This window comes from Miscanthus floridulus, chromosome 14 (assembly GCF_019320115.1).
Source record: "Miscanthus floridulus cultivar M001 chromosome 14, ASM1932011v1, whole genome shotgun sequence".
Classification (NCBI taxonomy): Eukaryota; Viridiplantae; Streptophyta; class Magnoliopsida; order Poales; family Poaceae; genus Miscanthus; species Miscanthus floridulus.
The window spans coordinates 78524065-78596153 of record NC_089593.1 but is presented as its reverse complement, the minus strand read 5'-3'; the positions used below and the strand labels follow the sequence as shown (position 1 = coordinate 78596153).

General features: G+C 41.9%; 1 pseudogene; it reads left to right on the top strand.

Moving 5' to 3' along the window:
• The first annotated feature begins 36876 nt into the window (after nt 1–36876).
• Nucleotides 36877–53776, top strand: LOC136502563 (subtilisin-like protease; annotated as a pseudogene).
• Nucleotides 53777–72089: the final 18313 nt, after the last annotated feature.

Genomic DNA, 72089 nt, shown 5'->3' with positions numbered 1-72089 from the left:
GTAAATACGGAAAACATATTTTAGACTAAAGCAGTGAACTTTACGCTTTCAAAACGAGAATGCGTAATCGGGGAAATGCGCTTTGGACTGCAGGTTAGGACTTAGAAAAGTACAGGGTCCTCTTTAGCAAGTTTACCCGCAAAGGGGTATTGGCCACTCAGAGCCGTCGATCAAGAAACGGACGGCTTGGATTAGATGTGGGGGAGAGAGAAAGGGGACGCCGGCGGGGAACAGTGCGGCCGCGGCGGCTCTCCATTGCTGGCGGCGTGGAGCACTCCGGCGAGCACGGTTAGGGGGGCCGCAGTCCATGGAAAACATATCCGATGGCACCGGGAAGAAGCAGAGGAGCGGGGGATCATGGCTAGGCCAAAAAGGTGGCCGGAGGGTGCGGCGGTCGCCATGGACGGCGGCCGGAGATCCTTGGGGCAAGCGGTTAAAGCTCTAGGGGGCCGTGAAACAAAGAATTGAATGCATGGGGAGGTAGAGGGGAGCACGGGGATTCTCACAGCGGGGAAGAAAATGGTCGGAGACGGCTCGGGGAAGGTGGTCGATGCGGATGGCGGACGGCGGTTCACGGCGTCCACGGCGTGGCAGTCTCCTCGGGCACGGGCGACGCGAGAGTGAGCGGGGACAGCAGGGGGGCACGCGGGGGGGGGGGGGGCTCGGCTTCACTTAAAAAGAGGCCGGGGCACGGGGGGGGCACTCCCACGATGCGAGAAGACCGGGCGCAGGCGGCGTTTGCCCAGGCGCACGTGCGGGCGGTTGCGAGACGCGCGGAGAGAGGTGGGGGGAGGAGCTGACAAGCGGGCCTGGTCAGTCAGCGGCCGGGGAAGGGAGGCGCGGCGGCGGTTGCCCGCGGATGGCTAGGCCGGAGCGGGGCTGGGCCAGCGCAGGTGCTGGGCCACGTAGGCCATTGCAGAGCGCGAGGCTGGGCCAGCGGGCCGGCGCAGAGCTGGGCTGGCATGGTCGCTTGGGCCGAAAACAGAGGAGGGGGAAGAGAAAGAATTTTCCTTTTTCTTTTTCCAAACAATTTTCCAAAAGCATTTTAAATTCAAATTTCAATTCTCTTTGAAATTTTTTATCAATACCAAACATTCACAAAATAATATGCAGCAGCATGAATGCATCACTTGTAGCTAATCTTATATTTGATTTTAGTTTTATAAAAATTATTACTTCCCTGTGTTTGAATGCTCACATAAATTGCTTAAATAAATCAATTTGACTATTTTTTAGAAAAATGCAAAATTAGGGTGTTACAATTCTACCCCCCTTAAAATGAATCTCGTCCTCGAGATTCGGGTGATTGCTTACTCAAACAGTTGGGGAAAAGTCTTTCTCAGATCCTCTTCTCTTTCCCAAGTAGCCTCATCCTCTGTATACCGATTCCACTGCACCTTGCACATCTTTATGGTTCAGCTTCTCATAACTCTTTCAGTAGTTTCCAAGATCTTTATCGGATACTCTTCATAAGTAAGATCTTCCTTAACAGCAAGTTCTTCCAAAGGAATTTGCTCTTCTGGTACCCTCAAACACTTCTTCAATAGGGAAACATGGAACACGTCATGCACACCTAACAAACGCTCAGGCAGTTCCAACTAATAAGCTACTTCTCCTCATCTCTCTAGGATCTTAAAAGGTCCAATATACCTTGGTGCTAACCTTCCCTTCATATTGAATCTTTTCACACTTCTCATTAGCGACACCTTCAAATACACATAATCACCAACTTCGAAAGTCAGCTCTCTTCTATGAGTATCAGTGTAACTCTTCTGTCGGGACTGAGCCACTCTCAAATTGTCTCTAATCATTCTCACTTGTTCTTCCGCGTCTCTAAGGACATCGGGTCCAAACACTTAAGTTTCTCCCGTCTGATTCCAGAACAAAGGCGTTCTACATTTATGTCCATACAACGCCTCAAAAGGTGCCATCTTGAGACTCTTCTGATAAATGTTGTTGTATGAGAACTCTACGTATGGCAGACTCTTATCCCAACTATCACCATACTATAATGCACAAGCTCTCAACATATCTTCCAAAATCTGGTTGATCCTTTCAGTCTGTCCATCAGTTTGCGGGTGGTTAGCAGAACTAAAATTCAACTTTGTCCCCAAAGATCTATGTACTTTATGCCAGAATTGTGATGTAAACTGAGTGCCTCTATCCGACACAATTTTCTTGGGAACACCATGTAAGCACACTATTCTTTCCATGTACAACTCTGCTAGTCTTGCACCCGTATAGGTAGTCTTGACTGGTAAAAAGTGGGCAACCTTGGTGAGTCGATCCACTATTACCCATATTGAATCATAGCCTCTTTGAGTGCGGGGCAATCCTACTATAAAATCCATACCAACTTCTTCCCATTTCCATTCAAGAATCTTCATTGGTTGTAGTAACCCTGCAGGTCTTTGATGCTTAGCTTTCACTCTTTGACAAGTGTCACACAAAGCTACATATTCTGCCTCATCTCTCTTCAAACCATACCACCAATACTTCTCCTTGAGATCCAGATACATCTTGGTACTTCCGGGATGTATAGAATAAGCAGACTCATGGGCCTCTTGTAGAATTGCATCACAGATAGCCTTCACTTCAGGTACACATATCCTTTTTCTAAACCAAAGAGTGCCATTCTCATCCATTCTGAATCTGGGTGCCCTTCCAAGCACTACAACTCTGCTATCTCCTTAAGTTTTTCATCCTCCAATTGACCTTTGCGTATCTCTTGCTCCAATGTAGGCTCTATCACCAATTCCATTGCATTAGTGACAAGGCTCAAGTTGAGATACTCCATTTCAGCACACAACTCTGCTGATATAGATGTCATCTGAAGTCCATTGGCATAGCTCTTTCTGCTAAGTGCATCAGCTACGACATTTGCCTTTCCCGGGTGATAATGCACCTCCAAATCATAGTCTTTGATTAATTCCAACCAACGACGTTGCCTCAGATTCAGATCTAATTGGGTAAAGATATACTTCAAACTCTTATGATCAGTATAGATATCACTCTTATGTCCAATTAGATAATGTCTCCAGATCTTCAAAGCATGAACCATAGCTGCCAATTCCAAGTCATGAGTAGGATAATTCAACTCATGCTTCCTTAGTTGTCTAGATGCATATGCCACCACTCTTCCTTCTTGCATAAGCACACATCCAAGGCCCAAACGGGATGCATCACAATATATAGAGAAGTTTTTGCTTAAATCGGGCAAAATTAATACTGGGGCTGTAGTCAATCTCTTCTTTAGCTCATCAAAGTTTGCCTGGCATTTATCCGACCATACATACTTAGCATTCTTTTCCAACAGAGCTGTCATAGGCTTGGCTAGCTTGGAAAAACCTTCAATGAACCTTCTGTAGTATCCAGCCAATCCCAAAAAGCTTCGAATCTCACTTATAGTGGTTGGTGGTTTTCAATTCAATACATCTTACACTTTGCCTGGATCCACTGCTATTCCACCATTGGAGACAACATGACCCAGAAAAGAGACTTCCTTCAACCAAAACTTACACTTGCTTCGCTTAGCATACAACTTATGTTCTCTAAGCTTTTGCAAGACTAACCTTATGTGTTCAGCATGTTCTTCTTTAGTCTTGGAGAATCTTAGTATGTCATCTATGAATACCACCACAAATTTATCCAGAAATTCCATGAACACCTTATTCATCAGATACATGAAGTATGCAGGTGCATTGGTCAATCCAAAAGACATAACAGTGTACTCATATAATCCATACCGTGTAGTGAATGCTGTCTTGGGTATGTTCGAGTTTTGAATCTTAAGCTGATGATACCCTGAGCGGAGATCAATCTTGGAGAACACATGGGCTCCTCTCAACTGATCAAACAAATCATCAATCCTAGGCAAAGGGTATTTATTCTTGATTGTAACCTCATTAAGTGAGCGGTAATCCACACACATCCATTGACTACCATCCTTCTTATCCACAAAGATCATAGGTACCCCCCATGGGGAAGAACTGGGGCGTATGAAACCATTTTCTTGCAACTCTTTTAGTTGTTTCTTAAGCTCTTCTAATTCATTAACTCCCATTCTATATGGACGTTTAGCTATTGGTGCAGTTCCAGGTAATAATTCAATAATGAATTCAATGTCTCGGTCAAGTGGCATACCTAGCAAGTCATCGGGGAAGACATCCGGGAACTCCTCCACGACATGATCTTGTTTATTGGCTTCACCATCTAGCTGGTTCACTGTGGCTATAGGCTGAGCTTGCACTACCACTTCTACACAGATTCTATCTCCAATGAGTGATGTCACAACCACAGATTTCTCCTGACACTGAATCACTATCCGGTGTTGTTTCATCCAATCCATTCCCAGAATAAGATCAATTCCCGCTATTCTCAACACAATAGGCTTCACTTTGAAGTCTACCCCCCTTAAGGAAATGCTAGTTGAGGGGCTCCAATAAGAAGCTGGCATACTACCTCCCGGGGAATTTACTAGTATGGGGTTTTTCATGGCACACAAAGGTATGCTATGCATTCTAACAAAAGCTTGGGAGATAAAAGAATGCGAAGCACCAGAATCAAAAAGTACGGTAGCAGAGATAGAGTTGATGCTGAACGTACCCAACATGACCTCAGGCGTCTCCTGAGCTGCATTAGATGACACATAGTTCACCTTCGTAGTGTGAGGTGGTCGTGCGTTGAACTTCTGATTGCCGGTCTGGTTCTGAGGTGCTTGTTGGTTCTGCTTCTTAGGACACTAATGAGCATAGTGACCTACTTCTCCACAGCGATAGCAGGCGTTGGGATTGTTGGGTGCACCACTCTTCACAGGAGCATTGTTTGGCACTCCATGGCGTGTTGCAGGATTGCTGGTCTGTTGCGGGGGATGCTGATTTCCAAACTGTTGCTGGTAGTGGGGGCATTGCTGGAACTGGTTCCGCTGAGGATACTGACCACGGTTTCTCTGGTGAGTTGGTCCTTGATTCCTTTGCTGGAAACCTTGCTGGGGATAAGCACATGGGTGAGTGTTGCTTCCAGAAGCTTGCCCTTGTAGCCTCCTCTTCTTAGCTTCCATCTCCTTGCGCTTATCGACAATCACGATAGTACGATTCACCAAAGACTGGAAGTTAGGGTAAGTATTAGACATCAGCTGGAGCTGCAGTCCATCATAGAGTCCCTTGAGGAAACGGCGTTGCTTATCCTTGTCGTCCGCTACATCATTTGGAGCATAGCGTGATAGTTGTGCGAACTTGTCCCGATACTCCGCCACAGTCATGGATCCTTGCTTGAGAGACCTGAATTCTTCTTGCTTCAGTTCCACTAGTCCATCAGGAATATGGTATGACCGGAAATTGTCCTTGAATTCCTGCCAGGTGATAGCAGGAGCATTGTTGGGACGTCCAAACTGGAATGATTCCCACCAATCCTGAGCAGCTCCTTGGAGTTGCCCAGAAGCGTACAACACCTTCTCAAGGTTGTTGCATTGTGCTATGTCCATAGGGTCTGAGGCATGGGTGAACACCGGTGGACGACCTTTCATAAACTCTCCACGCTTATCTCTGACCTGAACAAGCGGTGGTCCTCTTGCAGGTTCATTGTCCAAGCGCTGCATCATAGCTTGCATCAGCTGCGCTTGCATTCCCAATATTTATTCCATGGTCATAGGTGGCGGTGGTGGTGGATTTATGAGAGCATCACATCCACGACCATGGCCTCTGCCTCTTCCTCCTCTTGCGGCCATCTGTTTTCCAACAAATTTGCAAAATTTAGAGATTTTCCAATTATAGAGAGCTTACAAAAGATAAGAAACAATGCTGAGAATTTTCTGGACAAGATTCAAATCCAGTAGTTCAGTAAAACTGTTATAACTCGAGTTTCAGATATCCAACAGAGGTGCACCAAGATTTGTTAGAAAGCTTAGGAGATCAGCTACAACTTTTATTTAGATCACTTTTACAGATTCTGACAACCACATGGTCAAAAATAGAGTTAAACCGAATCTGTTCTGGGTTCCAGACAGCACAGGAACATCAACTTGTGTCAGCTAGATCTCACAAACCTGAACAGCTATTGACATGATTCCAGAGAAATTTGAAAGATACAGAAGTCTAGTTATCTCCACAAAAATTTCAGAATTTTTGACAGCCCAAATTTCGAGATACCAGATAAAGAACACAGGCTGCTCCAGAAATCAGCACAGCAGAGATAAGATAAAGCGAAACATCTGCATTAAGATTTCATTCTAAACTTAAGGTTCCAATCTAAGGAAGTTGTGGACATGCCCATAAACTTCTAGCAATCAAACAAATACCAAATCAACCAAGTTCACAAATTAAACATCTAATCATCCAAGTTCACAAGACCAAACAAGACTAAATAAGAAACACGAACTAACGACTTGGTAATCTAGATCAAGGCACCTAACACCTATGGAGCGGTGTCAATCATGGTGAAGGACCGGCGCTTCTTCTTGTAGATGGATGGCTGCCTAAGTTGAGCTCGAAGTTCATCCACTTGCTTCTGGAGGCGTCTCTCAGCCCTCTGGGATGCACGCAGTTCTCCTTTGACTTCCTCATCCACCCCCTGCATAGCATGGACATGCTGCACCGTTGCTTCCAGAGTTGGGTCACTCTCTGGTGGAGCCAAGACCTGCCAAACACCCTCATGATCATTGCGAGGAAGGAACCTGAAGCGATCCTCCCTCATGGCCTCAAAGCAACGACCATGGTAGTGGATGTAGGCGTTCTGTGCTGCATCCTCCATGCCATCCAAGGCATGGGCCCTCCTGGTAGGGGGCACGGTGAAAAGTCTCCACCTCATGTCCATTCTTGATGTCGTTCCAGGCGGTGACCACCAGCTCTACCTTCCAGAAGGTAGCCTCCAATGGATGTTGGTACTCGGCACAGTGGTAGCTGATGGAGGCGTGCAAGTCGGGGTAGTAGTCGTCCAGCACGTGAGTGAGGAGGGTGTGGTAGTAGGCCGTCTCTAGGGCTGGCTTGAAGTAGTACTTGCACTTCCAGCCTATCTCCTCATCCACCACGGGGACAGCTGGGGATGGTGCAGGTGTAGGAGAAGTAGCCGTCGACTCTTTAGGTGAAGCTACGACAGGATAGACCGGCGCGACAACTGGAGTAGGAGCAGGGGCAGGCGTCGGGGTAGCCATCTCCTCATCGTCGGAGATGATCACAATCTCCTTCTCCGCTTGTGGAGCACGTGGGGTGAACAGGGCACGATAGCTAGCAGTGCTGAGGCGAGCAGTCTTCGGGTTATGAGACATCTATAGATTTAAAGTGAGATAGAATTAGAATCAACAATTTTATATAATAGATTAAGGTATGAAAAGCATAAATGTTTTAATAAAATAACAAGAATAAGATAGTAAGCAAGAAACCAGAGGAGCAAAGATGCTGAAACGACCGTTTTCTAACTAGGCTTGCGTCCTACAGTCGACACGACTCTGATACCAATTTGTCACACCCAATTTTAAGGATAAAATTGAATGCACTAACTCATGTGTGCCCAGGGATCAATCACACACATAAGCTGACAAATTACATAAAGCATCATCACGGTGTCTCTTACAACAAGAATCATAATATAACTTAGTCTTATACATCATAGCGGAAAATAAAAGGTAACTCTCTCACGTCGAACACCATCACAGGGAAGGTCAACTGGTTGACCACAAGCCTAAAAATCCTTTGGGAATTCCTCAGACCCGTTGTCATCTGTAACCTATCCGGGATTTTTATCCAAATAAAGAAAATAAACATGCGTAAGTACATCCCGTACTTAACAAGTTAACATGGGGTTATGAAGCTCAAAAGGTTGACACTGGTTTACTGCAGTTAGCATTTTTAGTACGACAAGCTTTAATTATCAGATATTATCAAATTATGCTTAAGCTCCCATTTAATCCCATAAGAACATATATCAGGGTCAAGTGTACCATATATCATCATAGAACAACTTAAATGATCAATAACAAGTAGCCAGTTATTCTATGAGTTTTCCGGGCCGCTCGTGACCGTGAGCACGGCTGTTATAACAGTTTGTTACCCTCTATAGAGGTGGTGCACATTCACCGCGAGTCGTGATTCCCATATGCCCGGGTTAATTACTCCCATGTCACTGCCAAGGTGAGCGGGCAGGGTACACTATGAAGCCATTTCATAGGTTTCTCTAACAAGTTAGGGCCGCTAGGTTTCCTTGGCAGGCAGATATAGGAACCCCCCTTTCCTATGGCACATATCCATCGCGGCTATACACATTGGAACAGAGGCAGCCCTATACCCAACGTGGCAAGCCCCATTTGCGCCAAAAAGGTAACCTCTAACTAGCTAGAAAAGGTCCTATTACTGAGCTAAAGTAAGATCCATATGACTCTCCCGGTTGCACTGTCAGTCCCAGCTTTTGTCGACAGATAAGTCCTTATGGAGGGCCGGGAGCAACATGATCAATAGTCATTTGCACCTTCGCCCTATGGAACCGTTGTTATAAATCATGTTATACTTTTAGTTCCATAGAATCATTCATCATCATGTAGATCATGTTCAGTTAGAGCACTAGCAATCTACCCATATGCAATTAACCCATAGGAGATAAGGAACAGGATAAACAATCACTAGGATGTCCTTATGGGTATCAAATTAGACACATGCAAATGAGTAATTGATTAAAGTGAAATAGGACATCAAGGTAGGCCCATGCTATACTTGCCTTGGTTCACAAACTCTTGCTGGTCCTGCTGGTCATCGAAGAATTCTTGGTCTCCAACGTTCTCCTCACCATCTGAACGCGACCAACACGGCAACATACAACATTCCAAAAGCATTCATGCAAAGCAAACATTCCTATCATTAGAACAGTACACCAACAGTATAGAAAACAAGATAAAATGTTTGTGAAAATAATCTACGTCTCGCTACGATCACGTCAACGCGAAGTTCACGAAAAATGGAGCTAAAATGCAGAAGTTATGATTTAAATGGGATTTCCTATAGCAATATATTTAATTAAATCTAACCATGAAATTAAAAAGTTCCAAACTTGACTAACAGTGGTTCTAACATGTAGATTATGGAATTACGAAGCTAACGCGATTTGAACGGATCAATTCGGAGCTAAAACGACGATTTTATAAGCAAAACAGTTCAAATGACATTTCTATAAATACGGAAAACGTATTTTAGACTAAAGCAGTGAACTTTACGCTTTCAAAACGAGAATGCGTAATCGGGGAAATGCGCTTTGGACTGCGGGTTAGGACTTAGAAAAGTACAGGGTCTCTTTAGCAAGTTTACCTGCGAAGGGGTATTGGCCACTCAGAGCCGTCGATCAAGAAACGGACGGCTTGGATTAGATGTGGGGGGAGAGAGAAAGGGGACGCCGGCGGGGAACAGTGCGGCCGCGGCGGCTCTCCATTGCTGGTGGCGTGGAGCACTCCGGCGAGCACGGTTAGGGGGCCATGGTCCATGGAAAACGTATTCGATGGCACCAGGAAGAAGCGGAGGAGCGGGGGATCATGGCTAGGACAAAAAGGTGGCCGGAGGGTGCGGCTATGGCGGCGGTCGCCATGGACGGCGACCGGAGATCCTCGGCACAAGCGGTTAAAGCTCTAGGGGCGTGAAACAAAGAATTGAATGCATGGGGAGGTAGAGGGGAGCACGGGGATTCTCACAGCGGGGAAGAAAATGGTCAGAGACGGCTCAGGGAAGGTGGTCGACGCGGATGGTGGACGGCGGTTCACGGCGTCCACGGCGCAGCAGTCTCCTCGGGCATGGGCGACGCGAGAGTGAGCGGGGACAGCAGGGGGCGCGCGGGGGGGCTCGGCTTCGCTTAAAAAGAGGCCAGGGCGTGGGGGACGCTCCCACGACGCGATAAGACCGGGCACGGGCGGCGGTTGCCTAGGCGCACGCGTGGGCGGTTGCGAGATGCGCGGAGAGAGGTGGGGGGAGGAGCTGACAAGTGGGCCCGGTCGGTCAGCGGCCGGGGATGGGAGGCGCAGCGGCGGTTGCCCGTGGAAGGCTGGGCCGGAGCGGGGCTGGGCCGCGTAGGCCGTTGCGGAGCGCGAGGCTGGGCCAGTGGGCCGGCGCAGAGCTGGGCTGGCGTGGTCACTCGGGCCAAAAACAGAGGAGGGGGAAGAGAAAGAATTTTCCTTTTTCTTTTTCCAAACAATTTTCCAAAAGCATTTTAAATTCAAATTTCAATTCTCTTTGAAATTTTTTATCAATACCAAACATTCACAAAATAATATGCAGCAGCATGTATGCATCACTTGTAGCTAATCTTATATTTGATTTTAGTTTTATAAAAATTATTACTTCCCTATGTTTGAATGCTCACATAAATTGCTTAAATAAATCAATTTGACTATTTTTTAGAAAAATGCAAAATTAGGGGTGTTACACTAGGAGAGAGAGAAGTGGGTGGGGAACTCACCCGAACCGAAAGAAGCGAGCGGGAAGCGATGAAGGCTACGTGGCGCTCCTACGAAACAGCGACAGCTCTCAAGCTTGCGGTGGTGCTAGGGTTGACCAACTCGGCTCGAGCAGGGGTGAATTCTTACTATGAGAAGGGATAGGGAGGCGAAGCAGGATCGGCCGGCTATTTATGAGGCAGAGATTTCTTAGAGGCACGGCGTAGGGTGTAGCAGAGCTGGACACGGCGGTGTCGGCGCGGTGTCCGAGCCGGCCACGAGCGAGAGGAAGGAGGGACACCTGATGGCTGGGCCCAGCATGTCAGCGAGTAGGAGGGCGATCACGCGTGGTGCGGGCATGTAGAGCTAGGCCAGCCGCCTGGCTGGGCCGCTATGAGAAGGGACGTGCGGGGCACGTGAGATGGCCAACTTGGTCCTCGGCATGAGCGGGGAGGAGAGGGGAGAAGGCTGGCCAGTTGGACCAGCGGCCCATGAAAGAGAAACAGGAGGGAGCTGGTCCAGTGAGGGAACAAGGCCGAGTGGGCCAGAAATGAGAGAGGGTGAAAGAGAGGAGTAAATTCCTTTTTCCTTTTTCTTAAACATATTTCCTAAGCAAATTCAAAATGCAAATTCAAATCGATTTAGAATCCGACTTTAAACCAAGCAATACAAAATGATATGCAGTGGCATGAATGCACATACATGATTGTGGCCTTATATTTGATTTTATTTTTAATAAAATTATTATTTTCCTAAAGTCAAATGCCCACAAAAATGCGTAATAAATCAGTTTCTCCTATTTTAAAATATTGCAAATTTTATGGTGTTACAATTCTACCCTCCTTAAAATGAATCTCGTCCTTGAGATTCGGGCGATGCTTACTCAAATAACTATGGGTATGTTTTCATCAAATCCTCTGCTCTTTCCCATGTAGCCTCATCTTCTGTATACCGATTCCACTGAACCTTACACACCTTTATAACTTGGCTCCTTGTAACTCTTTCTGCTGTCTCCAAAATTCTTACTAGAAACTCCTCATAAGTGAGATCTTCCTTAACTGTAAGCTCTTCTAACGGTATCTGCTCCTTAAGTACATGCAAACACTTCTTTAGTTGAGACACATGGAACACATCATGCACACCTAACAAACTCTAAGGCAATTCCAATTGATATGCTACTTCACCACGCCTCTCTAAAATCTTGAAAGGCCCAATATACCTTGGTGCTAACTTTCCTTTCATGTTAAACCTTCTCACACTTCTCATAGGTGACACCTTCAAGTAAACATAATCCCCTACTTCGAAAACCAATCCTCTTCTCCTAGTGTCGGCATAACTCTTCTATCGAGACTGAGCCACTCTCAAGTTATCTCTGATCATCCTTACTTGCTCTTCTATGTCTCTCAAAACATCTGGTCCGAACACTTGAATTTCTCCCATTTGATTCCAAAATAACAGGGTTCTACACTTTCGTCCATACAAAGCTTCGAAAGGTGCCATATTGAGACTCTTTTGATAACTGTTGTTATATGAGAACTCTGCATAAGGCAAACCCTTGTCCCAACTTGTGCTATACTGCAACGCACAAGCTCTCAACATATCCTCTAATATCTGATTAATTCTCTCAGTTTGTCCATCTGTCTGTGGATGATATGCTGTGCTCAAATTCAACTTTGTTCCCAATGATCTATGTACTTGCTGCCAAAAATAAGATGTAAATTGAGAACCTCGATCAGACACAATTTTCTTGGGAACTCCATGTAGACACACTATCCTCTCCATATACAATGCAGCCAATTGAGGTCCAGTATAGGTAGTCTTGACCAGTAAGAAGTGACCAACTTTAGTTAATCGATCCACTATTACCCAGATTGAATCATAACCTCTCTGAGTGCGTGGTAACCCAACTATAAAATCCATACCAACTTCTTCCCACTTCCACTCAAGTATCTTCATTGGTTGTAGCAATCCTGTAGGTCTTTGATGTTCAGCTTTGACTCTCTGACATGTATCACACAAAGCAACATATTCAGCAACATCTCTCTTCAGTCAGTACCACCAATACTTCTCTTTCAAATCTAAACACATCTTAGTACTCCCAGGATGAATAGAGTAAGAAGACTTATGTGCCTCACGAAGAATTGCCTCTCGTATAGCCTTATCCTCTGGCACACATAGTGTTTTCCCAAACCAAAGAGTTCCATTGTCATCCATACGGAATCCTAGTGCCTTACCAATCACTATGTTTTCCGCTATCTCCTTCAACTTCGCATCCTATAACTGTCCCTTATGTATTTCTTGCTCCAGTTTAGGCTCCAACACCAACTCCACTGAATTAATGACAAAGCCCAAATTCAGTCGCTCGAATTCAGCACACAACTCACTTGACATCAATGTCACTTGCACCTCATTGACTTAACTCTTCTTGCTAAGACCATCGGCAACAATGTTCGCCTTTCTAGGATAATAGTGTACCTCTAGATCATAATCTTTAATCAACTCCAACCATCGATGATGTCTCATATTCAGATCTATCTGAGTGAAAATGTACTTTAGACTCTTATAATCAGTATAGATGTCACTCTTATGCCTGATTAGATAGTGCCTCCATATCTTCAGAGCATGAACCAAGTCATGAGTAGGATAATTTAACTCATGCTTTCTCAATTGTCGGGAAGCATAGGACACTACTCTACCTTCTTGCATAAGAACACATCCAAGACCTTGATGAGATGCATCACAATAGATCGAAAAGCTCTTGTTCAAATCTGGTAAAACCAACACTGGAGTTGTCGTTAATCTCTTCTTCAATTCTTCAAAGTTAGCCTGGCACTTCTCGGACCACACAAACTTAGCATTTTTTTCTAACAAAGCTATCATAGGCCTAGCTAGTTTAGAGAAACATTCTATGAACCTTCTGTAGTATCCAGCTAATCCCAAGACACTTCGAATCTCTCCCACACTTGTTGGTGGTTTCCAATTCAATACATCTTTCACCTTGCTTGGATCTACTATGATTCCACTATTAGAGACAACATGATCGAGGAAAGAAACTTCCTTCAACCAGAATTCACACTTGCTTCGCTTGGCATACAACTTGTGCTCCCTGAGCTTTTGCAAGACCAACGTTAGATGTTTAGCATGCTCTTCTTCATTTTGGAGAATACCAATATATCATCAATGAATACCACCACAAACTTATCCAAAAACTCCATGAACACCTTATTCATCAAGTACATAAGTATGCAGGTGCATTGGTCATACCAAAGGACATAACGGTGTACTCATACAAACCATACCTCATAGTAAAAGTTGTCTTGGGTATGTCCGTTGATGAATCTTCAATTGATGATAGCCAGAACGAAGATCAATCTTAGAGAAAACACATGCACCTCTCAACTGATCAAACAAATCATCAATTCTAGGCAACGGATACTTGTTCTTGATAGTAACCTCATTGAGTGACCAATAATCAACACACATCCTCTCAGTACCATTCTCCTTGTCAACAAATATAACCGGTGCTCTCCAAGGTGACGAACTAGGACGAATGAAACCTTTCTTCTGTAACTCCTTTATTTGTTTCTTAAGTTCTTCTAATTCATTAACCCCCATTCTATATGGACGCTTAGCTATAGGTGCAGTTCTAGGTAATAATTCAATAATAAACTCAATGTCATGATCAGGTGGTATACCTGGCAAGTCATCAGGGAACACATCCAGAAATTCATAAGTCATCAGGGAACACATCCAGAAATTCATCTACCATTGGGTCCTCCTTGTTGACACTATCATCAAGCTGGTTCACTGTGGCTGTCGGTTGTGCTTGTATTACAACATCAACACTGATCCTTTCCCCATTCGGTGCGGTCACAATAACTACCTTCTCCTTACACCAAATCACTACTTGTTGTTGCTTCATCCAGTCCATACCTAGAATCACATCAATACTAGATGCTCTCAACACAATGCGGCTCACTCTGAACTCTACCCCCTTAAGACAGACTAGTCGGAAGACAACGATATGAAGCTTGCATACTTCCTCCCATTGACTTTACTAATATGGGATTTTGCATGGCACATAATGGTATGCTATGATTTCTAACAAATGCTTGTGATATGAATGAATGCGAAGCTCCAGAATCAAAAAGAACAGTGGTAGGGGTCGAATTGACATTGAACGTACCAAGCATGACTTCTGGTTCCGCAAGAGCCGTCTCGGTAGACACATGGTTCACCTTTCCTGTGTTGTGTGTTGGCTTCTGCGGCGTTCCCTTCTGATTACTATGCTGACCCTGTGGTGTTTGCTGATTCTACTTCCTAGGGCAATGGTTAGCATAATGCCCAACTTCTCCACAACAATAGCATACGTTGAGGGTACTAGGTGCACTGGTCTTCATGGGAGTGTTGTTGGGTGTTCCCTGTCATGGTGTCTGCTGAACACTCTGCTGCTGAGGATGTTGATTGCCATTCTGCTCCTGGTTCAGGTTGTGCTGAGGGTACTGACCATGATTCCACTGACTGGGTGGTCCCTGGAACCTCTGTTGGAAACCTTGCTAAGGGTTGGTGCATGGACGAGTATTACTTCCAGAGGCCTATCCCTGAAGCCTCTGTTGGAATCCTTGCTCCATGTGTTGCTTCTTGGCCTCCATTTCCATGGGCTTGTTGTCAATAACAATAGCAAGATTCACCAGCGTATGAAAATTGGGGTATGTATTGGACATAAGATGGAGTTGCAGACCATCATACAGACAATTGAGAAAACGACGTTGCTTATCAAGATCATCAGCAACCTCATTTAGAGCATAACATGACAACTGAGCAAACTTGTCATGGTACCCAGCTACGGACATGGATCCCTGCTTCAGAGCTCTGAATTCCTCCTGCTTGAGCTCTATTAGTCCTTTAGGTTTGTAATAAGATCTAAAATTCTCTCTAAACTCCTGCCAGGTGACAGGAGGAGCATTGGCGGGATGTCCATACTCGAATGACTCCCACCAGTCTTGAGCTTTTCCCTGGAGCTATCCTAAAGCGTACAACACCTTCTGCTAATCATCGCACTGCGCTAGGTTGAGTTGCTTCTCCACTGCATGAAGTCAATCATCTGCTTCCAGTGGATCAGTGGCATGAGAAAACACTGGAGGACAGCCCTTCAAGAATTCACCACGCTTGTCACGCGGTGCTCCACCAACCTGTTGGTTCTACTGATTCTGCACCAATGTTTGCACGAGTTGTGTCTGTATCGCCAAGAGTTGCTCAATAATCGGTGGCAGTGGTGGTGGTGGATGTGGGGGAACACTTCCATGACCTTGGCCTCTTCCTCTTCTAGACATCTGCCATCCAACACAAATATTCAAAATTTAGGAATTTCCAAGTTAGAATACATTCTGAAAATTTTCTGGACGAGTATCAACATCAGCAGCTCGGTAAAACAGCAATATCTCGAGTTTCAGAAATCCAAATGAGGCATACTTTATATGGTTGGAAATCTTAAGAAATTATCTACAACTTTTATTCAGTCCATATTCCCAGATTCTGTTGTTAGGTTACACAAAAACAGGATACAACCGAAACTATTTCCAGATTCTAGACTTCGTCGAAACTTTATCTTGAAACAGCAATATCTCACAAACCAGATCAGATATGAGGGTGATTCTAGAGGCATTGGAAAGATACTTAAGTCTAGTTATTCCTATTAAAATTTCATAAATTTTGGTCAAGTAGATTTTAATTGGCATTGAGATAAGGACAGACTGCTCCAAAAAACAGATTCCGAGAGAACAAGATATACCAAACCCAGCTATTTATTTATTGACCCAAACTTTAATATTCTTAACTATGGAACTTGCGGACATGCCCACAAAGTTCCAGCACACATTACAAAAATCCAACTCACACATAAACATAATAACAAATCAACTAGGCACACCAAATTTCACACCGCACTAATAGACTTGACAAGACTCAACTTGACTCGTTCTACTATCGTTTTATTACATAAAAGGGACTCCAACATCTATATGCAAGGTTTATGGGAAAAGCTCCTCGTACATCTTTGGTAGGTAGAGGCACACCCTTTGCTCCTCTATCACCTATCGATGTCTCTTAATGCTTTTCTATTGTGCCTTCAACTGATCCTCGAGTCGGTGAATCTTTGCTATGGACTCATAGCCAAAGTGTACCATCACTTGGGTTGTTGGATCCGTGCCCTACGGGTCCATCATTGCCCATCCCAATTATGGGTGTTGGTGAGGGAGGAATCAATATTGGTCATTCTTCATATCCTCGAATCGACGACCACGGAGGCCTATGCAAGCTTCAGCGGCTGCATCTTCTATGCTATCCTCCATGGTGGCACAATGAGCATGATGTGCATAGTTTGAATCCAGCTGATATATGCCTTTCTGTTCATCCTTGATGGAGATGCACACCCTGGTCTTCCGATAGGTGTCTTTTAGAGGGTGCGTATGTTCTTCGTAGACGTACTCCACCGCTGCATCCCAGTCGCCGTAGTAGGTCTGAAGCATGCTCATGAGTCGGTGGTATGAAACGGAGGATTCACATCCTGGCTTATACCACACCTTTGTCGTCCATCCTAGGGGCGGGATCAGCTCATCCTCTTCAACAACGTCTTCCTCATCATGATCGTCGAACAGGTGGACGACCTTGACTTCTTCGAGTTCCTCCTAGACTAGCTCAGGCATAGGTACATGTGTTGGTGAATCAAATTCTTGTTCCTAGGGTTCCTCCTCCTCAGGCTCCATGGACAACCCACGAGGTGGGTAGTAACCTCTGGTGCTGATGTGGGCAGTCTTACTGGCATGAGGCATTTATAGAATTAGATTTAGTTAGATTAGATTAGAAGCAATAATTTTCATAATATAATAAGGCAAAAGAAGCATAGAACTTTAGAAAATAACAAGGGTGAGATAGAAAGCATGAAATGAGTGAAGCAAAAGAAGCCCAAACGATCATTGCTAACTAGGCTTGCGTCCTACAGTCAACACGGCTCTGATACCAATCTGTCACACCCAATTTTAAGGACAAAATGGGATGCAAAATCTTATGTGCGCCTAGAGATTAGTCACACACATAAGCCGACAAATTATGAATAGTATCATCACAAGTGTTTATTACATCACGAATAAGATAGAGTCTTCACATAGATATAGCAGAAGTATAATGAAAAGATCTCTCGCGGAAGCTCCATTTCATAGGGACGTCGACTGGTTGACCACAAGTCTAGTAGTCCTCAGGAAAATCATCATTACCATAGCCATTTGTTACCCATCTGGGATTTTTATCCAAATAATGAAAATAAACAAGCGTAAGTACATGTCGTACACAACAAGTGTAACATGGGGTTCATGAGGCTCAAAAGGCTTGACACAGGTTTAACAACATTCAGCTTTTAGTTGTCACAAATTTAGCTTAAGAGTAGCAACAAGTTGTTTCAATTCCCAATGCAAAACACATGATCAATATAAATATGAATAATGAATAGCATAAATAGGTAATACTTAATGTTCATCTATTCCGTAAATGTTCCAAGGCCGCTCATGACCGTGAGCATGGCTGATATACCAGTTTTACAATCTGCAGAGGTTGTACACTTTCACTGTGAGTCATGATACCCATATGACCAGGCTAATTACTCCCAAAACACTTCCATGGTGAGCAGGCAAGGGTCGCTATGAAGCCTTTCAAAGGTTCGTCTAACAAGTTAGGGTCATTAGATTCAATGGACAAACAGATATAGGAACCCCTATCGAATGGCAAAATTCCTTCGCGGCTATACACATAAGAGTAGAGGTTGTCCTATACCTGATTTGGCAAGCCATTCTTATGCTAATAAAGGTAACCACTAACAAGCTAGAAAAGATCCTCATACTGAGCTAAATCTAGAGCCATGTAGCCCTCACAGCTATACTGTAAGTTCCGGATGATCACTTATAGATAAGTCCTTAGGGAGAGGAATCTAAAGCATTTAGAATGTTGCTAAATACTCTAGCCCCCTGTTTCCAAGTTGCTAAAAAGTCATATTTTAATGTTTATTGCATATACCATTAGTCAAGTTACAAGATCATGGTTTAATTGGGCACTAGTAAATCTACCCAATGCATAACCCGTAGGTGACAACGTAAAAGTTCAATTCTAGGGAATCCCTATCAAGGTGACACATGTAACGTGAATTTAATGAATTAAAGTGAATAGGAAACAAGGATGATCTGATGCTATACTTGCCTTGAGTAAAGTACTCCTCCTGGTCCTGCACATCAAAGTAGTACCCTTGATTCCCCACGAATTGTTCACTGTCTATACTCGATAACACAGCAACATACAAGCATCCAGGAGCAATCATGCAAAGCAAACAAAGCTATAGATTAGAATAGTACACTAGCAGGACAAAATCAAGATGAAAAGTTTGGAAAACGAATCTACGTCTCGCCACGAACACACAGATGCGAAGATCACAAAAATCAGAGCTAAAATGAAGAAGTTATGAATTAAACAAGTTTTCCTTTGGTAAAATAATAGATTAAATCTAACCTTGAATTTTAAAAGTTGAAAACCTACTTAACAGTAGTATAAACATGTAGATTACTTAATTATGAACCTAATGCAATTTAAACGGATCAAATCAGAGTTAAAATGGAGATTTTATGGCTAAAACAAGTTGAGTGGCAAAACTGTAAATAGCGGAAAATGTATTTTCAATCTAACTGAACAAAAGTACGCTTTCAGAGGAAGAAAATGGAATATGAAAAGACACTATGGACCGTGGGTTAAGACCCAAATATTTGTAAGGGGCTTTTTGTAAATCTAATAGCGAAGGGGTAAGTTTGATCTAGGACCGTCGGATTAGAATTGGATGGCTGAGATTGGATCTGGCAGGTGAAAAAAAAACATTGCCGACCGAAACAGGACCGGCTACGGGTTGACAGCGGCGGCGCATTGAAAACTCGCCTAAGCTTTCGGTTTATGGCCTGTGGTGCTCAGTTCGACGAAAGAAAAAGTCCGGGAGAGAGAGAAGTGGGTGGGGAACTCACCCGAACCGAAAGAAGCGAGCGGGAAGCGATGAAGGCTGCATGGCGCTCCGGTGAAACAACAACGGCTCTCAACCTTGCGGCGGCGCTAGGGTTGACCAACTTGGTTCGAGCAGGGGCAAATTCTTGCTGCGAGAAGGGATAGGGAGGTGGAGCGGGATCGGTCGGCTATTTATGAGGCGGAGATTTCTTGAGAGGCACGGTGCAGGGCGTAGCAGAGCTGAACACGGCAGCGTCGGCGCGGTGTCCGAGCTGGCCATGAGAGAGAGGAAGGAGGGACACCTGATGGCTGGGCTCGGCACGTCAGCGTGTAGGATTGAGATCACACGTGGCGCAGGCGTGCGGAGCTGGGCCGCTGCGAGAAGGGAGGCGTGGGGCGCAGGAGATGGCCAACCTGGGCCTCGGCCCGAGTGGGGAGGAGAGGGGAGAAGGCCGGCCAGTTGGACCAGCGGCCCATGAAAGAGAAAGGGGAGGGAGCTGGGCCAGTGAGGGAACAAGGCCGAGCGGGCCAGAAATGAGAGAGGGAGAAAGAGAGGAGTACATTCCTTTTTCCTTTTTCTTAAACATATTTCCAAAGCAAATTCAAAAAGTAAATTCAAATCGATTTTGAATCCGACTTCAAACCAAGCAATACAAAATGATATGCAGCGGCATGAATGCACATTCATGATTGTGACCTTATATTTGATTTTATTTTTAATAAAATTATTATTTTCCTAAATTCAAATGCCCACAAAAATGAGTAATAAATCAGTTCCTCTTCCTTTTTTCTGCAAACTGAATTTTTGAAATCCCTTTTAAAACAGTTTTGAATTCAGTTTGACCTTCGTTCAAAACCAGACAGTACACACACAAATGGACCAGCATGAATGCAGCAGCATATATCTGGCCTTATAGTTGATTTTAATTTACCAAAAAATATCATTTCAAAAGAATGCAAATTTCAGGGTGTTACAAACCTACCCCCACAAGATGAATCTCGTCCTTGAGATTCTGATGATGATGACCCAAAAGGTGTGGATACTCTGATCTTAAATCCTACTCTCTTTCCCATGTAGCCTCATCTTCTGAATAATAGTTCCATTGTACTTTGCACATCTTTATAATTGGACTTCTAGTGTCCTTCTCAGCTGTCTCTAATATCTTGATTGGATAGTACTGCATACATAGTTGAGATTCTCCTTCACACTGAGCTATGATTTTTCATAGTAACTTCAAAGCTTTCAATAGAACACAACCAACCCGACCAATAATCATCAATGTTGATATTGGTTGGACATACATAATCAAATCATACTAAACCACTTCTAGTATCTCAATTATATACTTGAAAATAGGTTTATTCTTTCAAAAATATTATTACAAAATATCTTAAATGTAAACAAAGGATCCTATTGCATTTATTGAGTAACCATAAGCTACATTTGTCTCATGTTATTAAATATCCACAAAACTTCCACTAGATTTCAAAGAACCAAACGCAACCTTACTTCAGCTAAGATTCCTCATACTAATTTCAAAGTTTTTAATAGAAGTGGTCAACCTGACATATAATCATCAATATCCGTGATGGCATATCTACGTAATCAGATTTTGATAAATATCTTTCAAAATCACAATTATCAACATATTTTTGTAGTAATTAACTGAATTTATAGAACACATGTGCATTTGTGACCATTTAAAAATACTTATTAGTTTCCTATATTGATAGAAAGTATCATAAGAATTCACGTAAGATTATGTTGCATTCATTCGATAACCATCAACAATAATTTTATTATAAGTAGTTTGAAAATTTTCAAAGCATTTCAAAGAACCAAACCCATCCTAACACTACTCATTCTCATCTTCTTAGTAATTTTGAAGCAATTAATAGAAGCTGGCCAACCCCCACCTATAATCATTAATATTCATGATGGCATGTATAGAATCAAATCTATCTAACTGTCTTTCAAAATCTCAACTATCAACATATGGTTCATACTAACTAATTAAATTTATAGAACTCATGTGCATTTTTGCTAGTTAAAAAAATTATTCTTTCCAAAATATTGATATAAGAAATGTAATAAATATGAACAAAGAACTCTATTACATTCATGGAGTAAACATCAACTACATTTGTCTCATGTAATAAAATATAGTCTCAACTTCCACTACATTTCGAAGAACGAAACCCAACCTTAATCCAGTAAGAAATTTGTATTAATTTTGAAGCTACTAATAGAACTTGGTAAACCCCACCTATAGTCATCAATAGTCATGATGACTTATCGATAGAATCAAATCATGCCAAGCATCTTGCAATATCATAATAATCAACATATGGTTCCATGAAATTAATTAAATTTACTGAACTCATGTGCTTTATGTCCATGAAAAATCATTTTTGATTTTCCCAATATTGACAAAAGACATCATAATTATTCACATAAGATTGTGTTGCACTCATTGGGCAACCGTTGAAATATATTTCTTGTGTAATAAATTAGTCCTTGAATTTTCAAAACATTTCAAAGACCAAATCCAACTTAACTGTAGCCAGATTCTTCGTAGTTATTTTGTATCTATTAATAATAGCTAGCCAATCCCTACCTCATAATTGTTTATGTATAAACTCAAATCTTGCTACATCTCTTTCTATACCACAACTATCAAATTATAGTTTGTAGTAATTAATTGAAAGTTTTGAACTAATATGCATTTGGGTCTATGGAAAATAAATTTATTGTTTCCAAAATATTGATATTAAATATCATAAATATTCACATAAGATTCTATTGCATTTATCAAATAAACTTTAATTATATTTGCCTCATGCAACAAAACAGTCTCAAAATTTTCCAAACATATGAAAGAACCAATTGGCTAAATCAAACTTAGTGTTTAACCAGCCTTGGAGATCTATCTCACAATTGAGAAGAGGTATCCAATTTATTGGATTTTCAGCTGGCAGCCCTTTTCTTTGTCCATTATTGCAGCTCCATTATTTTTCTTAGCATTGTTTAACCAACCACTTATAGCTATGGGTTTTTCTAATATTTCCATAGGTTTCAATAGATGAAAGCGAACCACGACCTATAATCAACAATATTCATGATGGCTACATAATCAAACCATGCTAAACCTCTTTCTATATCTCAGTTATCAACATATACCTTCTAGTAACTAATTAAATGTATAGGACTCATGTGAAGTTGTATCTGTTAAAAAATATTTTTGCCCAAAGCTCAAAATATTATAAACATAACTAAAAATTATATTGCATTCATTCACTAACCCTCAAATACATGACCTTGTAGGATTCAAATTTTGTCCCAAAATACTTGACCTTATAGCATCCCAATGCTCATTTCTCTTTTTCCATTACACCTTTTTTTAATACATATCTATCTCCATCTCTCTCTCTCTCTCTTCTTCTTCTTCTTCTACTTCTTTTACGTGCATCATATCTTTTTCAGTCCTCAAAAATTCACTTGCCAAGTCCAATAAGGTCACCTATTTTGGGTTCGAGGGAGTTCATTTCACTGTACCAAACGTAACTTTACTCTGGCTAAGATTTGTCATAGTAATCTCAAAGCTATTAGTAGAAGTTGGTCAACCACAACTATAATAATAAATATTCATGATGGCTTATCTATAGAATAAAATAATGCTAAGCATCTTTCAGTATCGCAATAATCGATATATGGTTCCAAAAAATTAATCAAATTTCTAGAACACTTATGCAGTTGTGTCCTCTAAAATGATTTATTATATTACAAATAATGATAGAAAGTATCATAAGTATCACATAAGATTTTGTTGCATTCATTGGGTAACCCTCGACAATAATTTTCTCATGTACTAAAGTAGTCCAAGGATTTTTCAACATTTCAAAGAACCAAAATGATCCTAACTCTAGCCATGATTCCTTAAGTAATTTTGAAGCCACTAATAGCAGCTGACCAGCTGCCACCAGTAACCATTATATTCATGATTGTTTATGTACAAAATCAAATCAAGTATAATCATTTTCTATATTGCAACTATCAACATATGGTTCATATTGTTTAGTTAAATGTATATTTGGGATTTTGTTCGTTAAAAAGATTTATTCTTTCCCAAACATTGCTACAATATATCAAAAATATTAACAAAGGATTCTATTGCGTTCATTGAGTAACCCTCAACTACATTTGTCTCACGTAATAAAAGAATTCTCGAAACTTCCACTACATTTCAAGGAACCAAACCCAACCTTACTACAGCTATGATTTGTCATAGTAATCTAAAGCTTTGAGAAGAAGACAGCTAACCCCGACCTATAATCATCAATATTCATATTGGCTTGATCTAAATATTTAAATCATGCTAAATCTCTTTCAATATCTCATTATAAACATATTACTCCTTGTAATTAATTATTTTCCTAGATATCATGTGCATATGTTTTGTCACACCCAATTTTAAGGATAAAATTGAATGCATAAAGCTCATGTATGCCCAGGGATCAGTCACACACATAAGTCGACAAATTACAAGAAGTATCATCACGGTGTATCTTACATCACGATTAATAACATCACATAGTCTTACACAACACAGCGGAAAATAAAAAGATAACTCTCTCATGGAAGCTCCAACACAGGGATGGTCAACTAGTTGACCACAAGCCTAAAAGTCCTCTGGAAACTCCTCATACTCATTGACATCTGTTACCCATCCGGGATTTTTATCCAAATATAGAAAGTAAACAAGCGTAAGTACTTCACGTACTTAACAAGATAACATGGGGTTATGAAAGCTCAAAAAGGATAACACTGGTTTACTGTAGTTAGCACTTTTAGTAGGTCAAGATTTTATCATCAACTATTATCAAGTTATGCTTAAGCCCCAATTAAACCCACATGAGCAGATATCAGAGACAATTGTATCATATTATCATCGTAGAACATCATAAATGAACAGCAGTAAATAACCATTTATTCTGTGAGTTTTCCGGGCCACTCCGGACCATGAGCACGGCTGTTATAACAGTTTGTAACACTCTACAGAGGTTGTGCACATTCACCGTGAGTCGTGATTCCCACATGCCTAGGTTAATTACTCCCACAACACTGCCAAGGTGAGAGGGCGGGGTACACTATGAAGCCATTTCATAGGTTTCTCTAACAAGTTAGGGCCACTAGGTTTCCTCGGCAGACAGATGTAGAAACCCCCTTTCCTATGGCACATATCCATCATGGCTATACACATAGGAACAGAGGTAGCCCTATACCCAACGTGGCAAGCCCCTTTTACGCCATAAAGGTAACCTCTAACAAGCTAGAAAATGTCCTATTACTGAGCTAAAGTCAGAGCCATATGACCCTCATGGTTGCACTGTCAGTCCCAGCTTTTGCCGACAGATAAGTCCTTATGGAGGGCCGAGAGCATCATGATCGAAAGTCATTTGCTTCTTCGCCCTATAATTCAGTTGTTTAAAACAAATTTTACCGTTTTGTTCCATAGAACCATCATTCATTATGTAGATGATGTATAGTTACATTGAGCGCTAGCAAACTACCCATATGCATATAACCCATAGGAGAACAAGGAACAGGATAATCAAACACTAGGATGTCCTTATGGGTATCAAAATTAGACACATGCAAATGAGTAATTAATAAATGGTGAATAGGACATCAAGGTAGATCCCATGCTATACTTGCCTTGGTTAGCAAACTCCTGCTGGTCCTGCTGGTCGTTAAAGAACTCTTGGTCTCCAACGTTCACCTCACCGTCTGAACGTGACCAACACGGCAACATACAACATTCCAAAGGCATTCATGCAAAGCAAACAATCCTACAATTAGAACAGTGCACCAGCAGTATAGAAAACAAGATAAAATGTTTATGAAAAGAATCTATGTCTCGCTACGATCACATCAATGCGAAGTTCACAAAAATCGGAGCTAAAACATGAAAGTTATGAATTAAACGGGGTTTCCTATAACAATTTATTTAATTAAACCTAACCATGAAATTTAAAAGTTGCAAACATGATTTACAGTGGTACTAACACGTAGATTATGTAATTACGAAACTAACGCAATTTGAACGGGTCGATTCGGAGCTAAAACGAAGTTTTTATGAGCAAAACAAATCTAGTGGCCTTTCTATAATTAGAAAGAACTATTTTTGGATTTAAAATAAATGCAAAGGATATTCGGATTTATTTGACTGAGGGATGGCGGGCATAATTTGCTAAAAACCGAGGGACTCTTTAGCAATTTTGCCACCTCGAAGGGGTATCGGCCACCCTAGGCCATTGGATCACGGATGGATGGTTCGGATTAGAGAGGGGGAGAGAGAAAAGGAGGCCAGCGGCTAGGAACAGTGCTCCGTCGGCGGGGCACCATGGCCGGTGGCAAGAACCTCACCGGCGAGCGGAAAACTCGGCCTACGGGCCTCGGTTTATGCATCCGAGAGCACTGGGGGGAGAGAGGGGTTGCACGCGACCTCGACCAGACCGATATAGCAGCCAGAGGTCATGGCCGAGGCGGTGGTCGCCATGGCCGGCGGCGTGGAGCTCACAGGCGCACGCGAAATGGGCTCTAGTGGCCATGAAACTCGAAAGTAATGGCATGGAGAGAAGGAGGTGAGCAAGGGGATCTCACCGTGGAAGAAAGCAAGGTCGGAGGCGGCTCAGGGCCAGCGGACCGCGTAGAGGGGCGAATGGCGAACCTCGGCGCTCCTCTGTGCGACGGTTGTGGCTTCCTCGAGCACTGGTGAACGCAAAAACAGAGCGGGGAGGCAGCAGGGAGGGGCGGCAATGGGCTCGGTGCCGATTTATAGAGGCCTGGGCGCGGGGAGATGCTCCCACAACGCGAGTGGGCACGGCGGCACTTGTGGCTTGACCGGTTGCAGGACGTGCGGGAGGTGGAGGAAGGCGCTGACGCGTGGGCCTGGCGGTCAGCGGTTGAGGTGCGGGGTGGCGATTGTGGCCGAGCTAGGCTAGCGGGGCTAGCGCGGCGGCGGTTGCCAGCTCGCCCGGTTGGGCTGGCCTAGGAAGGAAAGCAGGAGGAGGGGGGAAAGGGGGAGGCGAGCGGGCCGGCTCGACCAGATCAAGCTGGGCCAGCGAGGAAATGGTCAGCAGGCCAGAATGTGAGGAAGGGAGAGGAAGAAAAGAATTTTCTTTTTATTTTTCCAAATCAAATTTTCCAATTTCATTTCCAAATGATTTTTGAATCCTTTTGAGTTTAAATCAAAACCACTCAACATATTAAATAAAATGCTTCAGCATGAGTGCATCAACATGTATCTATCCTTAAGATTGATTTTAATTTCACAAAAATTATTATTTTCCTATATTTTAATGCACACACAGTTGCATAAATAAATCAAATTTACTATTTTAAAAGAATGCAAATTTGAGGGTGTTATAATTCTACCCCCTTAAGATGAATCTCGTCCTCGAGATTCGGATGATTGCTTACTCAAACAGTTGGGGATAAGATTTTCGCAAATCCTCTTCTCTTTCCCAGGTAGCCTCATCCTCTGTATACCGATTCCACTGTACTGTGCACATTTTTATAACTTGGCTCCTTGTAACTCTTTCTGCCATCTATAAGATCTTTATCGGATACTCTTCATATGTGAGATCTTCCTTAACAGCAAGTTCTTCTAAAGGAATCTGCTCTTCTGGTTCTCACAAACACTTCTTTAATTGAGAAACGTGAAACACATCGTGCACACCTACCAAACTCTCAGGCAGTTCCAACTGATAGGCTACTTCTCCACGTCTCTCTAGGATCTTAAAAGGTCCAATATACCTCGGTGCTAACTTTCCCTTCATATTGAATCTTTTCACACTTCTCATTGGTGACACCTTCAAGTACACATAATCTCCAACTTCGAAAGTTAGCTCTCTTCTGCGAGTATTAGCGTAACTCTTCTATCGGGACTGAGCCACTCTCAAGTTGTCTCTAATCATTCTCACTTGTTCTTCTGCGTCTCTAAGGACATCGGGTCCAAATACTTGAGTTTCACCAGTCTGATTCTAGAACAAAGGTGTTCTACATTTACGCCCATATAGCGCCTCAAAAGGTGCCATCTTGAGACTCTTCTAGGAACTGTTGTTGTACAAGAACTCAGCATATGGTAGACTCTTATCCCAACTAGTACCGTACTACAGTGCACAAGCTCTCAACATATCTTCCAAAATCTAGTTGATCCTTTTAGTCTGTCCATCAGTTTGTGGGTGGTAAGCAGAACTGAAATTCAACTTTGTCCCCAAAGATCTATGTACTTTCCGCCAGAATTGCGATGTAAACTAAGTGCCTCTATCAGACACAATTTTCTTGGGAACACCATGTAAGCACACTATCCTTTCCATGTACAACTCTACTAGCCTTGCACTTGTATAGGTAATCTTGACTGGTAAAAAGTGAGCAACCTTGGTGAGTCGATCCACTGTTACCCATATTGAATCATAACCTCTTTGAGTGCGGGGCAAACCTACGATAAAATCCATACCAACTTCTTCCCATTTTCATTCTGGAATCTTCATTGGTTGTAGCAACCCTGCAGGTCTTTGATGCTCAGCTTTCACTCTTTGACAAGTGTCACACAAAGTCGCATACTCTGTCACATCTCTCTTGAAACCATACCACCAATACTTCTCTTTGAGATCCAAATACATCTTGGTACTTTCGGGATGTATAGAATAAGCAGACAAAAATGCCTCTTGCAGAATTGCATCACGGATAGCCTTCACTTTAGGTACACATATCCTTTTCCCAAACCAAAGAATACCATTCTCATCCATCCTGAATCCTGGTGCCTTTCCAAGCACTATATTCTCCGCTATCTCCTTAAGTTTTTCATCCTCCAATTGACCTTTGCGTATCTCTTGCTCTAAGGTAGGCTCTATCACCAATTCCATTGCATTAGTGATAAAGCTCAAGTTGAGATACTCTATTTCAGCACACAACTCTGCTGGCATAAATGTCATCCGAAGTCCATTGGCATAACTCTTTCTGCTAAATGCATCAGCTACGACATTTGCCTTTCCTGGATGATAATGCACTTCCAAATCATAGTCTTTGATCAATTCTAACCATCGATGTTGTCTCAGATTCAGATCTGATTGGGTAAAGATATACTTCAAACTCTTGTGATCTGTATAGATATTGATCTTATGCCCAATTAGGTAATGTCTCCAGATTTTCAAAGCATGAACCACAGTTGCCAATTCCAAGTCATGAGTAGGGTAGTTCAACTCATGTTTCCTCAATTGTCTAGATGCATATGCCACCACTCTTCCTTCTTGCATAACAACACATCCAAGGCCCAAACGAGATGCATCACAATATATAGAGAAATTCTTGCTTAAATCGGGCAAAATCAATACTGGAGCTATAGTCAATCTCTTCTTTAGCTCATCAAAATTTGTCTGGCATTTATCAGACCATACAAATTTAGCATTCTTTTCCAATAGAGCGGTCATAGGCTTAGCAAGCTTGGAAAAACCTTCAATGAACCTCCTGTAGTATCCAGCCAATCCCAAAAAGCTACGAATCTCACTTACACTGGTTGGTGGTTTCTAATTCAATACATCTTGCACTTTGCCTGGATCCATTGCTATTCCACCATTGGAGACAACATGACCCAGAAAAGAGACCTCCTTCAACCAAAACTCACACTTGCTCCTCTTAGCGTACAACTTATGTTCTCTAAGCTTTTGCAAGACCAACCTTATATGTTCAGCATGCTCTTCTTCAGTCTTGGAGAATATCAGTATGTCATCAATGAATACCACCACAAATTTATCAAGAAACTCCATGAACACCTTATTCATCAGATACATAAAGTATGCAGGTGCATTGGTCAATCCAAAAGACATAACGGTATACTCATACAAGCCATACCGTGTAGTGAATGTTGTCTTGGGTATGTTTGAGTTTCAAATTTTTAGCTGATGATAACCTGAGTGGAGATCAATCTTGGAGAACACATAGGCTCCTCTCAACTAATCAAACAAATCATCAATCCTTGGCAAAGCGTATTTATTCTTGATAGTAACCTCATTAAGTGAACGGTAATCCACATACATCTATTGGGTACCATCCTTCTTATCCACAAAGATCACAGGTGCTCCCCATGGGGAAGAACTGGGGCATATGAAACCTTTTTCTTGCAACTCTTTTAGTTGTTTCTTAAGTTCTTTTAATTCATTAACCCCCATTCTATATGGACGTTTAGCTATTGGTACAGTTCCGGGTAATAATTCAATAATGAATTCAATGTCACGGTCAGGTGGCATACCTGGCAAGTCATCGGGGAAAACATCCGAGAACTCCTCCACAACATGATCTTGTTTATTAGCATCACCATCCAGATGATTCACAGTGGCTATTGGCTGAGTTTGCAGTACCACTTCTACACAGATTCTATCTCCATTGGGTGATGTCACAACAACTGATCTCTCCTAACACTGAATCACTGCCCGATGTTGTTTCATCCAATCCATTCCCAGAATAAGATCAATTCCCGCTGTTCTCAACACAATAGGTTTCACTTTGAAGTCTATCCCCCTAAAGGAAATACTAGCTGAGGGACTCCAATAAGAAGCTGGCATGCTACCTCCCGGTGAATTTACTAGTATGGGGTTTTTCATGGCACATAAAGGTATGCTATGCATTCTAACAAAAGCTTGGAAAATAAATGAATGCGAAGCACCAGAATCAAAAAGTATTGTAGCAGAGAGAGAGTTGACACTGAACGTACCCAACATGACCTTAGGCATCTCCTGAGCTGCATCAGATGACACATAGTTCCCTTTTGCAGTCTGAGGTGGTCGGGCGTTGAACTTTGGATTGCCATTCTAGTTCTGAGGAGCTTGCTGGTTTTGCTTATTTGGACACTGATGAGTATAGTGACCTACTTCTCCATAGCGGTAGCATGCGTTGGGGTTATTGGGTGCACCACTCTTCACAGGAGCATTATTGGGCATTCCCTGGTGTGTTGCCAGATTGCTGGTCTGTTGCGGGGGATATTGATTACCAAACTGTTGCTGGTACTGAGGGCGTTGCTAGAATTGGTTACGCTGAGGATACTGACTATGGTTTCCCTGGTTAGATGGTCCTTGATTCCTCTGTAGAAAACCCTACTGGAGATAGGCACGTCCGTGGGTGTTGCTTCCAGAAGCTTGTCCTCGAAGCCTCCTCTTCTTAGCTTCCATCTTTTTGCGCTTATCGTCAATCACAATACCGCGATTCACCAAGGACTGAAAGTTAGGGTAGGTGTTGGACATCAGCTGGAGCTGCAGTCCATCATAAAGCACTGTTCGCCTAAATGGACATTTAGCCCGTTTACACACCGTTTAAACGCTACACGGTGGTACACCGCTTCCATTTAATTGGTTGTTTTGACCATTTAAACGACCGTTTTTCCTGTTTAAACACCCATTTTGCCCGAATAATGGGCTAAACGGTAGGTGGCCGACTGTTTACCGTTTAGCGTTTAGGATAACACTGTCATAAAGTCCCTTGAGGAAGCGGCGTTGCTTCTCCTTATCATCAGCTACATCATTTGGAGCATAGCGTGCTAGTTGAGCAAACTTGTCATGATACTCCACCACAGACATGGATCCTTGCTTAAGGGACCTGAATTCTTCCTGCTTCAACTCCACTAGTCCATAAGGGATATAATATGACCGGAAATTGTCCTTGAATTCCCGCCAGGTGATAGCAAGAGCATCATTGGGGCGTCCATACCGGAAAGAATCCCACCAATTCTGAGCTGCTCCTTGGAGTTGACCAGAAGCATACAACACCTTCTCAAGATCATTGCATTGTGCTATGTTAAGTTGCTTTTCCACAGCACGCAACCAATCATCTGCTTCCAAGGGATCTAAGGCATGGGTGAACACTGGTGGGCGACCCTTCATGAATTCCCCACGCTTGTCTCTAACCTGAAAAGGCGGTGGTCCTCTTGCAGGTTTGTTATCCAAGCGTTGCATCATGGCTTGCATCAACTGTGCTTGCATTCCCATCAATTGCTCCATAGTCACTGGTGGCGACGGTGGTGGATTTATGAGAGCATCACGTCCATGACCACGGCCTCTGCCTCTTCCTCCTCTTGCGGCCATCTGCTTTCCAACAAATACGCAAAATTTTAGAGATTTCCAAATTATAGAGAACTTATAAAAGATAAGGAACAACACTGAAGAATTTCTGGACAAGATTCAAATACAGCAGTTCGGTAAATCTATCATAACTTGAGTTTCAGAGACCCAACAGAGGTGTACCAAGAATGGTTAGAAAGCTTAGGAGATCAGGTACAACTTTTATTTAGAACACTTTTACAGATTCTGATATATACATGGTCAAAAATAGAGCTAAACCGAATCTGTTCTGGGTTCTAGTCTGCGTAGAAACATCAACTTGTGACAGCTAGATCTCACAAACCTGAACAGATATTGATGTGATTCCAGAGACATTTGAATGATACAGAAGTCTAGATATCTCCACAGAAATTTCAGAATTTTTGGCAGCCCAGATTTCGAGATACAAGATAAAGAACACAGGCTGCTCCAGAAAACAGCACAACAGAGATAAGATAAAGCAACCCATTTGCATTAAGATCTCATCTAAACTTAAAGTTCAAATCTATGGAATTTGTGGACATGCCCACAAACTTCTAGCAATCAAACAAACTCCAAATCATCCAAGTTCACAATTAAAAACATCTAATCACTAAAGTTCACAAGACAAGACAAGACTAAATATGACTCACGAACTAACAACGTCATAGCTTTAAACAAGGCACCTAACATCTATGGGGCGGTGTCAATCATGGTGAACGACCAGGGCTTCTTCTTGTAGATCGGTGGTAGCCCAAGTTGAGCACGCAGTTCATCAACTTGCTTCTAGAGGCGCCTCTCGGCCCTCTGTGATGCACATAGCTCTCCTTTGACCTCTTCATCTACCCCCTGCATGGCATGAACATGTTGCACTATTGCTTCTAGAGTTGGATCACTTTCTGGTGGTGCCAGGACCTGCCAATTACCCTCATGATCATTGCGAGGAAAGAACCTAAAATGATCTCCTTCATGGCCTCAAAACGACGACCATGGTAGTAGACGTAGGCGTCCTGCGCTGCATCTTCCATGCCATCCAATGCATGGGCCCGTCTGGCAGTGGCAAGATGGACAGTCTCCACCTCATGTGCATTCTTTATGTCATTCTAGGTGGTGACAACCAGCTCTACCTTCCAAAAAGTTGCCTCCAAAGGGTGCTGGTACTCCCCACAGTAGTAGTTGATGGAGGCGTGCAGATTAGTGAAGTAGTCATCCAGCACATGAGTAAGGAGGGTGTGGTAGTAGGCCATCTCTGGGGCTTGCTTGAAGTTGTACTTGCACGTCCAGCCCATCTCCTCATCCACCACAGGGACAGCTAGGGATGGCACAGGCATAGGTGAAGTAGCTGATGACTCCGCTGGTGTAGCTGCAGCAGCATAGACAGGTGCAACGGCTGGAGTGGGAGCAGGTGCTGGTGCAGGAGTCGGGGTAGCCATCCACTCCTCATCATCGGAGATGACCACAATCTCCTTCTCCACCTGTGGAGCATGGGGGGTGAACATGGCACGGTAGCCTGTAGTGCTGAGGCGGGCGGTCTTCGGGTTACGAGGCATCTATGGATTTAGAGTAAGATAGAATTAGAATCAACAATTTTATATAATAGATTAAGGTATGAAAAGCATAAATATTTTAATAAAAATAGCAAGAATGAGACAGTAAGCATGAAATCAGTGGAGCAAAGATGCTAAAACGATCATTTCTAACTAGGCTTGCATCCTACAGTCAACACGGCTCTGATACCAATTTGTCACACCAAAATTTTAAGGATAAAATTGAATGCATAAAGCTCATGTGTGCCTAGGGATCAGTCACACACATAAGTCAACAAATTATAAGAAGTATCATCATGGTGTATCTTACATCATGATTAATAACATCACATAGTCTTACACAACACAGTAGAAAATAAAAAGATAACTCTCTCGTGGAAGCTCCAACACAGGGATGGTCAACTAGTTGACCACAAGCCTAAAAGTCCTCTGGAAAGTCCTCATACTCATTGACATCTGTTACCCATCCGGAATTTTTATCCAAATATAGAAAGTAAACAAGCGTAAGTACTTCCCGTACTTAACAAGATAACATGGGGTTATAAAAGCTCAAAAAGGATGACACTGGTTTACTGCAGTTAGCACTTTTAGTAGGTCAAGATTTTATCATTAACTATTATCAAGTTATGCTTAAGCCCCAATTAAACCCACATGAGCAGATATCAGAGACAATTGTATCATATTATCATCGTAGAACATCATAAATGAACAATAGTAAATAACCATTTATTCTGTGAGTTTTCTAGGCCGCTCGTGACCATGAGCACGGCTGTTATAACAGTTTGTAACCCTCTGTAGAGGTTGTGCACATTCACCGTGAGTCATGATTCCCACATGCCCGGGTTAATTACTCCCATAACACTACCAAGGTGAGCGGGCGGGGTACACTATGAAGCCATTTCATAGGTTTCTCTAACAAGTTAGGGCCGCTAGGTTTCCTCGGCAGGCAGATGTAGGAACCCCCCTTTCCTATGGCACATATCCATCGCGGCTATACACATAGGAACAGAGGCAGCCCTATACCCAACGTGGCAAGCCCCTTTTGCGCCATAAAGGTAACCTCTAACAAGCTAGAAAAGGTCCTATTACTGAGCTAAAGTCAGAGCCATATGACCCTCACGGCTGCACTGTCAGTCCCAACTTTTGCCGACAGATAAGTCCTTATGGAGGGCCGAGAGCATCATGATCGAAAGTCATTTGCTCCTTCGCCCTATAATTCAGTTGTTCAAAATAAATTTTACCTTTTCATTCCATAAAACCATCATTCATTATGTAGATCATGTATAGTTACATTGAGCGCTAGCAAACTACCCATATGCATATAACCCATAGGAGAACAAGGAATAGGATAATCAAACACTAGGATGTCCTTACGGGTATCAAAAGCAGACACATGCAAATGAGTAATTAATAAATGATGAATAGGACATCAAGGTAGATCCCATGCTATACTTGTCTTGGTTAGCAAACTCCTGCTGGTCCTGCTAGTCGTCAAAGAACTCTTGGTCTCCAACGTTCTCCTCACCGTCTGAACGCGACCAACACAGCAACATACAACATTCCGAAGGCATTCATGCAAAGCAAACAATCCTACGGTTAGAACTGTACACCAACAGTATAGAAAACAAGATAAAATGTTTATGAAAAGAATCTATGTCTCGCTACGATCACGTCAACGTGAAGTTCACGAAAATCGGAGCTAAAACGCGAAAGTTATGAATTAAATGGGGTTTCCTATAGCAATTTATTTAATTAAACCTAACCATGAAATTTAAAAGTTGCAAACATGATTAACAGTGATACTAACACGTAGATTATGCAATTACGAAACTAACGCAATTTGAACGGGTCGATTCGGAGCTAAAACGAAGTTTTTATGAGCAAAACAAATCCAGTGGCATTTCTGTAATTAGAAAGAACTATTTTCGGATTTAAAATAAATGAAAAGGATATTCGGATTTATTCGACTGAGGGATGGCGGGCATAATTTGCTGAAAGCCAAGGGACTCTTTAGCAATTTTGCCACGGCGAAGGGGTATCGGCCACCTTGGGCCGTTGGATCATGGATGGATGGTTCGGATTAGAGAGGGGGAGAGAAAAAAGGAGGCCGGCGGCTAGGAATAGTGCTCCGTCAGCGGGGCACCATGGACGGCGGCAAGAACCTCACCGGCGAGCAGGAAACTCGGCCTACGGGCCTCGGTTTGTGCATCCGAGAGCACTGGGGGAGAGAGGGGGTCCACGCGACCTCGACCAGGCCGAGAGAGCGACCGGAGGTCATGGCCGAGGCGGTGGTCGCCATGGCCGGTGGCGTGGAGCCCACGGGCGCAAGCGAAACGTGCTCTAGAGGCCATGAAACTCAAAAGTAACGGCATGGAGAGGAGGGGAGCATGGGGGTCTCATCGCGGAAGAAAGCGTGGTCGGAGGAGGCTCGGGGACGGCGGACCGCGTGGAGGGGCGAACGGTGGACCTTGGCGCTCCTCTGTGTGACGGTTTTGGCTTCCTCGAGCACTGGCGAACGTGAAAACGGAGCGGGGAGGCAGCAGGGAGGGGCGGCGATGGGCTCGGCGCCGATTTATAGAGGCCGGGGCGCGGGGAGACGCTCCCATGACGCGAGTGGGTGCGGCGACAGTTGCGGCTTGACCGGTTGCGGGACGCGCGGGAGGTGGAGGAAGGCGCTGACGCGTGGGCCCTGGCGGTCAGCGGCTGAGGCGCGGGGCGGCGGTTGCGGCCGAGCTGGGCTGGCAGGGCTGGCGCGGCAGCGGTTGCCAGCTCGCCCGGTTGGGCCGGCCTAGGAAGGAAAGCAGGAGGAGGGGGGAAAGGGGGAGGCGAGCGGGCCGGCTCGGCCAGAGCAAGCCGGGCCACCGGGGAAATGGTCAGCAGGCCAGAATGTGAGGAAGGGAGGGGAAGAAAAGAATTTTCTTTTTATTTTTCCAAATCAAAATTTCCAAATTCATTTCCAAATGATTTTTGAATCCTTTTGAGTTTAAATCAAAACCACTCAACATATTAAACAAAATGCTACAGCATGAGTGCATCAACATGTATCTATCCTTATGATTGATTTTAATTTCACAAAAAATATTATTTTCCTTTATTTTAATGCACGCATAGTTGCATAAATAAATCAAATTTACTATTTTAAAAGAATGCAAATTTTAGGGTGTTACATGTTTCTAGTAGAAAAATACTTTTTCCCAAATATTCTTGCGAAAATATCATAAATATAAACATATGATTCCATTGCCATCCATTGAGTAACCCTCAACTACTTTTGTCTCATGTAATAAAATAGTCTTAAGATTTTCAATACATTTCAAAGAACTAAATCCATCCTTACTCCAGCTAAGACTCCTCACAGTAATTTTGAACTCATTAATAGAAGATCGCCAACCCCACCTATAGCTATGTGTAGTCACGATTAGATTATCTAGAGAATCAAATCAAGCTAAACCAATTTCAATTTTTCATAGTAATTTCAAAGCTGTTAATAGAAGTATAATCCTCATTATTCATGATGGCTTTATATACAAAATCAAATCATGCCAAACACCTTTCATCACAATTATGAAGATACGGTTCCTTCCAAGAATTAAATGTATAGAACTCAGGCATTTGGATCCATGAACAAAAGAGTTATTTCTTTAATATATTTTGAGGTACGATCCATTAATAGTGTCACCTACTGAGTTATCTAGTGGGCTATAAATAGGCCAACTCCCAGCTTATTTTGACACAATTCATACCCTTTTCATCTTCCGAGTTTCAGTCATGGAGTTGCATGCTACACTCCTATTAACCTCCCTTGTTCTCATAGGCCTGCTACGACACACCCATCAAGCCATCACCCAAGGAAATTGTGAAAGATCTGGCCTGTGCACGTATATTGTACGTGTGAGCCCTCCTCCAAATATTTCCATGGCGGATATGAGCCCCACGAACCATGAAAGCTGGTATAGATCATTCCTCTCCCCACATATGGAAAGATCGCCTCGATCAGTATCACCATTCATCCACACCTACAAAGAAGCCATTCTCGGGTTTGCTATAGACCTATGATGAGGCAGAGTATGTTAGAGCAAAGATGGGGTCGTCCTTATGGTGTACAAAGACAGCCTTCTTCCGCTCTTGACAACCCACGCACCTGATTTCCTAAACCTGTGGCCAAATGGTGGGGCTTGGAATAGCTTAGGCATGGGCGAGGGAAGCATCATTGGTCTCCAAGACACGGGGATAGACTCTGCACACATCTCTTTTGACGATGACGCCATGTCCACACCGCCTTCTCAATGGCGTGGATCCTGCCACTTCGATAGTGGTCGTCATTGCAACAAGAAGCTTATCGGCGCAAGGTCATTGATTGGTGGCCCAAATAATCCTGAGGTTCCATTGGATGATGTTGGCCATGGAACACACACTGCTAGCACGGCCGCTAGCAGGTTCCACTACTAGAGAACAGACTTTAAAACGATGTCCCAATTTGACATTAGCTTCGGCATTTTTTTGCCCCTAGGACTAAAGTACCAACTGGGACTAAAGGTCCCTGCCCAACGGCCGTCCGCGGGGCAGGGATCTTTAGTCCCGGCTGGTATTACCAACCGGGACTAAAGGTTTACCTTACCTTTAGTCCCGGTTGGTAATACCAGCCGGGACTAAAGCTTTTAGTCTCGGTTTGGGTGATGCCCCGGGAATAAAGATTAATCTTTAGTCCCGATTTGGCCCCCTAACCGGGACTAATTATCCCAGCCTATAATCCATCTCATTTCTTCCTCCCCGAGCCCGAGCCATTCCATTCAAACTCACTGCCTCTGTTCTTCAGCTTGCTGTTGTTCTTGCTCTCTCCCCCTCTATTGGTGTTGCTCTTCGATTTTGGAGGTAACAAACTTAATCCTCTTATGTTTTATCAGTAGCTTATCTCATTTTGCGATGTAGATGCATGTGTAACTTTATATGTTGGACTTTATTATGATTTTATATGTCATTTTTAGCTCAAAATCACATGATGATTTGCATATATGTTTGGATAAACAAAAGTTAAATTAGTTCATCAAAATCACGCCTCGCTCGTCCTCGCTGGAGCACGCGCCATCCTCGTCCCCGACGGCTTACGTGATCTTAGAATTAATTTTTCCATGAAATGAAAAACTTAGAAAATAGTTAGAAAATTGTAGAAAATCTGTACTAGTTGAACTTGCGGACCATGTTCAGCTCGGCGAGCATGTTCTCTGCCGAGCGGTAACGGACGTCAAGGAGGAGCTTTGATTCTACGAGGGAGAGCGGCAACGGTCGTGGAAGACCGTGTTCCCTTTCTCGTAGAATCGGAGCTCTTCCTTGGCCAAGTACGGTGCTGTCCGGTGGAGAAATGCTCGCCGAGATGATCATGTAAGCAAGGTCAACTAGTACGGATGGTTATTTATTGAAACATATTTTTGAGCAATAATTTGATGGATATTTGATAACTTCAGACCTACAAATATCATCGACAAATGTTACTATCCTCGGCAATCTAAACGCCAGCGAGCTCGCCGATATCGAGCAGGTCACTTAGAATTATTTTTCCATAAAATGAACTACTTAGAAATCATGCCTTTTATTTTTTAGAATTAAATTTTCCATGAAATGAAAAACTTAGAAAATAGTTAGAAAATTATAGAAAATCCGTACTAGTTGAACTTGCGGACCGTGTTCATCTCGGCGAGCATGTTCTCTGCCGAGCGGTAACGGACGTCAAGGAGGAGCTTTGATTCTACGAGGGAGAGCGGCAACGGTCGTGGAAGACCGTGTTGCCTTCCTCGTAGAATCGGAGCTCTTCCTTGGCCAAGTACGGTGCCGTCCGGTGGAGAAATGCTCGCCGAGATGATCACGTAAGCAAGGTCAGCTAGTACGGATGGTTATTTATTGAAATATGTTTTTGAGCTATGTGATTTCTATGTCATTTTTAGCTCAAAATCACATGATGATTTACAATAGTAAAATCACTTGATAGTTTGGTATTTTACTATTATACATAGTACATATTTCATGGTTTAGTTAGATAAATAAATAATTTTAGTTTTGTTTAAATATATTATTTTAGAAAATATGAAATTTATACTAGTTTGCAAAAATAAGTATAAAAAGTAGATGACAACTGGTACCGGATCCTCGGCCTCTCGTTCGGTTGCGAAACGACTGAGGCCAGAACTCACTCTCATTATCTGCGGCAAGTGTAAGCAGAAGATTATGATGGAGTACCGAGTCAAGAGACAGGGACCCAACAAGGGTCGTGTTTTCTACAAGTGCCCGGATCGCGATGTGAGTTTCTTACGTATTTGATTATTATGGCTAATTGACCTGCTTTTCTTGAATATTTTTGACTAAATATTTTTTAGCTTTAATTTCAGTGGGAGGGCAATGGATGCGATGGTTGGTACTGGGAGGAAGATTATGCTACATACGTGTAGAATTCGGGTGCGCTTGAGGTAGCGGCTGCTGATGATGAGGCAGTGAGCCAGCAGGAGAAGCTTATTGATATTCAACAGAAGAATGATTTGTCTGTTTTAGTTGCGTACGATCACGAAATAATTATGTTACTGAAGTGCATTGTAATTTTTGCTTGTTTAGTGATAGTTGGGATTGCTTACGTTGTAGCCAGACTTAGTTAATTAATCAACCGTGTGTGTGTCATCTATGTTGTGTAATAAAATACTTAATTATATTCAAGATTTTCATAATTTGTCGTGTAATGCAGATTATGTCACGCCATTGGATGTACAATGCCGATCGTCGCTCCCAAGACTTTATTGAGGGCGTGCACTATTTCTTAGGTGTGGCCGAGGCAAATAAGCGGGATGGTTTCATGTGCTGTCCATGTGCCATATGTAAGGATTTAAAGAAATATTCAAGCTCAATGAGTCTTCATTCACATTTGCTTAAGTCAGGTTTCATGTCAAACTATATATGTTGGACTAAGCATGGAGAAAGCGGGGTCATGATGGAAGAAGGTGAAGGAGAAGATTTAGACATTGATGACATTATTCCTCAGTATGGTGCCTTTGATGATACTACAATGGGGAGAGATGAAGAAGAGGTAGCGGCAGAAGATGATCTCGGTGATGCTCTTGGCGATGCCATTCGTGATGCACAACAAGAATGTGAAAGTGAAAAAGAGAAAGTTAAGTTCGAGCGCATGCTTGAGGATCATAGGAAGTTACTATACCCGACGGCCGAAGAGGGGCAAAAAAAACTAGGTACAACACTGGAATTGCTACAGTGGAAGACAAAGAATGGTGTATCCGACAAGGTATTTAGGAATTTATTGAACCTCATAAAGAAGATGCTTCCGAAGCCAAATGAATTGCCCACCACTATGTACAAAGCAAAAAAGGTTGTCTGCCCTTTGGGATTAAAAATCCAGAAGATACATGCATGTCCTAATGACTGCATCCTCTACCATGGCAATGAATACGAGAATTTGGATGAATGCCCGGTATGTAAAGCAGCGCGGTATAAGATCAGGCGCGATGATCCTGGTGACATCGAGGGTGAACAACGTCCTAGAAAGAAAATCCCTGCCAAGGTTATGTGGTATGCTCCTATAATACCACGCTTAAAACGTTTGTTTAGAAATAAAGACCATGCAAAGTTGTTACGGTGGCATAAAGAAGACCGTAAGGTAGACAATATACTGAGACACCCAGCTGATGGGTCCCAGTGGAGAGCGATAGACAGGGAATTTCCAGAGTTTGCAAATGAGGCTAGAAACTTAAGGTTCGCCTTAAGTACAGATGGTATGAATCCTTTTGGGGAGCAGAGCACTAGTCATAGCACTTGGCCAGTTACTCTATGTATCTACAACCTTCCTCCATGGTTATGCATGAAGCGGAAGTTCATTATGATGCCGATCCTCATCCAAGGTCCGAGGCAACCTGGCAACGACATTGATGTCTATCTGAAGCCATTAGTTGAAGAACTTCTAGTTTTATGGAACAAACCAGGTGTACGTGTCTGGGATGAGTACAAACAAGAACACTTTGACCTACGAGCAATGTTGTTCGTAATAATCAATGATTGGCCTGCTTTAAGTAATCTTTCAGGTCAGACAAACAAAGGATATAATGCATGCACACATTGTTTTGATGACCTTGATAGTATATATTTGAAAAGATGTCGAAAGGTCGTGTACTTTGGCCATCGTCGATTCCTTCCTTTGAATCACCAAGTTAGAAAGAAAGGTAAGCCAGACCACCGGAAGAAGCCTCATAACCGAACCGGGGAAGATGTACTCGCAATGGTCAAGGATGTGAAAGTAGTATTTGAAAAGGGACAAGGCAGCGAATCTGTTCCCAAAGATGCTAAGGGACACGCACCCATGTGGAAGAAGAAGTCCATCTTTTGGGAGATACCCTATTGGCAAGTCCTAGAGGTCCGCAACGCAATCGACGTGATGCACCTGACAAAGAATCTTTGTGTGAACCTGTTAGGATTCATGGGTGTGTACGGGAAGCCAAAAGATTCACTTGAAGCACGCCAGGACTTGCAGGGCATGAAAGAACGAGACAACCTTCATCCAGAGAAGATAGATGATGGACGTCATTACTTAAGTCCTGCTAGCTACACGCTTAGCAAAGAAGAGATGGACATCATGTTCGAATGTCTAAGCAGCATCAAGGTCCCATCGGGATTCTCCTCCAATATAAAGGGTATAATAAATGTGCCAGAGAAGAAATTCCTAAACTTAAAGTCCCACGACTGCCACATGCTTATGACGCAATTACTTCCGGTTGCTTTAATAGGAATTCTACCTCCACATGTATGTCTAGCCACCGTGAAGCTATGTGCATTCCTCAATGCAATTTCTCAGAAGGCAATCAATCTAGTGGAACTAGCTACTCTACAAAATAATGTGGTTCAATGTCTTGTCAGCTTTGAGTTGGTGTTCCCTCCATCCTTCTTTAATATCATGACACACCTCCTAGTTCATTTGGTGAAGGAGATTAGTATTCTTGGACCTGTGTTCTTACATAACATGTTCCCCTTCGAGAGGTTTATGGGAGTCTTGAAGAAATATGTGAAAGTCCATTCTAAGCCTAAAGGAAGCATCGCCCAGGGCTATGGAACAGAGGAGGTCATTGAGTTCTGTGTTGACTTTATTCCTGACCTTGCCCCGATTGGCGTTCTCGAATCGCGACACGAGGGGAGACTCAGTGGTAAAGGAACTTTAGGGAAGAAAACATATATTGGCATGGAAGACGATTATTTCAATAAAGCACACTACACAGTTCTTCAGAACTCATCATTGGTGCATCCGTACATCAAGATACATAAGGAGTTCTTACGATCCAAGTTTCCAGGGAAGACTGAAGCTTGGATTAGGCGTCAGCACATGGGAAGTTTTAGTGGTTGGTTGCGAAAAGAATGTCAAGGCGATGACAATATTGATGAGCAACTGTATTTGTTGGCTAGGCAACCATCATTGCATATCCTCACGTACCAAGGGTATGAGATAAATAGGAATACATTTTACACAGTTGCCCAAGATAAAAGGAGCACCAATCAAAATAGTGGTGTTCGCATAGATGGCACAGATCCAAATGGGAATATACAAACATATTATGGCTGCATAGAAGATATATGGGAACTAGACCACGCACCTAATTTTAAAGTCCCTTTGTTTCGGTGCCAATGGGTGAAGCTCACCAGAGGAGGGGTAACAGTCGACAAAGAGTATGGAATGACAACAGTGGACCTCAACAATATTGGGTACAAAGATGAACCATTCGTCCTTGCTGTCGATGTGAGTCAGATGTTCTATGTGAAAGACATGTCTACAAAATCAAAGAGAGAGAAAAACGAAGACATCAACTCAATGATCAATGAGCCAAAGCGCCACATAGTTCTTTCTAGGAAAATAAATATAGTGGGAATTGAAGACAAGTCAGACATGTCAAAAGATTATGAAAGAAATGTTCGAATTCCACCCTTCATAGTGAAGAAAGATCCAAGCATCATGTTAAATGATAAAGACACTCCATGGTTACGACAAGATCATAACCAAGGGTCATATGTCAAGAAAAAATTCACTGTTGTGCCCGCATGATACAACGATGCACTGTTGTGACATAGTTTTAGAAAGTCTATATGAGATTCAAGAATTTATGACTAGTGTTTGATAAAACTTTCTCAAATGGGAAAATGAGCTATGTAACAATTGTAGATCTTGCTGAGATGATCAAACTTGGTATTCAGAGATTTTTCATCTGAGGTCATTTAGTGTCTCATTTGAGCAAGTTTGACCAAGTCAAATTTGGTCAAATGAAAAAACAACACTTTGACTCTAGTATTATGAACTCTAAATGACTTCAAATTGAAAACTTTTGAATACCAAGTTTGTTAAAATCATCAAGATCTACAATTGTTGTTTTGGTCAACTTTCCATTTGAGATAGTTTGGATGGTTCAAATTTATGATTTTTAAATTTCGACGCCTACAAACTAGTTTTCGGAACCATAGATTGTCTCCAATTGAAAGGTTTTGAATACCAAGTTTGTTCAGCTCTTCAAGATCTACAATCCTTATATGGGCCATTTTTTCATTTGAGAAAGTTTCAACAAAATGTAGTTCAAATTTCACAAGTGTGTGATATAGTTTTAGAAAGTCTATATGAGATTCAAGAATTTGTGACTAGTGTTTGATAAAACTTTCTTAAATGGGAAAATGAGCTATGTAACAATTGTAGATCTTGCTGAGATGATCAAACTTGGTATTCAGAGATTTTTCATCTGAGGTCATTTAGTGTCTCATTTGAGCAAGTTTGACCAAGGCAAATTTGGTCAAATGAAAAAACAACACTTTGACTCTAGTATTATGAACTCTCAATGACTTCAAATTGAAAAGTTTTGAATACCAAGTTTGTTAAAATCATCAAGATCTACAATTGTTGTTTTGGTCAACTTTCCATTTGAGATAGTTTGGATGGTTCAAATTTGTGATTTATAAATTTCGACGCCTACAAACTAGTTTTTGGAACCCTAGATTGTCTCCAATTGAAAAGTTTTGAATACCAAGTTTGTTCAGCTCTTCAAGATATACAATCCTTATATACGCCATTTTTCATTTGAGAAAGTTTGAACAAAATGTAGTTCAAATTTTACAAGTGGGTGACATAGTTTTAGAAAGTCTATATGAGATTCAAGAATTTGTGACTAGTGTTTGATAAAACTTTCTCAAATGGGAAAATGAGCTATGTAACAATTGTATATCTTGCTGAGATGATCAAACTTGGTATTCAGAGATTTCTCATCTGAGGTCATTTAGTGTCTCATTTGAGCAAGTTTGACCAAGTCAAATTTGGTCAAATGAAAAAACAACACTTTGACTCTAGTATTATGAACTCTAAATGACTTCAAATTGAAAAGTTTTGAATACCAAGTTTGTTAAAATCATCAAGATATACAATTGTTGTTTTGGTCAACTTTCCATTTGAGATAGTTTGGACGGTTCAAATTTGTGATTTTTAAATTTCAACGCCTACAAACTAGTTTTCGGAACCCTAGATTGTCTCCAATTGAAAAGTTTTGAATACCAAGTTTGTTCAGCTATTCAAGATCTACAATCCTTATATACGCCATTTTTTCATTTGAGAAAGTTTGAATAAAATGTAGTTTAAATTTTACAAGTGTGTGACATAGTTTTAGAAAGTCTATATGAGATTCAAGAATTTGTGACTAGTGTTTGATAAAACTTTCTCAAATGGGAAAATAAGCTATGTAACAATTGTAGATCTTGCTGAGATGATCAAACTTGGTATTCAGAGATTTTTCATCTGAGGTCATTTAGTGTCTCATTTGAGCAAGTTTGACCAAGTCAAATTTGGTCAAATGAAAAAACAACACTTTGACTCTAGTATTATGAACTCTAAATGACTTCAAATTGAAATGTTTTGAATACCATGTTTGTTAAAATCATCAAGATCTACAATTGTTGTTTTGGTCAACTTTCCATTTGAGATAGTTTGGATGTTTCAAATTTGTGATTTTTAAATTTCGACACCTACAAACTAGTTTTCGGAACTCTAGGTTGTCTCCAATTGAAAAGTTTTGAATACCAAGTTTGTTCAGCTCATCAAGATATACAATCCTTATATAGGCCATTTTTTCATTTGAGAAAGTTTGAACAAAATATAGTTCAAATTTCACAAGTGTGTGACATAGTTTTAGAAAGTCTATATGAGATTCAAGAATTTGTAACTAGTGTTTGATAAAACTTTCTCAAATGGGAAAATGAGCTATGTAACAATTGTAGATCTTGCTGAGATGATCAAACTTGGTATTTAGAGATTTTTCATCTGAGGTCATATAGTGTCTCATTTGAGCAGCTCATCAAGATCTACAATCCTTAATGAAAAAATAACACTTTGGCGAGAGCAAAAATTTCAGGCCTTCAGTCCCGGCCCAGGCCAGGAACCGGGACTAAAGGGTGGGCGGAATTGCCCGCCCAAAAATACCTTTAGTCCCGGCTGGTAACACCAACCGGGACTAAAGATCTTTTAGTCCCGGCTGGTAAGCCGAGCCAGGACTAAAGGGTTGGACCTTTAGTCCCGGTTCGGCTTACCAGCTGGGACTAAAGGATCTTTTGTCCCGGTTAGTGTTACAACCCGGGACTAAAGGGTCCCGGCCTATATATATCGAACGGTTCATCTTCTACTTTTCGATCTACAACGTCGATCTCGTCATCTCTGCCGCGCCCGTGCCGCCGTCGTCGTCTACCCCCGCCCAGCCTCGATCTCGTCGTCTCTGCCGCGCCCGCGCCGCCGTCGTCGTCGAGCCCCGCCTGGCGGCCGTCGAGTCTCCGCCGTACGTCGTCCTCGTGCGGCTCTGCTCGGCCCCGTGGCCGGCCAGCACGCCCAGCCGCCATGCATGGCCATCCATAGCCTGTTTTAGATAGTTTTTAGATACTTTTTAGATAGTTTTTTTAGATAGTTTTTTTAGGTAGTGTTTGATATATATGTTAGATTAAAATGTATTAAAATTTAATTAGTAGTTTATTCTTAGTTTTTAGATAGTTGTTGATATATGTTAATTAGATTTAAATGTATTAAAATTTAATTAGTACTTTATTTAGATAGTTATTATTATAGTTTTTGATATATTTAGTAATTATTATTCTATCTCTCTCTCTATATGTGTTAGATTTAATTTTGATTTAGTAATTCTATCTATGTATATATGTTAGGTTTAATTAGATTTAGTAATTAATTCTATCTAGAGATTCTATATGTATACATATATATGTACTTAATTATTTCTATGTGTATATATACATGTACTTAATTATTTCCATGTGTTGAGAGAGAGAGAAAATTGTATCTAGAGAGACATTCTATGTGTTATCACATGCATATCTAGAGATATATACATATGCACTTATTCTATGTGTTGAGAGAGAGAGAGAAAATTGTACTTATGTTATGTGCCATAGCAATTCTATCTATGTGTTATCTTGAAGATACAAATGGCTGCTCTGGATGATAACTTGAATGATGACATAATGGCGAATATTATCAACACCGGCACCAATGTGGATGTAGATGACATGAGTCAGTACTTTGCTGATTATGAGGATATCCTGAATATGCCGGTGGTTGAAGATCAACAAATTGTCGCGCAAGAAAATACTGGCGAGGTATATTCGATTATCTATCATCTCTTATAGATGCATGCGTACGTATATTTGTTGTTAATCGTTGTGTTTCTACTCATGTAGCCGTTCTCTGGATCTACATCAACCACCAGCAAGAGTAGAAAAGTCTGAGGGCCAAAAAAGCCATTAGAGGGCCGTTTCATAATATCAGAATTCGACACCGACACCGGCAAACCATTGGGACCACATGCTCAGACATATGTCAATCAATGTGGGTTCATTGTAAGGGATAGGATCCTAGTTAGTGCTCATGAATGGAAGCAGAAGATATCCGCTCCTAATGTTAGTTTTGTATCTGATCGTGACAAGAACCTAGCTTGGAGAGATATCACTCAGCATTTCACATTACAAGCAGATGATGCTTTGAAGGAGCTAGTGAGGGATTGGACAATGAAGAAGATGGCAACATTGTTCCAGAGTTGGAAGAAGACATTGTATAAAAAGTTTATCTTGAAGAATGAAACGCCGAATTTCAATGCTAAGGCGTTTGTCAAGTTGGAGTCCCATTAGGATGACTTCGTACAATACAAGACATCTCAAGAGAGTGAGAAACGTGTGATGAGGAATCAGCAGAATGCCCGACAGAAGCAATACCATCATCGCATGGGATCAGGTGGTTATAGGAGTGCTATTCCCAAGTGGCAGAACCTAGAAGCAGAGATTACTGCCAAGGGAATCATACCTGAAACAATAGAGAAGAACTGGCCTCAATGCGCGAAGAATTGGTTCTACGCTCATGGGGGAAGCCTAGACCCAGACACTGGCAAGCTAATTTTCGGCCAAAAAATTGAGAGAGCAACACAAAGACTAGCTCATGCTAGGGAAGAAGCTGATAGTGGTGTTTTCAAGCCCAACAGAGAAAATGATGAATTGACATATGCCCTAGAGAATCCTGAACACGGTGGTCGAACAAGAGGCTATGGGGTGGTTCCATGGCTATAAGCATTCCCAGCAGACAGGGATACCTATAGAAGCCGTCAGAGAAAGAAGGATGAGGAGGCAGACTGAATCTATGTATTGGAGCAATTTGTTAATGAGTCACGACAAGCATTGCTTGAATCACGTGAACGAGAAAAATCTCTTGAGGCAAGAATGCAGGCGGAGATCAAGAGATAAGTGCAGCTAGCAATGAGTCAAATGCAATCGCAATCAACGCCGGGAGTCACCATTAGCCCCGTTGGTCAGATGAAAAGCAGTTGTGCTTCCACGGAGCTGCCAGTTATTCAAGGTGACGCTGGGTTGCGCTTCCCTGTTGATGACATTACCGAGCCTCTAACAACATGTGAGCTGCACATTCTAGATAGTAATAATGCATCAATCATGGTGGCTGTCGGGGTTGTATCTCCAATAGACTAAACGAAGACACCAAGAATCCATGGGTCAGTTATTCAACTTGGATATGCTAGCGTCTCGGTCGATAGAGTGCTCAAAGGTTACAGCAATGTTCCTCTTGACATTGAAGGCGGTGATGGGGAGAAGACACTAGGAGAAGTAGAGAAGACATTTATTGAATGGCGCAAACGCTTCATCATCATTCCTGGGGCGCCACCGCTTCCCCTACCTCACCCTAGGTACGAATGAAAGTGAATGAAATATTATTTTTCCATTAATTTTATATTGGCTTCAAAAATAATTGACCCACAACTTGTTTTTGTAGCATGGTCTCCCCCCAGCCTAGCCCAATCATTCATTCCCCATCTCATCACAGCGTCGCGGGGGGCGAGACGACTTCATCCCCATGGCGATCTCCAACTCCTACATCGGCCCCATCGCCTCCACAACGATCTCCAACTCCTACACCGGCCCCACCGCCTCCACAACGATCTCCAACGCCTCCACGCCGGACTCCAACACCGGCCTCATCGCCTCCACGCCGGTCTCCAACACCGCCCCCACCCCCTCCACAGCGACGCACTATAAAGACGTCTAAGGTCCCGGCGACAAAGAAGACCCCAAAAAAAGAGTTATTTCTCAAGAAATACCTCCTAAAAAGACTGATGAGCAAATAGCAGCTGAAGAAGACAAAAAAGTGAAAGATTTTTTTATAGATATCCAAATGCAGAGACAAGCGAAGCTTAAGGAGAAGTCATACTTTTACATACCACGAGATCAGCTGAGGCAGAAGGTTGAAGCTCACAAGAAAAAGATGCTTGAAGTTCGTAAGCCTCCGTCACTATCAGACTATGACCGCTCCCTCGTGAAGTCACATGATGCACATAAGAAAAGGAAAAGAGCATCAGAGAAGGATGTCCCACAGCTCGGACAACAGAAGCAACCAATGCAAAATCTTATTGTTGCTAATGAATATGGTTCCAATATAGAAGTCTATCGACAAGACAACTCTAGAGAAGTGTCGGTTCAAGACCTTAATGCTTTTTTTGAACAAACTGGTTTAACCTTGGATCAAGTGACGGGCAAAGCTCCAATCTAGAACCTGGAAGTTGATACCTGGAAGACTTATAAATTTGGCAAAAGTCTGTACAACCCTGCGGCTCTGAATGAATTGGGTACGCAAATGTACTTGCTCAACAAGTGGTACATGCAGGCGTGTGGCAGGGGTGAGCAGTGGATCTTTGTCAGATTTAGAGACCATCATTACTTCCGTGGAGATGACATCTTACATATTAGTTTCGAAGAATTGCATTAACTATTCCACTTGGACGCTCTGGACAAATCAATTATTAGCTCCTTTTATTTGTAAGTGATTCTTACTTTTATTTAATAAACTCACTTCCATGCGTACGTGTATATAATTATCCTCACATGTAACTTATATTTATATACAAATACCAGATGTCAGAGCTCCAAAGAATACAAGACACCAGTGTTGGCTTCATTGATCCTTATATCGTATTCAAAACCGATATTATTGTCAAGGAGCACCGGGTATCTGAAGCACAGACGAATATCATGAAGTTCTTCGTGAAGCAGCACGACAAGACAATAATACTTTTCCCGTATAACTTTGAGTAAGTGTTAATAATAATGTAGTCTACACATTTTATGTAATATCAATACAACTTATATGCATGTACATGTGTGTATAAACCAATACAGGTTTCACTGGATACTCATTGTCATTGAGTTAAACTCAAGTCAGTTAGTAATCTTGGACTCATTGAGAAAAGAGCGAGCACTATACCAAGATATGATAGACATTGTCTAAGGGTAATTTTGATCTCTCGCGCACAACTATTATTGAATAGACTTTGCCATAATTTATTAACGATCGTACATTATTGGTCGCACAGGGTTTGGAAAGAGTTTATTCGGCAACACCGCAAGGATTGCAAGGCACCACTTAATGTAGTTGAAATACCAGTAAGTTGTACTATATATACTTCCCCACGTGTTTAATTACTATATCGTACTTCAATTTACGTGTGAGATGATGAGAATAATCTTCTTCTCGTATAGTGATGTTTGCGGCAGGAACCAGGTAATAACTTGTATGGATACTACGTTTGTGAATTTATCACTGCATACATAAGAACTCCTGAAGATGTCCTCAGAGTACGTATATATCAATTTTTTATTTATTTTTAAATGAATATATATATATATATATATGTATTAATACTTTTCCTTTTATTTCAAATGCAAGACTGAATGGTTGAAACGAAGGGTCCTGCAAAAAGACAATCTGAAAGCAGTTCAAGAGTCAATAGCAGGATATCTTCTAGAAAAAGTGCTAAATCCCAACGGCGAGTTCTACTTTGATCTAAGGAACTAATGATGTAAATTAAATGTTTATTGATATCGTTATTTTCGAGAACAAGATTATGAAAGTATTGTATATATACATATATATCTATAATATATATAGTTTCATACTTTATTCGAATATAATAATGCTCGAGATGAGAATTAGATGTAATTATATGCGTGCGTGTATTTATATTAGTAGCGTAGAATACGTACATAAAAACATATTATATATTAAACAAATATGTGTAACTGAACTGAAAACAAATTAAACAAAAAAAAAGAAAAAGAAAAGGAACCTTTAGTCCCAGTTGGGGTTACCAACCAGGACTAAAGGGTGCGGCCAGGTTTGCTCGGCTGGAGGGCCTTTAGTCCCGGTTGGTAACACCAACCGGGACTAAAGGTCCCTCTTTAGTCCCGGCTCGATGATCCGGGACTGAAGGTTCCACCTTTAGTCTCGGGATCGTTGTCTCGGCATGGTAATCGGGACTAAAGGTTGTTACCGTCCGAGACAACAAGTCTATTCTGTAGTAGTGTTCGTGCAAGGTGCAAGTGTGCTTGGTAGTGGCAACGGTACTGTAGCTGGCATGGCCCCACGTGCGCACCTAGACATGTACAAGGTGTGCACCGAGCAGGGCTGCCATGGCTCAGACATACTTGCCGGACTCGAAGCCGCTATCACCGATGGTGTTGATATCTTGTCCATATCACTCGACGGTCGTCCACGGCCCTTCCATGAAGATATTATTGCCATCGGAACCTTTTCTGCTGTGAAGAAGGGCATATTTGTGAGTTGTTCTGCCAGAAATTTCGGTCCACTTCCTGGCACACTAAGCAATGAAGAACCATGGGTCTTGACGGTGGGTGCAAGCACAATGGACCGGCAAATGGAAGCCATTGTGAAGGTAGGCGATGGCCGCTCATTTGTTGGTGAGTCAGCCTACCAACCATCTAGCCTTGCTCCTTTGCCCCTGATGTTTCAATCTGCTGCTGGAAACATCACGGGGAATGTTGTTGCTTGCGAGTTTCACGGCTCTCAGGTCGAAATTGGACAATCTATCAAGGATGGTGGTGGTGCTAGGCGCTGTTTAGTTGCCAACTTTGCACTATGCAAAAAGAAGATTTTCTATTACATCAAACTTGCGGTATATGCATGGAATACTAAAAGTAGACGAAATTAAAAACTAATTGCACAGTTTGGTTATACTTTGGGAGACGAACATTTTGAGCCTAATTAGTCAATGATTAGACAATTATTATCAAATACAAATGAAATGCTACAGTAAAGAATCTGGCACTATATAAACTTTACACATCTAAATTCGGGTCAACTAAACGCGTAGGTTGATATTACTGGGACCTGGGGATAGTGGCCACACAACTTTTGCTGCAGCCCATGTCCTGCCAGCGTCTCTCAAGATGCTGCTGCAGTCAGGCAGTCCATCACCACATCCAGCAGGCCGACTGCCTCCATCATTGTCAATGGCACGTCAGTGGGAACAACTCCAGCTCCTGTAGTTGCTTATTCTCATCTAGGGGCCTGGGCCTTGTTTAGATGCTATTCAAATTTTAAGTTTTTTCGCTTTCTCTTCATCACATTAATTTTTAACCATTTGTATGTAGTATTAAATGTAGGTAAAAAAAATAACTAATTACACAGTTTAGTTGGAAATCACGAGATGAATCTTTTGAGCCTAGTTGGTCAACGATTGGACAATATTTATCAAATAAGATGAAAGTGATACTATTCATCGAGTTTAAAAAATTTGCAAAGTGAACGAGGCGCTAGTACTGCAAGCCCTGGCATTTTGAAGCCAGACGTCATTGGACCCGATGTGAACGTCATTGCAGCATGGCCGTTCAAAGTTGGACCAAATACTACCTGCGGCAGTGAACATGGGTCTCATTTAGATTGGAAGTTTTTTCACTCTCTCTTCATCACATCAAATCTTTAGACACATATATGGAGTATTAAATATAGATAAAAAAATAACTAATTATATAGTTTGATTGTAAATTACGAGACGAATCTTTTGAGCCTAGTTAGGCCATGATTGGATAATAATTGTTAAATACAAACGAAAATGCTACCGTGCCAAATACTGATTCTTAACCCTAATCTAAACAAGATCATGATACAACTTTCACCTCCATTTCTGGAACATCAATGTCTGCACCTCACCTTAGTGGCATTGCAGTTATTATCAAGAGTGCACATCCAGATTGGTCACCAGCGGTGATCAAGTCAGCAATCATGACGACAGCCTATGTCGTGTATGGTAACAACCAGCCAATCCTAGATGAGCAACTCAATCCAGCGAGTCACGCCTTGTTTAGTTTCACCTTAAATTCCCAAAAAATGCTACAGTACCTATCACATCGAATGTTTGCGGTCCGTGTATAGAGCATTAAATGTAGACGAAAAAAAAACTAATTACACAGTTTGGTGGAAAATTACGAGACGAACGTTTTGAGCCTAATTAGTCCATGATTGAACACTAATTACCAAATAAAAACGAAAGTATTACAATAACCCTAAATTCCAACTTCGTGAAACTAAATAGGCGCTCATTTCAGTATTGGGGCCGGACATGTTAACCCTTCCCAAGCTATCAGCCCAGGCCTAGTGTACGACACCGACATGGAGCAGTACATCACGTATCTCTGTGGCCTAGGCTACACAGCTTCACAAGTGGAGACAATCACCCATCAGAAGGACGCTTGCAACAAAGGAAGAAACATAGCTGAGGTCATGTTTAGTTCGCGAATTTTAGAAATTTGGCTACTGTAGCACTTTTGTTTTTATTTAGCAATTAGTGTTCAATCATGGATTAATTAGGCTCAAAACGTTCGTCTCCCAATTTTCAACCAAACTGTGTAATTAGTTTTTTTTTCGTCTACATTTAATACTCCATGCACGTATCGCAAGATTCGATGTGATGGCTACTGTAGCACTTTTTGAGAATTTGGTTGGGAACTAAACAAGCACTGTAGCAGAGCTGAACTACCCTTCGATTGCAACAAGGGCGAGTGCAGGAAAACTTGTCGTGAATCGGACAGTCACAAATGTTGGAGATGCAATGTCATCTTATACCGTTGAGATTGACATGCCAAAGGAAGTTATGGCCACAGTGTCACCCACAAAGCTAGAGTTCACCAAGCTCAAGGAGAACCAAACATTTACTATAAGCTTAAGCTGGAAGCTAGTAAAACTAAGCATGCACAGGGAAGTTTCAAGTGGGTCTCTAGCAAGCATGTGGTGAGGAGCCCCATTGTAATATTCTAATGTAACATCATCAAGATAGGACTTAAGTGATGAGTGTCTGCTACTTGTTATAATAAAAACTTATTCCTGAAATTACTCTGTTATTCCTATGTGCTCCGCTTCAATCACATAATAATACTGTGCACCAGGTTGCTTGGAGCAGCACATTGAATACTAATAATTGTTTAAAGTTGATATCTCAGTGAACACAAAATTGATGCTAAAATATTCTGGAGAACCACTGCTCCCTTCGTCTTAAAATAAGTGACGTTTTTTACTTTTAAACTTCTTGTTTGACCATTCGTCTTATTCAACTTTTTTTTTGCAAATAGTAAAATAAATAAGTCATTATTAAAGTATCTCTAATGATAGAATTAGTCATAACAAAATAAATAATATTTATATAAAAAATTTGAATAAGACGAACAGTCAAACAAAAAGTCTATAAGTCAAAAACATTATTTATTTTGGGACAGTGGGAGTACATCTTTAACGGGCCAACTATCTTCTACCACATTTAAGGAGTGAAATTAAGAGTGAGGACGTGTGGACGGTGGGCCTGGTCAAAGCAAAGAAAAACTGCAGCATTCATTGCTCCTTTGACCACCCACCTTGTTGGTAGGCTTTACTCCATCTCACCAGGAATAACAGTCGTTCTAGAAGTTGGGGGGAGTACCAAGGAAGTGAGCAAATGGCTCTGCATGCCCCTATACTTGTAATCATACATGAACAAAGGCTGTGTTTAGTTGTAGGAATTTGGATTTTGGGGTTACTGTAGCACGTTCGTTTTTATTTGGCAAATAGTGTTCAAACATGGACTAATTAGGCTCAAAATGTTCGTCTCGCAATTTCCCACCAAACTGTGCAATTAGTTTTTCTTTTCGTCTATATTTTAATGTTCCATGCACGGGCCGTAAACATTCGATGTGACAGGTACTGTAGCAACTTTTTGGAAGTTAGGGTGGAACTAAACAAGGGCAAAGGCCGCTGCGAATGGACCAGTGAAGTGGGTGGGTGCCGAGCGGATAGACCTGTGGAGGGGGCCAAGGCTGCTGCGCCTGACTGGCTAGGCGGTGGGAGTAGTTTGGTGATATAGGCCCTTGTTTAGTTCATCAAAACTCCCAACTTTGATACTATGTAAAAAGAAGATTTCCCAGTCACATTAAACTTGTGGTACATGCATGGAGTACTAAATGTTGACGAAATCAAAAACTAATTGCACAGTTTGGTTGTATTTTGCGAGACGAACGTTTTGAGCCTAATTAGTCAACGATTGGACAAGTATTGCCAAATAAAAACAAAACGTTACAGTGTAGCTTCAGTACAGGCGAATTCAGCCGGCGCCGAATCTGGCCCGAACTAAACGCGGCCTAGGTGTGAAAGTAGGAAGTGATACTCTTTAAGGGAAAAAGTTTAAACTTCAAAACGACTGTTATTCTAGGATGGAGGGACTAACTCTTTAACTTGCACCACTATACAGATCTTTTTTTTAGACAACTCATTTCTTACAGAGACTGTCCACATAAGGGACTACCTCTAACTAGGGGCAAGAATACTATAGCTCGTGGAACACTACTATAAATGAGTTTTCACGAGCAGTTCCTTTCATAAAATCGCCCATAGGATGGGAACACTAGCTACTGGAACACTCCTAGAAATCAATCTTAATCCAGCTGCCCCTAAAATTTGATTTGCAGGGTTGGCCTCTTCAACTACCCAGGTTATTGTAACACGAAAATACGAGCTTTTCAAAAATTTTCCAACAATGAGTGAAGCATGTAGTCTCTAGGTCAAGCCTAAGTCAAACGTTTCCCTTTCTCAACCTAACTTCAAAATCACAACTTCAAAATCATTTTCGTAACAAGCCACTTGTCATGAAGTTGACCAAGTCAACACATGACAAGAGGTATTTTTTCCTAATAGAAAGGCTAATGATCAACCGGTTGATTTGCCGGTTGTTATCAACCGTTTTTTGGGCCGTGCGATGCGGAAGCGTCGGCCTTCCCCCGCCTGCGATCATGCTAGCGCGTGCGTGCGTGCGATGGGTCCCTGTAAGTGCGTCCGCTTGGCTTCAGCGTCAAGCAAGCAATCATGTCGGCGCCTGTGTCCCTAACGCGAGCACAGAACACCCTACGACAATCTCTCCTCTCTCACCTCCTTGTGTGGATTTTGTTTTTTTAATTTCTGAAGAATTTGTGAATAATTTGATATATATTTATCTGATGTCTAGAATTCATAGAAATATTTGTAAATCTTTTTGAAAAATTTGGCATATATTTGTGTTATTCCCAAATTACATCACTCTTTCCAATAAATTACACTGAAAAAATCATTGTAAATATAGTAATAATGCAGTATAAATATTGCTATAAGACGGTGTAAGTGTATGAGAAAAATTTGGTTGATGGGAGGGGATAAAACAACTGGTTGTTAACTAGACATTTCCTTTCCTAAATAAAATGTTTTTGAAAAAAATAAAAGTTGAGTTGAATTCAAGCCCCGATCGAATTCAACATATCACCCTCGTACACGATTTCTATTATTTCTGAAAAACAAAACCCTAACTCCCTCTCATCCCATTCATAAAGAGACTACAAATAATTTTGAGCACCACATATAATTTAGTTGCATGGATAAGTGCTTGGGTTTTATTTTGGTTTTGCTTGGTGATTAGTCTCTTCTTTAACCCTCTAGGATAAATAGGAAAACCTCCTTCCTATCCCTAACCCCGCCTTGGGCCTAAACCCCTCACCTTGGCACAGCTCCGCTCCCTCTCCACCTCTCCTCCCGCGCAAGCCCAGCTCGGCCCCTAGGCCCAACGCGCGCACCAGGCTGAGTCCCAGCTCGCCCCTAAGACGCTTCACTCCCGCACCCGCCAAGCCCCACCACTCGGCGGCCCAGCAGGCGCCGCCCCTCCCAGCTGGCCTACCTCACGCACGTGGATGCGAAGGCCCAACTCACGGCCCACCTGGCCCAACCGTGACCCAACACCCTGAAAACCCTAGGGGAGCAGCAGCCCTCTGGTGCCGCCAACGTAGTACCCTACCGTGCCCCGACTTCCGTGCGCTGCGGCCTGATGTCCGCCATGTGCCCCGGCTGTCCCATCGGAGGGCACGAACATCGAGACGGCGATGCAAACCATAGCCGTTCGTTGTTACATTTCATCGTGTTTTCGTTTGGTTCAGTTTTAGCTACAGCCTCAGACTGCCCTGTCGCTGAATGGGGACTATCCCTATGTTTCCACACAAGTGCATTCATGCAGGAACGTGTTGTAAAGCACAAAGTGTGTGTGGAGAGAACGTCGTCTGGGTCATGCACAGCTTTATTAAGCTGTGGAATGCCGCAGATGTGGCAGGTCATGGTGCATCCGGGTTTGCTGAGTCCAGCATATGTGCATGTGGAGTAATATTTTGTTCACCATGCTCTATATTTTTTTTTTCACTTTATAGGCTTTGTGTTCTCTCGACAGGTCGGAAGTAAGTTCTGAATTATTTTATCAACTCAATGTTATCATCTTTTGTTAAATTAAGCATAGCTGAAGGTACGTTGTTGAGCAAACAATTGGATCTATTTGGCAATTTTGTCAAATTAAGCATAGGCTCTTCTGTACGTACAGTTGAGCAAGCACAGTTGCCATTCCAACTCTAGCAATTTGTTGTAACTTTGCACTTTGGCCCTGTCCTTGCACTACACGTTTTCACCTGATGGTCATGAACGAAAGCAACAAAGCATTGGAGTCCCAATCCATGTATTCATAAATGTTTGACTTCATAAAATCTCGTGTGCACTCCGTGTTAGTCCGCACACAAATAAGAGCCTGCGGGGCCCTGTGTAGGAATTTATGAAAACTTAAATCTGCATTGCTTTGGGGAGGTCGACTTACTTTGGACATGTAGTAATATTATGCTTAATATTTCCTGCACAGTTATTGTACATCCAGCTTCAGGTCTCCATCATGAGTTATGGATGACACTGCAGCTGAGGTTGGCCTCCCTCTATATATCTCTTCTGAAACCAGATAGAGCAGAGGGTTGGTAAGTAATCAGGGTGCTGATCAGTTCAGCACAAAGTGTGCCTAGATTTCATGATTTTTCCCCTTGCTGACACTACTAGAGAACAGACTTTAGAACGATGTCCCAATTTAGCATTAGCCTCGGCATTTTTTGCCCCCGAGACTAAAGGACCCTTTAGTCCCGGTTGGTAATACCAACCGGGACTAAAGGTCCCTGCCCAACGGTCGTCCGCGGGGCAGGGATCTTTAGTCCCGGCTGGTATTACCAACCGGGACTAAAGGTTTACCTTTAGTCCCGGTTGGTAATACCAGCCGGGACTAAAGCTTTTAGTCCCGGTTTGGGTTATGCCCCGAGAATAAAGATTAATCTTTAGTCCTGGTTTGGACCCCTAACCGGGACTAATTATCCCGGCCTATAATTCTGCTCAATTCTTCCTCCCCGAGCCCGAGCCATTCCATTATTCAAACTCACTGCCTCTGTTCTTCAGCTTGCTGTTGTTCTTGCACTCTCCCCCTCCATTGGTGTTGCTCTTCGATTTTGGAGGTAACAAACTTAATCCTCTTATGTTTTATCAGTAGCTTATCTCATTTTGCGATGTAGATGCATGTGTAACTTTATATGTTGGACTTTATTATGATTTTATATGTCATTTTTAGCTCAAAATCACATGATGATTTGCATATATGTTTGGATAAACAAAAGTTAAATTAGTTCATCAAAATCACGCCTCGCTCGTCCTCGCTGGAGCACGCGCCATTCTCGTCCCCGGTGGCTTACGTGATCTTAGAATTAATTTTTCCATGAAATGAAAAACTTAGAAAATTGTTAGAAAATTGTAGAAAATCCGTACTAGTTGAACTTGCGGACCGTGTTCATCTCGGCGAGCATGTTCTCTGCCGAGCGGTAACGGACGTCAAGGAGGAGCTTTGATTCTACGAGGGAGAGCGGCAACGGTCGTGGAAGACCGTGTTCCCTTTCTCGTAGAATCGGAGCTCTTCCTTGGCCAAGTACGGTGCCGTCCGGTGGAGAAATGCTCGCCGAGATGATCACGTAAGCAAGGTCAACTAGTACGGATGGTTATTTATTGAAACATGTTTTTGAGCTATAATTTGATGGATATTTGAAAATATGAAATTTACACTAGTTTGCAAAAATAAGTATAGAAAGTAGATGACAACTGTTACTGGATCCTCGGCCTCTCGTTCGGTTGCGAAACGACTGAGGCCAGAACTCCCTCTCATTATCTGCGGCAAGTGTAAGCAGAAGATTGTGATGGAGTACCGAGTCAAGAGACAGGGACCCAACAAGGGTCGTGTTTTCTACAAGTGCCCGGATCGCGATGTGAGTTTCTTACGTATTTTATAATTATGGCTAATTGACCTGCTTTTCTTGAATATTTTTGACTAAATATTTTTTGGCTTTAATTTTAGTGGGAGGGCAATGGATGCGATGGTTGGTACTGGGAGGAAGATTATGCTACATACGTGCAGAATTTGGGTGCGCTTGAGGTAGCGGATGCTGCTGATGAGGCAGTGAGCCAGCAGGAGAAGCTTATTGATATTCAACAGAAGAATGATTTGTCTGTTTTAGTTGCGTACGATCACAAAATAATTATGTTACTGAAGTGCATTGTAGTTTTAGTTTGTTTAGTGATAGTTGGGATTGCTTACGTTGTAGCCAGGCTTAGTTAATTAATCAACCGTGTGTGTGTCATTTATGTTGTGTAATAAAATATTTAATTATGTTCAAGGTTTTCATAATTTGTCGTGTAATACAGATTATGTCACGCCATTGGATGTACAATGCCGATCGCCGCTCCCAAGACTTTATAGAGGGCTTGCACTATTTCTTAGGTGTGGCCGAGGAAAATAAGCGGGATGGTTTCATATGCTGTCCATGTGCCCTATGTAAGAATTTAAAGGAATATTCAAGCTCAATGAGTCTTCATTCACATTTGCTTAAGTCAGGTTTCATGTCAAACTATATATGTTGGACTAAGCATGGAGAAAGCGGGGTCATGATGGAAGAAGGTGAAGGAGAAGATTTAGACATTGATGACATTATAGCTCAGTATGGTGCCTTTGATGATACTACAATGGGGGGAGATGAAGAAGAGGTAGCGGTAGAAGATGATCTCGGTGATGCTCTTGGCGATGCCATTCGTGATGCACAACAAGAATGGGAAAGTGAAAAAGAGAAAGTTAAGTTGGAGCGCATGCTTGAGGATCATAGGAAGTTGCTATACCCGACGGCCGAAGAGGGGCAAAAAAAGCTGGGTACAACACTGGAATTGCTACAGTGGAAGGCAAAGAATGGTGTATCCGATAAGGCATTTGGGAATTTATTAAACCTCATAAAGAAGATGCTTCCGAAGCCAAATGAATTGCCCACCACTACGTACGAAGCAAAAAAGGTTGTCTGCCCTTTGGGATTAAAAATCCAGAAGATACATGCATGTCCTAATGACTGTATCCTCTACCATGGCAATGAATACGAGAATTTGGATGAATGCCCGGTATGTAAAGCATCGCGGTATAAGATCAGGCGCGATGATCCTGGTGACGTCGAGGGTGAACAACGTCCTAGAAAGAAAATCCCTGCCAAGGTTATGTGGTATGCTCCTATAATACCACGCTTAAAACGTTTGTTCAGAAATAAAGACCACGCAAAGTTGTTGCGGTGGTATAAAGAAGACCGTAAGGTAGACAATATGCTGAGGCACCCAGCTGATGGGTCCCAGTGGAGAGCGATAGATAGAGAATTTTCAGAGTTTGCAAATGAGGTTAGAAACTTAAGGTTCGCCTTAAGTACAGATGGTATGAATCCTTTTGGACAGCAGAGCACTAGTCATAGCACTTGGCCAGTTACTCTATGTATCTACAACCTTCCTCCATGGTTATGCATGAAGCGGAAGTTCATTATGATGCCGATCCTCATCCAAGGTCCGAGGCAACCTGGCAACGATATTGATGTATATCTGAAGCCATTAGTTGAAGAACTTCTAGTTTTATGGAACAAACCAGGTGTACGTGTCTGGGATGAGTACAAACAAGAACACTTTGACCTACGAGCAATGTTGTTCGTAACCATCAATGATTGGCCTGCTTTAAGTAATCTTTCAGGTCAGACAAACAAAGGATATAATGCATGCACACATTGTTTTGATGACCTTGACAGTATATATTTGAAAAGATGTCGAAAGGTCGTGTACCTTGGCCATCGTCGATTCCTTCCTTTGAACCACCAAGTAAGAAAGAAAGGGAAGCATTTTAAAGGTAAGCCAGACCACCGGAAGAAGCCTCATAACCGAACCGGGGAAGATGTACTCGCAATGGTCAAGGATGTGAAAGTAGTATTTGGAAAGGGACAAGGCAGTGAATCTGTTCCCAAAGATGCTAATGGACATGCACCCATGTGGAAGAAGAAGTCCATCTTTTGGGAGCTACCCTATTGGCAAGTCCTAGAGGTCCGCAACGCAATCGACGTGATGCACCTGACAAAGAATCTTTGTGTGAACCTGTTAGGATTCATGGGTGTGTACGGGAAGCCAAAGGATTCACTTGAAGCACGCCAGGACTTGCAGTGCATGAAAGAACGAGACAACCTTCATCCAGAGAAGACAGGTGATGGACATCATTACTTAAGTCCTGCTAGCTACACGCTTAGCAAAGAAGAGAGGGACAACATGTTCGAATGTCTAAGCAGCATCAAGGTCCCATCGGGATTCTCCTCCAATATAAAGGGTATAATAAATGTGCCAGATAAAAAATTCCTAAACTTAAAGTCCCACGACTGCCACGTGCTTATGACGCAATTGCTTCCAGTTGCTTTAAGAGGAATTCTACCTCCACATGTACGTCTAGCCACCGTGAAGCTATGTGCATTTCTCAATGCAATTTCTCAGAAGGCAATCAATCCAGTGGAACTAGCTACTCTACAGACGATGTGGTTCAATGTCTTGTTAGCTTTGAGTTGGTGTTCCCTCCATCCTTCTTTAATATCATGACACACATCCTAGTTCATTTGGTGAAGGAGATTAGTATTCTTGGACCTGTGTTCTTACATAACATGTTCCCCTTCGAGAGGTTTATGGGAGTCTTGAAGAAATATGTGAAAGTCCGTTCTAAGCCTGAAGGAAGCATCGCCCAGGGCTATGGAACAGAGGAGGTCATTGAGTTATGTGTTGACTTTATTCCTGACATTGCTCCGATTGGCATTCCTGAATCACGACATGAGGGGAGACTCAGTGGTAAAGGAACTTTAGGGAAGAAAACATATATTGGCATGGAAGACGATTATTTCAATAAAGCACACTACACAGTTTTTCAGAACTCGTCATTGATGCATCCGTACATCGAGATACATAAGGAGTTCTTACGATCCAAGTTTCCAGGGAAGACTGAAGCTTGGATTAGGCGTCAGCACATGAAAAGTTTCAGTGGTTGGTTGCGAAAAGAATGTCAAGGCGATGACAATATTGATGAGCAACTGTATTTGTTGGCTAGGCAGCCATCGTGGCATATCCTCACGTACCAAGGGTACGAGATAAATGGGAATACATTTTACACAGTTGCCCAAGATAAAAGGAGCACCAATCAAAATAGTGGTGTTCGCATAGATGGCATAGATCCAAATGGGAATATACAAACATATTATGGCCGCATAGAAGAGATATGGGAACTAGACTACGCACCTAATTTTAAAGTCCCTTTGTTCCGGTGCCAATGGGTGAAGCTGACCGGAGGAGGGGTAACAGTCGACAAAGAGTATGGAATGACAACAGTGGACCTCAACAATATTGGATACAAAGAGGAACCATTCGTCCTTGCTGCCGATGTGAGTCAGGTGTTCTATGTGAAAGACATGTCTACAAAATCAAAGAGAGGAAAAAACGAAGACATCAACTCAATGATCAATGAGCCAAAGCGCCACATAATTCTTTCTGGGAAAATAAATATAGTAGGAATTGAAGACAAGTCAGACATGTCAGAAGATTACGAAAGAAATGTCCGAATTCCACCCTTCATAGTGAAGAAAGATCCAAGCATCATGTTAAATGATGAAGACACTCCATGGTTACGACAAGATCATAACCAAGGGTCATACGTCAAGAAGAAATTCACTGTTGTGCCCGCATGATACAACGATGCATGTTTAATATATTATGTTTTAGAGACGGATATTATGTAATATGTTTTCGGAACCCTAGATTGTCTAAAATTGAAAAGTTTTGAATACCAAGTTTGTTCATATCATCAATATCTACAATCCTTATATAGACCATTTTTTCATTTGAGAAAGCTTGAATAAAATGTAGTTCAATTTTCACAAGTGTGTGACATAGTTTTAGAAAGTCTATAAGAGATAAGGAAAATTGTGACTAGTGTTTGATAAAAATTTCTCAAATGGGAAAATGAGCTATGTAACAATTGTAGATCTTGCTGAGATGATCAAACTTGGTATTCAGAGTTTTTTCATCTGAGGTCATTTAGTGTCTCATTTGAGCAAGTTTGACCAAGTCAAATTTGGTCAAATGAAAAAACAACACTTTGACCCTAGTATTATGGACTCTAAATGACTTCGAATTGAAAAGTTTTGAATACCAAGTTTGTTAAACTCAAAAAGATCTACAATTGTTGTTTTGGTCAACTTTCCATTTGAGAAAGTTTGGACGGCTCAAATTTGTGATTTTTAAATTTTGACGCCTACAAACTAGTTTTCGGAACCCTAGATTGTCTAAAATTGAAAAGTTTTGAATACCAAGTTTGTTCATATCATCAATATCTACAATCCTTATATAGACCATTTTTTCATTTGAGAAAGCTTGAACAAAATGTAGTTCAATTTTCACAAGTGTGTGACATAGTTTTAGAAAGTCTATAAGAGATAAGGAAAATTGTGACTAGTGTTTGATAAAAATTTCTCAAATGAGAAAATGAGCTATGTAACAATTGTAGATCATGCTGAGATGATCAAACTTGGTATTCATAGTTTTTTCATCTGAGGTCATTTAGTGTCTCATTTGAGCAAGTTTGACCAAGTCAAATTTGGTCAAATGAAAAAACAACACTTTGACCCTAGTATTATGGACTCTAAATGACTTCGAATTGAAAAGTTTTGAATACCAAGTTTGTTAAACTCAAAAAGATCTACAATTGTTGTTTTGGTCAACTTTCCATTTGAGAAAGTTTGGACGGCTCAAATTTGTGATTTTTAAATTTCGACGCCTACAAACTAGTTTTCGGAACCCTAGATTGTCTAAAATTGAAAAGTTTTGAATACCAAGTTTGTTCATATCATCAATATCTACAATCCTTATATAGACCATTTTTTCATTTGAGAAAGCTTGAACAAAATGTAGTTCAATTTTCACAAGTGTGTGACATAGTTTTAGAAAGTCTATAAGAGATAAGGAAAATTGTGACTAGTGTTTGATAAAAATTTCTCAAATGAGAAAATGAGCTATGTAACAATTGTAGATCATGCTGAGATGATCAAACTTGGTATTCAGAGTTTTTTCATCTGAGGTCATTTAGTGTCTCATTTGAGCAAGTTTGACCAAGTCAAATTTGGTCAAATGAAAAAACAACACTTTAACCCTAGTATTATGGACTCTAAATGACTTCGAATTGAAAAGTTTTGAATACCAAGTTTGTTAATTTTGGTCGAATTGAAAAAACAATAATCCTTATATAGGCCATTTTTTCATTTGAAAAAGTTGTACAACAAAAAATACTATATTTTCTTTATTTTTATAGGTTTAACAAAAATTTCCTGTCAATTTTGGTCAAAAACCGAGAAAAAATTGAAACATTGACGTTACAATAATGTGATAATAAATTTCCTATCGAATAATATTAGTTTTATTAATTTTAAGTTACAAATATATTTTTGCATTAACAAAATACTTAGTATTAGTAACATTTATATTCTATATTCATAAAAGAAATTAAAAACTATAGGTTACAAAATTTTCCTATTTACAATAAATAATTAGTTAATCAATAGAATTTTTTAAAATAAATATTGCAAAGTATTGAAGTTGCTATGGAATTAATTGATTAACCTAGTATTAAACAAAATCAAAATCCCAGGTCTTTCCAATTACGCTGGCGGGTTGCCAAAATTTTCAGGCCTTCAGTCCCGGCCCAGACCAAGAACCGGGACTAAAGGGTGAGCGGCAATTTCAGTGCCCGCCCAAAATACTTTTAGTCCCGGCTAGTAACACCAACCGGGACTAAAAACCCTTTAGTCCCGGCTTGTAAGGCGAGCCGGGACTAAAGGGTTGGGCCTTTAGTCCCGGCTGGTAATACCAGCCGGGACTAAAGGGTTTTTAGTCCCGGTTGGTGTTACTAGCCGGGACTAAAGGGTCCCGGCCTATATATATCGAACGGTTTCATCTTCTACCTTTCGATCTACACGTCGATCATCGCCGCCGCCACCGCCATCTTCGATCTCGCCTCCGTCGCCCTAGCCCCGCCCGGCCGTACGTCGAGCTCGTCTCTGCCGCGCCGCTGTCGTCTTCTACCCCCGCCCGGCCGCGCCATCCGCCCGGCCGCATCCCGTCTCTGCCCGCACCCGAGCCCCCTCCGTCGACCGCTTCCCGCGCGCCCGGCGGCCTCGTCGTCGAGCCCCGCCGTCTCCGCCGTACGTCGTCCTCGCGCGAGGTGCTCAGCTCGGCCCCACGCGTGGCCAGCCAGCACGCCCTGCCGGCCCGCGCCATCCGCCTCGATCCCCAGCCTGCTAGAGCTAGCTTGCTCTCGGCCGGCCAATATTAGATTAAAATGTTAGATTTAATTAGTAGTTTTTGATATATGTTAGATTTAAATGTATTAAAATTTAATTAGTACTTTATTTAGATAGTTTTTTTAGATAGTTTTTTATTATAGTATTTGATATATGTTAGATTAAAATGTATTAAATTTTAATTAGTACTTTATTTAGATAGTTTTTTTAGATAGTTTTTTATTATAGTTTTTGATATATGTTAGATTAAAATGTATTATCTATTACTAGTTTATCTAATTTCATGTTAGATTTATTTAATTGGATTTAGTAATTATATATTCTATCTCTCTATATATATATATCTAGAGAGAGATTCTATATGTATACATATGGTACTTAATTAATTATTTCTATATGTATATATACATGTACTTATTTTCATGTGTTGAGAGAGAGAGAAAATTGTATCTAGAGAGACATTCTATGTGTTATCACATGCATATCTAGAGATATAGACATATGCACTTATTTCTATGTGTTGAGAGAGAGAGAAAATATATTGTATCATTCTATGTGTATATATATACATGTACTTATTTCCATGTTTTTGGATCGAAAGTGTTTTTGATTCGATTCCAAAGCCTATACCTTATTATTGTTTATCCTTATGAAATATTATGTGTTATTATATTTAATTGGATTTAGTAATTCTATATGTGTTATCACATGTACTTATGTTATGTACCATAATAATTCTATCTATGTGTTATCTTGAAGATACAAATGGCTGCTCCGGATGATAACTTGAGTGATGACATAATGGCGGATATTATCAACGCCGGCACCAATGTGGATGTAGATGACACGAGTCAGTACTTTGCTGATTATGAGGATATCCTGAATATGCCGGTGGTTGAAGATCAACAAATTGTCGCGCAAGAAAATACTGGCGAGGTATATTCGATTATCTATCATCTCTTATAGATGCATGCGTACGTATATTTGTTGTTAATCGTTGTGTTTCTACTCATGTAGCCGGTCTCTGGATCTACATCAACCACCGACAAAAGTAGGAAAGTCCGAGGGCCAAAAAAGCCATTAGAGGGCCGTTTCATAATATCAGAATTCGACACCGACACCGGCAAACCATTGGGACCACATGCTCAGACATATGTCAATCAATGTGGGTTCATTGTAAGGGATAGGATCCCAGTTAGTGCTCGTGAATGGAAGCAGAAGATATCCGCTCCTAATGTTAGTTTTGTATCTGATCGTGATAAGAACCTAGCTTGGAGAGATATCACTCAGCATTTCACATTACAAGCAGATGATGCTTTGAAGGAGCTAGTGAGGGATTGGACAATGAAGAAGATGGCAACATTGTTCCAGAGTTGGAAGAAGACATTGTATAAAAAGTTTATCTTGAAGAATGCTACGCCGAATTTCAATGCTAAGGCGTTTGTCAAGTTGGAGTCCCATTGGGATGCCTTCGTAGAATACAAGACATCTCAAGACAGTGAGGAACGTGTGATGAGGAATCGGCAGAATGCCCGACAGAAGCAATACCATCATCGCATGGGATCAGGTGGTTATAGGAGTGCTATTCCCAAGTGGCAGAACCTAGAAGCAGAGATTACTGCCAAGGGAATCATACCTGAAACAATAGAAAAAAACTGGCCTCAACGCGTGAAGAATTGGTTCTACGCTCATGGGGGAAGCCTAGACCCAAACACTGGCAAGCTAATTTTCGGCCAAAAAATTGAGAGAGCAACACAGAGACTAGCTCGTGCTAGGGAAGAAGCTGATAGTGGTGTTTTCAAGCCCAATAGAGAGAAGGATGAATTGACATATGCCCTAGAGAATCCCGAACACGGTGGTCGAACAAGAGGCTATGGGGCGGTTCCGTGGCTACACGCATTCCCAGCAGACAAGGATACCTACAGAAGCCGCCAGAGAAAGAAGGATGAGGAGGCAGAACGAATTCGTGCATTGGAGCAATTTGTTGATGAGTCACGACAAGCATTGCTTGAATCACGTGAACGAGAAAAATCTCTTGAGGCAAGAATGCAGGAGGAGATCAAGAGGCAAGTGCAGCTAGCAATGAGTCAAATGCAATCGCAATCAACGCCGGGAGTCACCATTAGCCCCGTTGGTCAGATGAAAAGCAGTTGTGCTTCTACGGAGCTGCCAGTTATTCAAGACGACGCTGGGTTGCGCTTCCCTGTTGATGACATTACCGAGCCTCTAACAAAATGTGAGCTGCACATTCCAGATGGTAATGCATCAATCATGGTGGCTGTCGGGGTTGTATCTCCAATAGACCGAACGAAGACACCAAGAATCCATGGGTCAGTTATTCAACCTGGATATGCTAGCGTCTTGGTCGATAGAGTGCTCAAAGGTTACAGCAATGTTCCTCTTGACATTGAAGGCGGTGATGGGGAGAAGACACTAGGAGAAACAGAGAAGACATTTATTCAATGGCACAAACGCTTCATCATCATTCCTGGGGCACCACCGCTTCCCCTACCTCACCCTAGGTACGAATGAAAGTGAATGAAATATTATTTTCCATTAATTTTCTATTGGCTTCAAAAATAATTGACACACAAATTGTTTTTATAGCAGGGTCTCTCCCCAGCCTAGCCTAATCATTCATTCCCCATCTCATCACAGCGTCGCGGGGGGTGAGACGACTTCATCCCCACGACGATCGCCAACTCCTACACCGGCCCCATCGCCTCCACAACGATCTCCAACTCCTACACCGGCCCCACCGCCTCCACAACGATCTCCAACGTCTCCACGCCGGTCTCCACCAACACCGGCCTCATCGCCTCCACGCCGATCTCCAACACCGCCCCCACCCCCTCCACAGCGACGCACTACAAAGACGTCTAAGGTCCCGGCGGCAAAGAAGACCCCAAGAAAAAGAGTTATTTCTCAAGAAATACTTCCTGAAAAGACTGATGAGCAAATAGCAGCTGAAGAAGACAAAAAAGTAAAAGATTTTTTTATAGATATCAAAAACAAGAGTCAAGCAAAGCTTAAGGAGAAGCCGTACTTTTACATACCACGAGATGTGCTGAGGCAGAAGGTCGATGCTCACAAGAAAAAGATGATTGAACTTCGTAAGCCTTCGCCACTATCAGACTATGACCGCTCCCTCGTGAAGTCACATGATGCAGATAAGAAAAGGAAAAGAGCATCAGGGAAGGATGTCCTACAGCTCGGACAACAGAAGCAACCAATGCAAAATCTTGTTGTTGCTAATGAATATGGTTCCAACATAGAAGTCTATCGACCAGACAACTTTGGAGAAGTGTCGGTTCAAGCCCTTAATGCTTTTTTTAAAGATACTGGTTTAACCTTGGATCAATTGACGGGCAAAGCTCCAATCCAGAACCTGGAAGTTGATACCTGAAAGACTTATAAATATGGCAAAAGTCTGTACAACCCTGCGGCTCTGAATGAATTGGGTACGCAAATGTACTTGCTCAACAAGTGGTACATGCAGGCGTGTGGCAGGGGTGAGCAGTGGATCTTTGTCAGATTTAGAGACCATCATTACTTCCGTGGCGATGACATCTTACATATTAGTTTCGAAGAATTGCATCAACTATTCCACTTGGACGCTCTGGACAAATAAATCATGAGCTCCTTTTGTTTGTAAGTGATTCTTACTTTTATTTAATAAACTCACTTCCATGCGTACGTGTATATAATTATCCTCACATGTAACTTATATTTATATATAGATTCCAGATGTCAGAGCTCCAAAGAATACAAGACACCAGTGTTGGCTTCATTGATCCTTATATCGTATTCAAAACCGATATTATTGTCAAGGACCACTGGGTATCTGAAGCACAGACGAATATCATGAAGTTCTTCGTGAAGCAGCACGACAAGACAACAATACTTTTCCCGTACAACTTTGAGTAAGTGTTAATAATAATGTAGTCTACACATTTTATGTAATATCAATACAACTTATATGCATGTATGTGTGTGTATAAACCAATGCAGTTTTCACTGGATACTCATTGTCATTGAGTTAAACTCAAGTCGGTTACTAATCTTTGACTTGTTGAGAAAAGAACGGGCACTATACCAAGATATGATAGACATTATCCAGGGGTAATTTCGATCTCTCGCGCACAACTATTATTGAATAGACTTTGCCATAATTTATTAACGATCGTACATTATTGGTCGCACAGGGTTTGGAAAGAGTTTATTCGGCAACATCGCAAGGATTGCAAGGCACCACTTAATGTAGTTGAAATACCAGTAAGTTGTACTATATACACTTCCCCACGTGTTTAATTACTATATCGTACTTCAATTTACGTGTGAGATGATGAGAATAATCTTCTTCTCGTACAGTGGTGTTTGCGGCAGGAACCAGGTAATAACTTGTGTGGATACTACGTTTGTGAATTTATCACTGCGCACATAAGAAGAACTCCTGAAGATGTCCTCAGAGTACGTATATATCAATTTTTATTTATTTTTAAATGAATATATATACATATATGTGTATTAATACTTTTCCTTTTATTTCAAATGCAAGACTGAATGGTTGAAACGAAGGGTCATGCAAAAAGACCATCTGAAAGCAGTTCAAAAGTCAATAGCAGGATATCTTGTAGAAAAAGTGCTAAATCCCAACGGCGAGTTCTACTTTGATCTTAAGGAATAAATGATGTAAATTAAATGTTTATTGATATCGTTATTTTCGAGAACAAGATTATGAAAGTGTTGTATATATACATATATATATATATCTATAATATATATAGTTTCATACTTTATTCGTATATAATAATGCTCAAGATGAGAATTAGATGTAATTATATGCATGCGTGTATTTATATTAGCAACGTAGAATACGTACATAAAAACATATTATATATTAAACAAATACGTGTAACTGAACTGAAAACAAATTAAACAAAAAAAAAAAGAAAAAGAAAAGGAACCTTTAGTCCTGGTTGGGGTTACCAACCAGGACTAAAGGGTGAACCATTAGTCCCGGTTGGTAACCCCAACCGGGACTAAAGGGTGCGCCAGGTTCGCTCGGCTGGAGGGCCTTTAGTCCCGGTTGGTGTTACCAACCGGGACTAAAGGTCCCTCTTTAATCCCGGCTCGATGACCCAGGACTGAAGGTTCCACCTTTAGCCCCGGGATCGTTGTCCCGGCGCGGTAACCGGGACTAAAGGCTGTTACCGCCCGGGACAACAGGTCCATTCTGTAGTAGTGTGAATTTGGATTTGGGATGGAAGGCCCCAGGATTATATGGGATGCAACATTTCCATCATGTCCAAATGACTCCATTGGTTAGACCTGGCTCCAAGAGGAACGAGTATAGGTCAATCTGAGACAGGAGCCACCCGGTATGTTTCCCTTCTCCGGTAGGGAGACAACCTCACAGTGATCGGGCGCCTTGGCTTGTGATCGACATAGGGGTCATTTTGCGGTGTGTAATGCAGTAAAAACAGTAGTCAAGTAACTTTTTTCCAAATAGCCAGCCAGTCAGTTAACACATGAAAAATGGTGTGTTGTTATTTTTCTCAAATATTATTTATTTTCAATACTTCAGAAAATTATAAATACCATTTTATTTATCGTAAATCCATGTGATCTTTTTTGTTCATGAAAACACAACAATAGCATGATATGCAGCAAACAAAGGTAGTGTAGAAATTTTATGATTTTTAGTTAAGTGAATAATTTGAGAAAAAAATAAAACAAGAATAAGCCCAAAATAATAACTAAGCATGAACTTTTACATTTCCCTATGTAATTCAAAGTACAAAAGGTGTAACAAAACTGATTTTTTGTCATCTTTGGATTTTTCTTCAATTTACTATGCATTTTCAAAATCTCAGCGCACTTTAAAATATAAAAATGGACTACATTTTCACTCGGGCACCAGAATTTTCGGTATTCATCCTCTCTACGCGTGGAGCTTCCTCCCCTTTCTCTCCTTACCCCAATCCTGTCAAGGAGCTCGGTTGGGCAACCCAAAAATTCAAGCGAGTCCAAGGATCACCGCTCCTCTAATAGCTCACTAAGACCTCAAGCTTGGTCTACCCCATAATGTAGGCTCCGACATGAGTGCTGGCCTATGAGCTGATCGACCAACAAGGCACAACATAACCCAATCGATCAACTAGAGTTTCTCTTCACCTTCCTTCGGCAAGGATGAGCACAAGAACCCTGAAAAAAAATCCTCCTTCGAAGCTACCTCACAATCTTCACGCGTGCTTCATGGAGTCGCAACATCCAAGCTGTCTAGGAGGTGGCAACCTCCAACAGTAACAAGCCAACACGCTTGGAAACCAGCCACTAGATGTTACGTCTCTCAATCAAATGCACTAGATCACTCCAAACTCACCATGAACGCGATCTCAACATGGCATATGTGAGTGGAGGGCTAACTTGGCTCGAATGTGTGTGGATATGATCCTTGGGCACCAGCAACCTCAACTCACCGGCCACATCTCCTATTATAAGCCTGCAAGCCAAACTAGACGTCACTCCCTCAACCCACCCTTTTTGGGGTCGCCGAAAAGCTCTGGTGGGGG